General features: G+C 39.7%; 10 protein-coding genes and 1 long non-coding RNA gene across 18 annotated transcripts; 4 read left to right on the top strand and 7 right to left on the bottom strand.

Annotated features, from left to right (window-relative positions):
- The first annotated feature begins 696 nt into the window (after nt 1–696).
- Nucleotides 697–2722, top strand: LOC117620798 (F-box protein AFR). Its single transcript, XM_034351029.1, has one exon. It carries the CDS (start codon nt 1466–1468, stop codon nt 2606–2608), a length of 1143 nt encoding a protein of 380 aa, XP_034206920.1. The 5' UTR covers nt 697–1465; the 3' UTR covers nt 2609–2722.
- A 718-nt stretch (nt 2723–3440) lies between these two features.
- LOC117616381 lies at nt 3441–4055 on the top strand. The gene has a single exon (XM_034345688.1). It carries the CDS (start codon nt 3672–3674, stop codon nt 3870–3872), a length of 201 nt encoding a protein of 66 aa, XP_034201579.1. The 5' UTR covers nt 3441–3671; the 3' UTR covers nt 3873–4055.
- Nucleotides 4056–4225: 170 nt separating this feature from the next.
- On the bottom strand, nt 4226–5580 carry LOC117616380 (putative peptidyl-tRNA hydrolase PTRHD1). Its single transcript, XM_034345687.1, has 2 exons — nt 5182–5580; nt 4226–4693 (listed from the first exon to the last, which is right to left on the bottom strand). The coding sequence occupies exons 1-2, from the start codon at nt 5551–5553 to the stop codon at nt 4511–4513; spliced, it is 555 nt and encodes a 184-aa protein (XP_034201578.1). The 5' UTR covers nt 5554–5580; the 3' UTR covers nt 4226–4510.
- A 1525-nt stretch (nt 5581–7105) lies between these two features.
- Nucleotides 7106–8496, bottom strand: LOC117615729 (probable WRKY transcription factor protein 1). The gene is made up of 2 exons (XM_034344870.1): nt 7912–8496; nt 7106–7685 (listed from the first exon to the last, which is right to left on the bottom strand). The coding sequence occupies exons 1-2, from the start codon at nt 8187–8189 to the stop codon at nt 7277–7279; spliced, it is 687 nt and encodes a 228-aa protein (XP_034200761.1). The 5' UTR covers nt 8190–8496; the 3' UTR covers nt 7106–7276.
- A 6604-nt stretch (nt 8497–15100) lies between these two features.
- LOC117614598 (exocyst complex component EXO70A1) lies at nt 15101–18549 on the bottom strand. Its single transcript, XM_034343467.1, has 2 exons — nt 18090–18549; nt 15101–17732 (listed from the first exon to the last, which is right to left on the bottom strand). The coding sequence occupies exon 2, from the start codon at nt 17723–17725 to the stop codon at nt 15689–15691; it is 2037 nt and encodes a 678-aa protein (XP_034199358.1). The 5' UTR covers nt 17726–17732; nt 18090–18549; the 3' UTR covers nt 15101–15688.
- Nucleotides 18550–19769: 1220 nt separating this feature from the next.
- On the bottom strand, nt 19770–21060 carry LOC117619001 (probable LRR receptor-like serine/threonine-protein kinase At3g47570). The gene is made up of 2 exons (XM_034348821.1): nt 20457–21060; nt 19770–20329 (listed from the first exon to the last, which is right to left on the bottom strand). The coding sequence occupies exons 1-2, from the start codon at nt 21058–21060 to the stop codon at nt 19974–19976; spliced, it is 960 nt and encodes a 319-aa protein (XP_034204712.1). The 3' UTR covers nt 19770–19973.
- A 3201-nt stretch (nt 21061–24261) lies between these two features.
- On the bottom strand, nt 24262–26239 carry LOC117615166 (probable WRKY transcription factor 17). The gene is made up of 3 exons (XM_034344191.1): nt 25286–26239; nt 24743–24868; nt 24262–24622 (listed from the first exon to the last, which is right to left on the bottom strand). The coding sequence occupies exons 1-3, from the start codon at nt 26035–26037 to the stop codon at nt 24472–24474; spliced, it is 1029 nt and encodes a 342-aa protein (XP_034200082.1). The 5' UTR covers nt 26038–26239; the 3' UTR covers nt 24262–24471.
- Nucleotides 26240–31581: 5342 nt separating this feature from the next.
- LOC117615165 (sporulation-specific protein 15) lies at nt 31582–42979 on the top strand. 7 transcript variants are annotated; one of them, XM_034344187.1, is made up of 10 exons: nt 31582–31772; nt 32115–32245; nt 32521–33150; nt 33315–39362; nt 40010–40898; nt 41021–41706; nt 41811–41952; nt 42073–42154; nt 42262–42393; nt 42516–42979. In XM_034344187.1, exons 2-9 carry the CDS (start codon nt 32195–32197, stop codon nt 42362–42364), a joined length of 8631 nt encoding a protein of 2876 aa, XP_034200078.1. In that variant the 5' UTR covers nt 31582–31772; nt 32115–32194; the 3' UTR covers nt 42365–42393; nt 42516–42979. The 7 variants fall into 7 exon arrangements, with proteins under 7 accessions (XP_034200078.1, XP_034200077.1, XP_034200075.1 ...); XM_034344186.1 differs by having other exon boundaries at nt 32521–33159; XM_034344184.1 differs by having other exon boundaries at nt 32521–33163; nt 33304–39362.
- Nucleotides 42980–43287: 308 nt separating this feature from the next.
- LOC117614644 (probable sarcosine oxidase) lies at nt 43288–44648 on the bottom strand. The gene has a single exon (XM_034343523.1). It carries the CDS (start codon nt 44512–44514, stop codon nt 43288–43290), a length of 1227 nt encoding a protein of 408 aa, XP_034199414.1. The 5' UTR covers nt 44515–44648.
- A 13256-nt stretch (nt 44649–57904) lies between these two features.
- Nucleotides 57905–59265, top strand: LOC117614699 (probable sarcosine oxidase). The gene has a single exon (XM_034343594.1). It carries the CDS (start codon nt 58039–58041, stop codon nt 59263–59265), a length of 1227 nt encoding a protein of 408 aa, XP_034199485.1. The 5' UTR covers nt 57905–58038.
- A 323-nt stretch (nt 59266–59588) lies between these two features.
- LOC117615198 lies at nt 59589–60260 on the bottom strand. 2 transcript variants are annotated; one of them, XR_004583973.1, is made up of 2 exons: nt 60133–60260; nt 59589–60010 (listed from the first exon to the last, which is right to left on the bottom strand). It is a non-coding gene; the product is annotated as an uncharacterized LOC117615198 (long non-coding RNA). The 2 variants fall into 2 exon arrangements; XR_004583974.1 differs by having other exon boundaries at nt 60130–60259.
- Nucleotides 60261–68207: the final 7947 nt, after the last annotated feature.

Here is a 68207-nt window from a genome sequence, read left to right as displayed (position 1 = left end):
GTAGGTAACCTTAAGCTCTGATACCATGAAAAGATTGATAATTCGTATATATTCAGAATAAAATAGAATGAGGTACAGAACCTTTTATACAAATACAATAGCCAATTAGGGTGCTGGTAACTAGCCTAAAAGGATCATTCCTTAATATACACGTCTACATAAAAGGAAGGAAATAAACTAAATATCTGTACAGATCAATGATTAATACTCAGAATCAATCACGTTGATTTAGTTGGGATTTTACGCTCCTCAACAGTCTCTCACAGAGAATGAGAGCATGCATGTGAACCACACTCATGGGTCATTTCTTTGTAAGGGAGTTATCGCATAGGGAAAAACTTCTCTTCTCTTGCTCCTAATTTCGTCTATGTTGCTCAAAACGAAGAATAAATTGAGAAACATAAAAGAGGATATCGGGAACTATTCTCTTATCAAATATGTGATACATATTAGATTATCAAATTTGTAATTCGATACCATTTCTGAAAATAAAATTGCGTTCAAATTAATAACTTTGTTAGACATTCTTTATCGTAATAAATTAAAACTGTGTGACGAAATAACATTTATGATAAGATATTTATCCGCTAAGTGAAAGATCACAAAATTAAGAAGTCTTAATCAAACCATAAAGAAATGGGCCTACAACTATTATTATAGTCATTCTCATTAAAGCAAATGGGATCATAAGTCTCTCCCAGTAGTTCATCTTCACACCTATATGCATACCCCACAACTCTCATCTGTTTATTCCAATCAATCATCGTGCACCACTATGAATCCCCATTGGATCAAACCCAGCTCACCCCCCCCAAAAACAAGTCCTTTACACATCCTCTTCTTATTCTTCATTTTTTTATTCTTTAAAACCCACAAATTCAAGTATTCAGAAAACCAACCACCAATTTCTGTCTCTCTGTAAAAAGAAACTCTGAACCTGGTTCTACTGAAACTTTCGTTTTGTTGCTGTTTGTTTAATCCACACAAGTCTTTTTCTTTCGGATCTGCCGGTGTGTGTTCTCAAGTTTTGTGCCGTCACTCTTTGCCTTACTTTCCGGTTTCTAGATGCGCGCGCACACAAAAAAACAAGCACCACCCGATCACCCAAATGCCTTAAACAAATCCAATTTTTAAGATCAAATTAAACAATTGATCATCCATTTTCAAGACCTTTGACGACCCAATAATTCTTCCCAACTTTCTCCACAAAGTGAATCTTTGCTTTGTCATCACACTCCTTAATTTGATCTACTTGATATCTTTTTGTCACTATAAATAGTCGGATATAATATGCTACAAGATCATCAGCTAGTCCAAGTGTCGAACACCTTAGCTACTCACTCTTAGATCCATAAATTCTCCTAGAAATTCAATTTTTATGACAATTTCTTCATCTGGGTAGTTTTATTTATACTTCTAGATTAGAAATTCGCAGCTTGTTTGTGTTTGTGTTTGATTTCCATCAATGGCGGCTGTGAAATCGTCATCTTCATCGGTATCAAACCCAGTTTCTGATCAATGTTCTGACCAAGAAAGCAGCAACAAATCTGAGCCATTAATTCCTGGGTTACCGGACGAGATTGCCGAGCTCTGCCTTCTTTACCTTCCCTACCCCTACCAAGCTCTGGTGCGTTCGGTCTCTGCTTCGTGGAACAGAGCCATCACAGACTCTAGCTTCGTTCGCTGCAAGAAATCTCTGTCTCTTCCGCTGCCTTATCTTTTCGTCTTTGCCTTCAACAAAGTGACGTCCAGGATTCAGTGGCAGGCGCTGGACACTCGATCGGGCCGTTGGTTTGTTTTACCTCCCATGCCGTGCCCCAAGGCCGCGTGCCCACCGGGCTTCGCATGCACATCGCTGCCACGTCAGGGGAAGCTCGTCGTCTTGGGCGGCGTGCGGTCAGACTCAGAATGTTCTACGCGCACCACCATCGTGTACCGTACATCTACAAATCAATGGTCAATTGCCGCTCCAATGCGGACCCCACGATCATTTTTTGACGCGGGAAATATCAATGGTAAGATCTTGGCGGTTGGCGGTGGTGTGGCCCGCAATGGTGATTTGATTAGGGCCGTAGACTGTTACGACCTTGAAAATGACACGTGGGCGGCGGCTGCTCCGCTGCCCACGAGTCTAGCCAAGTACGACTCCAATGTGGTGGGAAACAAAATGTATGTCACGGAGGGGTGGATGTGGCCGTTTATGCTTTCGCCACGTGGCGTGGTCTATGACCCGAACGAGGACACTTGGCAGGAGATGAGGCAGGGGATGAGGGACGGGTGGACGGGGGTTAGCGTGGTGGTGGGTGAGAGGTTGTTGGTCATATCGGAGTACGGGGATTGTCCGATGAAGGTGTACGATCCGGATGAGGACACATGGCGGTATGTGAGTGGGGACAAGTTCCCATGTGATGCACTGAGACGGCCTTTTGCTGCGAGCGGGGTGGAAGGGAACATATATGTGGTCGCATGTGGGTTGAATGTGGGAATAGGAAGGCTGTCTGATTGTGGAGGAGGAAAGGGTGAGCTAAAAGTTGAGTGGCAGGTTGTGCCAGCTCCAAGTGCTTTTAGGGGCTTCTCTCCTTCTAGTTGTCAAGTGCTTTATGCCTAAAATAATTGAGTTTGATCAATTATCGTTTATATCTGTTTTTGGCCTCGTTAGGCAATTTTACAACCCAACATGTTTTATATTGTTTCCATAATAATATTCTACAGCTAGGCTCAATATTTTCTTTGCTCTTCTACATAGACAGAGACATATAGTGGCCCTTTTTTTCAGGTTTGTTTGACCACTTCGTTGAGCCAAACTTATTCCGGTTACAATGAAGTTTTTCTTCTCTTGGTGGCCTATGAGATCCGTCATATCTTATCCAAATCTTGTAGAATATTTTGCATTGGCTCCAAATTAAAGTTGCCAATAGTAAAAAGAGAAAAAAGGATCATGACCATTCTTCACGGTTTGAAGAACCGGAAGATCTTTTTCATGCCTTTAATTATTGGATAGAAAATTCAAAGTAATCCAGTTAAGGCCAATTTTTTTTGAATAAGATTGTGAAACACGCACGGGCCTCACAGCTTTTACTTTATGCTTTCGATTGGATTTGAGCGAATTGAGTTGATTATATTTGACATGCGTCATGATGTTTTCACAAAAGCTTTGAGTTGAGTTTGAGGCAAGTTTCCATCAACAGAGCAAATTCAGGAATAACCAATAAAAAAAAGGACACAGCTTTTTTGTTTTTGTTTTGTTTTTTGTTTTCCATCACTTACGTCAGAAAGGGATGCTGAAGAAGCATCAACGCGGTTAAATATGACATAAAATTCTTATCTTATGTAAAATTGAAATTGTCACGTTTGAGGTCTAGAATCTTCTACATACGCGCTTATTACACAACAATTGGACCTTTCTCCCAAACTTCCAGACTAAGCTAGAACTTTGAAAAAATCCCAAAAGAAACCTCCCCATATAAACATGAAGCCTTTAAAAACTTTGTGATCATATCTGCCTGCATCTATTATCTTACCAGCAAAAAAACAGCTTCAGCTTAGCTTCTTCAGCCTTGAAATATACCAAAAACACAGCAACCCGAGACAGAAAAGAAGGAAAGAGAGAGAAAGGAGCAAGCAACCCAGAAATCCGGAAAGGCTCAAGGGGGTTAAAGGAAGAAGGAACCATGTGTTTCGTGTTTGTGTGTGGTGAAGATGAGACGGTGCTTTCAAGGCAACCAGCACCAGGGGCATGCCCCTACTGTGGAGGAATGGTCCAAGCCATGGATGTTGAGAGTCGGTGGACGTTCTGCTTCCTGCCTCTCTACTGGAAGACCAAGCGCAAGTTGTACTGCGCCGTGTGCACTAGGCGCTTGGTAGTACAGTGATATAAACCCACATCATGATGAATACAGAGATTGCAATTTGTGCTCGTGTAAATATGTAATATGACTTTTTTGTTGTTACTGATAAACAAAATGACAGGCTCTATTTACATGCTTGTGGCATTTTCGTGGAGCTCTTTCTAGATTTTGTTTAATTGCTCTTCTTAAAACTAAATTGAAACGCAATCTAGTTTCTATTTCTTATAACCCATCGAGATTGCCATGTCTGCCAGTTGATCTACAACCAGCAAACAGTTTCATGGTTTCTCTTTTGGGCATTTCTTGCAATTGAAAACATCAGAGAGAAGTATGTTTTAAAAGTTTTCAATTGCTGAATCCCAAGGGCCAAAGAGTGATGAATATCAAAGCTCATAAGAGACAATTCTGTTTTCCCTAACCCCAGAAAACATTGAAAAGCCCGTTTCCTCTCAAGTTTCCAATTTCATAAGGGCAAACACAAAACAGAGTCCCATAGCAAAGCCCCACAATTAGACCGTTAATCAACTGTATGTATTCTAACTTTTCCAACATAAAGGGCAAGCAAAACTGCAAAGCTTTAAGAATCAGTTCATAAATGAGAGGATTTTCCTTGGAGCTCATATACTAATCGTAGCTATGGATTGATGGGATCAATAATCACATCACTTACAGAGTTTCAACTTTTTAAAATATGCCGACACAACGGATTTGGGGTAAGGTTTTGTGGCGAGACAAGTTGGGTAGTTTTCGGGTTGTTCAATCCACAGTTTGTGTGCTATGCCACCAGCTGTGAGCTTCTCGGACAAGTTCAATATCTGGGGTTCTCCTTTCACCTCAAGAGTAACCTGCACAATTTGATAAGACCATTGTAATCAGTACTTTTAAAGCAATTGCAGCCAACAAATTCAGCATACAATGACCAAATTTACAAACCCCACTGATTGGTTAACAAGAAAATTCCCACCCAACTTGAACCCAAATTTTCTGGCATTGATCTCAATGACCCAATTGAATGAGCAATGATTTTAACCTATGCAACCTCATATTACCTACTGTTTCATACAATTTCTGCACACAAGTAGAAGAAAAACAATCATAGTGTATGCAAAAACCCTTCTGAGCACAATGAAGAAATGCAACATGAACATCACCATTACTAAGAATCACACTTTCCCTTCAACATTTGGAACCAAAAACATCATGCCACTTCAACCCAGAAATCAGAAAATGTTGCTGCACTAAACAAAAAAATCCAACCTTTCCAGCATCACATTCAAATCAAACCCAAGTTTTATAATCAAAGCACCATAAAGGAGCAAGCTTTACAAGTTACCTTGTGCATAGAGTCGATGTTTTCTGGGCTGCAGTACCGGAGGGTGTGTGGGTCGTCTTTGTGGGACCAAATGGCGGATACGGAGGCATGGCAGCCCTGTGTGACCACGCTCCCCGTCGGCCACGTGTCGATTAGGTCACGGCGGAGCACCACGTACTGAACCAGGACGTCCGGGGGGGTCTCGGATTTCGAGGTGTCCGAGTTGGCTTCGGCGGCGGGTTGACTCATCGAGTTTCTGACGAGTCGACTCGTGGGAACGGCCGCGTTGGAAGAGAGTTTTTGAGATTTTGAGATTGAGATTGAGATTGAGAAAGAGAGCGTGAGATGGGAGTGGGAGGAGGTGCAACGAAGTGGCGCCACAAGGCACGCCATGGTATAATTACACGTTGGAGCATCTGCATCCTGTCCAACTTCATGTTTAATTTGATGTTTTTTTCCTTGTAGGGCCTGACTTGAGGCCCAACCCAAGCTCGATAATAAAATTATTATGGGCCCGTTTGAGACTCTTTACGTAGGAAATAATTTTGCTCATAACCGTTTTTGAAAGAAACACCTTTTTTTTTTCTTTTTTTTTTTTGGTTGCTATAAAAACATGGTAGTTGCTTCATCATAATAAGCGCTTTTATTAAAAGCATGTTGAACTGTTTATTAAGTTTCAGGTGCTTCGTAAAGAATCACTTGTTTGGTGCTTCACCCTAATCGCTTTTACACGTTGAAATGTTTGTGAAAATATTTTAATACTTCATGAAGAATCACGTGCTAGGCACTTCACCAAAATCACGTTTATTAGAGACATGATGAAATGTTGATTACAAATTTAGGTGCTTCGTCAAGAATCGCAAATTGATGACTTCCACCACATCAAGGTGACACTCTACCGTTGAGTTATATCCCTTCCCATGCCCCTGCACGCAACACCACCCCTCCCTTCCCCCAAAATCGAGAAATATAATTGACTAATCCTAAGGCCAAGGGTTGAGAAACTCAACACTAGTATTCTTGATTGGAGTCGAGCTTTCTTTTAGCACTATTACAAGCCTTGAGCCAATAAAGACTGAGAAGGTTGACTCAATAATAAATTTTATTAAGGGCTCCATTGTAGAATTCAGACCTAACTATTAATCGAAAAGTGGTGGGAACGACAGAACCTGGTATAAAACGCTTTTGATATCAGCCTACACAAGCTTCAATTAAGCTATATTAGGTTCAGCTCGAGCTTGGTGACCTGCCATGAGTCGAAAGATACTTCGGCTCAGGGCCCGGCCCAACCTAGGTACCTTAATGGGAGGTGATTGGGCCAAACGGTCTCGCATGGAACCTAACCCAAGACAAATCGACCTAGTCAGGCCTATTTTACTAACTGGATATTGGTAAGATAGCTAAATGGAAATTGGAATCGAAATACTTTTTGGAAAACAAAAAACACACACCCACACAAGGGTAACCGAAGCAGTCGATATTTGACTCCTACACCTAAAAACAAGGTCGATGATGAGTTTTAGTTCCTCCTCCAGAAAAAAGATTCTGGTGACTTCCGAAGTCAGGTTTTGGTTTCTATCAGTTTCTGTTTCATATGTGGCTTTCCTCGTTTGCACCGACCAAACAAAAATCCTTGAAGCTGTAAGCCTGTAACCTAATCAATCAGAAATGACTTTGAACCATTTCAGTATCTTTTGTGATATGATCGAGTTGAAGTCAATAAGTCTCTGGAGAGAAAAAGTACTTTCTTTTTTCCTTTTTTCCTTTTTTTAAGGAACAGGATAAAAAATCTGTAATATTTTAAACCCTATGCTACATACCAAAACCTGACCAAGATAATTGATTGAGGGGCAAACAGGTCTTTATACTTGAGATATCCGATTCAGCAGATCATGTATATCCATTTCCTATTAACACCAAATAATAAATAATAAATAAAAACAATAATCCAAAAGATAATGGAGATAATATTTACTAAAACATATATTTTATATAATTTTTTTCTGGGTGGACATAGAAACAGACAGACCCTCCAGCCAACAACCCTAAAAAAAAGAAAGAAAAGAAAAAAGAAAAAAGAAAAAGAAAACCAAATAAGCCACGCAAGTTGATGTTCTTAATGGTCTTGCAGATCTGAGAGGCAATAGCAACTTCTTGACTTGAAACTCTTGTGCCTTCTGTCGAGCAAATTCTTTGGGGCTCTTCTGTCTTGCTGTTCCTTGTCATCTGATGAAGATTGGTCTGATGATGGGTCTTGCTGTTCTTGTTGTTCCTGCTGCTGTTCATCATCTTCTTCATCTTCTTCATGTTCAGCTAGGGCTAGCAAAGGCATGGACTTTGGGTTGGGCCAGTTGTAGAAAGATGAAGACTTTCTTGACCATTTGGAGGCAATCAAAACCCTCCTCCTCTTGTTGAATGGGTTGTCTCTCTTCTCCACCTCCTTCACTGAGCTCACGGAGGAGCTCACTTCTGACAGACTTGCAAATGACTTTGATTTTCCTGAGAAGTAATTGGATAATCCCCTCCTGCATAAACAAATTTTATATATTTATAAAAAAATAAAAAAAACCCAAATGAAAATCAACCCAAGCTAATTAAGCAAGTCATTAACATATAAAACCACTAATTAAATTAAATTAAATTAATTATTTAATTATTACCAGGATCAAAACTGAAATTCAACAAAGATGATCACTTTAAGCTAAAAATGAAAATGAAAACTTCATGTTGCAGATCTAAACAGTGACTTACTTGATTGGAAGAGACTCTTCTAACGAACCAAACGAACCCAGAGAACCCAACCGTCCTCCGCCTCCGCCGCCGTTAAACTTGCTCTGCACCTCCTCGCCCTCGCCGTCGCCATCATCTCCTTTGGAATCGTCTTCTTCGCTGTCGTCGGGAGCCCCGATCGAGGACGAGCTGTCCGAGGAAGCCTCTTCGGACCTCGGCAGCGCCTCCACGTTCTGCTTCACGAAGAGACGGCCGCGGCCGTCCCCGATGGAGAAGGCGGGGCCCACCAAGACATCCATTCAACAGAGGTTGCTGTTCGTTTGTTCGGTCTGGAAACACAGCAGCAGTAATAACAAAAGAGGATATATAGTGTGTTGCTGTTGCTGCTGCTGAGGCGGCGGTGATGGAAAATTTCGGATTTACCCCTCACCGCTGCGACGTCGTCTTCGTTTGAGCTTCCAGATTACGGGGCTTGTAGTCATCAATTGGAAAAAAGGAGGAGAAGAAGAAGACGGTGAAGCAGAGTCATAAGACACAGAGAGAGAGAGAGAGAGAGAGAGAGAGAGGAAGCCTTGTGTTGTCTAATTAAAGAGAGACTAAGGGGGAGAAGGGGGGGTGCGCAGGTTAAGGAAGAGGCAGGGGGGTGGAGGATAAGCCAAAACCCCAACAAAAAAAAATTTTGAAAAAAAAAAAAAGAAAAAAAAAAGGAGGAAAAATGGTACAATTAGACAGCTATATACATAGACAACAGTAGTCACAGGGCTCACAACAAAAACGCAACACATGGACATGGAATGTTGGGGTGAAATGAGTAAATTGGTGGGTGTGTTTAGAGGAGGAGAGGCTAACGTCCGCCGTCGGCGAAATAGGGAACCACGCGCTTTGACACGTTCGTAATTACGTGGCAAAGACAGTGACCAGAAATATCCACTCTAACTTATCCTGTTGTTCACTGCCTTATACACCCTTCCACTTCGTTTCCTTTTTAAAACAAAAAAACAAAAAAACAAAAAAAAAAAGATATATAAATACAAAATACAAAAAACCCTTTTCTTTCATTTTAATTTATTTTTGGTTTTGTTACGCTTGGTTTTCTTGAGCAAGGTTTTAATGAGGCCTTGTTTGTTCGCTTGAGTTTGTAACCTTTCACAATTTTAATGAAAATTTACTACTTTCTGTAAAAAAAAATATTTTTGATATTTCAATTTACCCCAACAATTATTAAGTAATGTGATGTCTTTGTGGAGAAAATAAAACTATCTATTGCAAATCTTCTATTTGGTGATAACGTATCTTTAATTAGGTCAAATATGTACACTCTAAAGAAATTGTACCAATATCAACATTAGTTTATCTTATCTTCTCCTCCATATTTGGTATAAAGTGCTTAATTATTGGCTATTATATCTATTTGTATGGTTTTCTTAAGGGAAAATCAATCTGCATTGTTTAGCCTTATTACTTTATTTTGTCATCAATCAATCCTTTTGGTCACATGCTCAATCAAAGACTTAATACAAAAATCTGTCCCTAATTATCCACCTTCTAGTCTAAGAAGATAATATGTGAAATTAACTCATAAAATGATTCATTGTTACACAATAAGTTTTTATTTTATTTTTATTTTTTATATGTACCTTGTGCATGTCATAAGGCGGCTTGTCTAGTTTGAGTAGGGAAAATGTAACGAAACGTCTACATGAGGTCGGGTAACCTTTTGATTGGTTACTTTCGACCATTGAGAGAACGCTCTATGTAATATTGGCTAACTTTCTGATTGGTTACTTTCGACCACTAAAAGAGCGTTTTGACCATTTAGAGTACACTTTATATATAATATCGGCTGACCTTCTGATTGGTTATTTTTGAGCACTCATAGATTGTTCTTTCGTGAGCATCTTAAAATAAGAATCAATCACAGATAAAACTCTCGCCCGATGTAACCAAACGTATTTGTGGAGTCGGTTTGGTTACTTTCTACCATTGAGAAAAATGTGAATGTTTTCTTTAACAAATGAATCTTTTTCATTATTGTTTCAAAAATAGACCAGTTATAGATGGATTAAGCAAGAGCTTGACATATTTTTTCTTCACAATATTAACAAATGATCTATTAAATTTATGATCGTAAGAATATACCAAAAATATTTGAAATTTAAAATAAACTGAAAATCCTATCTGATATTGTGAACACATCAGCAAGCAACTGAGGACGGTAGTGAGAAAAAATGCATCCCTATCCATTTTGCCAAAAGGTATGAAAATCTTCAAAGTTCCTATATATATATATATATATAGCTTATTGGGGAGCTGGATCTTTCTAGAGATAATTATTTTGATTGATATTCTTTATTTGTTGCAAAATCAAAATCAATGCATACTAAATCAGATGATATTAATATTTAGTCACATTTACTTACTTGTTTTTCTTGCCCTCTACGTCGGTATACATATCACTGATTTATGAATGTTGCCAGAGAAATACAATCAAATTAATTATGTCCAACATATTGTTTGTTATATGTCTTGTCTTGCAAAAATCGTGAAGGGGTTTTAAGAGTTTTTAAAATGAATAATGCTACTCTTATCACATTTGTATACTACATTCCTATACCACTTTATGTGGCAGATGAGGTGGACAACCACATCAATTAAAATTAATTTAACATTTTATTTTCTTTTATGATTTATTGACATTTTTTAATTGATGTGGATATATACCTCATCTGCCACCGAAGATGGTATACAAATATGGTAAGACCAACATTAAATATAGGAATTAACAAAATAAAAGAAAAGGGCCAATTACCTTCTTTCTTTTTTCCCTTTAATAATTCCCTTCATGAAAATGCATTTTGTAAACACCACTAAACACCATTAATTATAATTTAATTATTTCCAACTTGACAATACTATAAAACAATTTTGACATCATCGTTGTAGTGAAGTTCAAATTTCTTAATATTTTGGATCCATGAACACTCAACCTTGCACATCAAATTACCTTTTGTAAAACATACAATTTGGACCACCCTATCTATTTAGGCCTTATAACATATCTAGGCCCCCTAATGATAAGCATGTTTTAACTTATGAATAAGCAAAGTTAATTTGCACAAAATTATGATAAATTAAGCAATAGTTACCTAGAAAATCACCTAAACCACTTAAAATTAGGACTTGCCAATAGGAGCCATGAGGTGAAACTCGTTAGACAACCATTATGGTCCCCATAAGCTTAAGTTGTGAGGGATCTTCCCAGTATCATCCAAGATGCTTTCTTTAAATCTTCTGTAATGTTTTTATTTGGTTCAATGCATCGTTTTCTTTCCAAAAGAAACAAAAATAACAAAAATAAAAAACAAAAAAAAGCTAACACTCCCCATCATGTGTAGCCCACCGTGCACCCACAAAGATAGACATATGCGCAGCGTAAAAGGTTTGAAGTTTCAAATCCGTGACCTCCTAGCCATTATCATGTTAGATAATCGTCCTAAAAACTTAGATTGTTAGATAATCAACCAACAATGCATATCTAGCCAACCAAACTAAGAAAAGATTTAAATATGCTAATCACCTCGATTGACATCTTGCCATGGATAGACCTCATAAGTCATATATGTTGAAGAATAAGTCCAACATCGAAAACTTGATCATATAAATTACGCCATATAATTAATGATTCCACTACTAATAACATCGAGGCTTTTTATATAAAACTTCACACTTATTGGGCTTTGTCGATAATTAAGTTAAAAATATTCTCAATGTTGCTAATAACGAACTGTTAGTTTGTCTCTCTAAAATTTAACATTATCAATATGTCAAAATAAATTTCCAATAATTAATGAACTCTACCGAGTTGCCACTCAACACTAGTACGTTGAGAGAAGACAACACACATTGGTTAGGTTTTGGATTAGCTTTTAATAATGCCAAAAGGGAATATCTAAAGCGAAGTTATGCAAAGTTGAAAACCCAACGGGATTGGATTTACAACTTATCCTAATTCACTTCAATAATGAACACGACTTATATATCTTAGTTGTGGATGGTCATGATTCATTATAATGTAGCTAGCAGTATCTTCAACATCATCATTTCATTCAAATCTTATCAAATTTTTTTATGAACCAATCAAGCACACACAAACCCATTTCGTGCTAAGCAACTATTGGCCATGTAAAATTGATTAAGGGGAAAAAAAATTGAATCAAAAGGTGGAGGGGCCATACCCATAAACCAGTAGGGTCCGAATATTTGAGGCCTAAATCGAACTAAATCATACTTTTACTATTCGTCACACGATGATTAAATTGAAATTAAATTCATACAAATTCTACAACGCATTCAAATCATGACTCGTTGGTTACACCTAAAATGACACAATCCTTGCAATACAATCAAAGGATTGTGACAAAAAAATAAATGACAGATTAAAAGAGCAGCATCACAAATTATTTTAGACCAGCCATGCAAAGCTAAAATAAAATAAAATATAGCATGTTGCTATACAGATCCAGTTGCAAAATTTGGAAAGTAATTATTTTATTGCTGAGTTAACAGTTACATATTATATTTACAAGGAGAGAGAGAGAGAGAGAGAGATCCAGATTTTTTTCCTAAAGCATATAAGATTTCTTTTATTTGTTTAAGCTCTGAGGACTTGGACAGAGAGACCATTAACACAACTTTGACAAGAAATACAAATAAAGAAGTTGGTTGATTAAGGTGGACTTTGCCTTATTGGCAGACAGATATTCTACCTAGGCTTTATAAACAAGTCTACAAATTGCAAAAATAAAATAATAAAATTCAAAATTATTTGATTGCAGGGTACAAGGGTCAAGGTGAGGAGAGCAACCAATGGTTGTGCTTAAGCTCTTAGCCATCTGCAAATCTACCTTATCTATTTAGATAAACTAGTTTAATTATTAAAATAATTATTAATTATATAGTTAATTAGTTTGCTTTCTAATTAGTCACATATGCCACATAAAATATAATAGTCATTAGAGGAGGGTCAAGGCAATTTAAAATTCAAGAGAGGGGGCATATCCATTGCATTGTATAAATCCCTTGCAAGATCCCAAATCTTTTATTAATTGTAAAAAATACTAAGCTTTTTCATGTGAATGAGTCAGCATATATTTAAGCATGACTTTTGGTGTTAGAGAAAAACCCATCATCCAATTGTTGTAGGTATTTTTAGATTATAAATAAATAAAAATCATGAGTTCTAATTCAAACGTTATTTATAAAAATTGTAGCTTAAAGGTTACAGCTAGAGAATAAGCATACCAGTAAAACTATGGTTCACATCTCAGGTACCATTCAAAATTCAAAGTGAGTCAAAGCACTATTTATAATGGTACTTGATTTTTATTTTTTTTATTTTTAAAGTACAAACGTTAGTCTAAACTACAGGAGAGGAGGATTTCATTCACATACACAACTATAATGTTGTGCAGATTCGAATATGAGATCTATGATCTGTAAGTCAAAGTTTTTTTTACTTAACTTGAAAAAGAAAAAATCCATATTAATACCTTTTTATATTAATTAATTTATAATTTGAAATATTAAAAAAGACCTCTGTCCAATTTAGAAACGATTTATCAAAGAGCAAGTTTATAAATACAAAAATGATAAAAGATTTATCTTTAAAAAAAGAAGAAGCAAAATGAATGAATATTGTTGAAATGAAGCATGAGGCAATGGAGTGAAACACAGCACAAAGATGTCTTGTCTGAATTCTCACCCCTCTCCTCCAAAGTAAGGAACAAAAAGGGGTTCAAGAATGCATGCATCAATAATAATTCAACTGAATGTTTCATTCAATTTCATGGCAACTCTTATCGTTTATGTCGTGGTCTTCAATCCTCATCATCATAATCATGAATTTTCTTTCATCTTCAACCGCTGATGATGCAACCTAACTTGGACAAAGGAAAAGAGAAATGATGATAGTTTTCAAGTTGTCATCTGCTGTGGATGTGTGGGGTATAATGAAACATCATGCATCGTGCATCAACGACTCAGACTCGTCAATCAGTCAATAATTTCACCCGCGTAAGGAATCTTCCTTATCGATTAACACACGCCTACCTATAAAGTCAAATGCAGATGTTGGTGGTAAATTAAGCAGCATTTTCATGCGACCCAATGCTTTTTTTCAAGATTTTATGGATTAAGGGGGCATGTATACATGACATATTTTCTCAAAAATATCCAAAATGCATGCCTCTCATGGTTGACATTGACTGGTCATGATTTGAATGCAAACTGGTCCCTGGTAGCAATCTTGGTGTCACGTTAGGAAAAAGTGGAAGAAAACAAAAACTATATAAATTTGTCGTGTTCACCACAAAATATATGGAGATAAATTTAGAAGATTTTGGTGGGAGGACAAGACTTAGAAGGACCTGGGAAGTTGGGAGCTTTGTATATATTGTGATAATAATAGTTTATACTTTAAAGAGAAATTGCTTAAGCATCCACGCTGCAACTTTCTGGATTTGATTATATCTGATTTTAGGGGAGACTTTGATTGATTCTAAAGAAAGAAACATCACTAATATCGGATTAGCGTATAGTTAATAGTTTACCTGTTTACCTTCCTTTTCTCGTCGAGCGAAGTTTCGGTGATTAGTCATGTTGACAAGAGATTAGAGAAAAATAGAAATACCATCAACTAAGACGACAACCACCCCTTGGTCATTAATAGAAGTGACTCAAAAGTCTCCATTGCGAGAATTATAATTTAGCACCTTTGAAAGCCCTTTGGCTGGCTTCCTAATCCATTAACACTTCCCATGTATAATTTTGGTTTGGCTCCGTTTGGTAGATAAGAAACTGTTGTGCAGAAAAAGAAAAAAAATTGTTTGGGTTTTTAGATGGGAAATATTTTATATAAAGTTTGTTCTATGAACATTTCAGTATTCCTATGTTTAATTCTTGACCCAAACAACAAATAGGTTTCTTTTTCTTTTTCCTTTTGGAACAGAATTGAACCCAAACTGTCACAACATAGCCGGCCCAGAAGGTTTTGAACAATTGGAATCATTTCTTATCAAAAAGGAAAAACAGGCTTTTTGAGAAAGGAATAACATACCAATTCATGTCTTACCAAACAAGTCTAACAAGGATAAACACATACACCGAGGACAAGCAGAAAAGAGAAACAAAAGGAGAATCACCAGCAACAAAATACTAAAAGCTAAAGTAAACAATTCCATTAAAACGAGTAGATACTTTATTGTCAACAGAATTCCAATAGCACATGGCTGTAGTACATTTTGAAGTTCTCAACAATGCCATTTCATAGCACAAAACAAGCATCTCATGAAGGTCCTTAAATTTTAAGCTTCCCCATGTTCTGATAAGTTACAAAATCAATCACAACTAGACCACTTTGATGCACATTATATCAAAGAATTGTACATTGAACCTAGCAAAGGTGTATTAAGGTTTGTCCTGCTGCCTAACCTAATTACTGATTTAATGAGTCTGAGATGAAAGAAAAACGGATAGCTATACCTGAATATATTATCTACGCGGGGATCCAACGGGGTTGTATATTTGTTCATCATCATGGCCTAGAACCCACTGGGCAGTGGAGACAGTGTTCAACTCTTCATCACATTCAGATGAGTTACAAAAATTCCATATCTTAGAATCTCAGGCAATGGGATAGCAGTATTTAGCTCCAGGACCCTGAGAACGTCAGTATATACAAGGTGGAAGGCTAACCATGATAGTCCTGTCCTGTGATTCCACAACGCACATAGTTTGACAATCACACAACCGCAGAGGTAGTACGGCGAAGATCTGTTACTCCATTGTTAAATTTCCCACTAGTTTGCCTACCTTTGAAACTGCCGTATCTAACAGGCTTTGGCTGAAAGAGAGACAAGAGCATTTTCTCCAAAGTCTGTACTGAATACTTTGCATACTTGCTTGAACTTGCATCTTGCTCAACCAAGGGCCCATAGTTCTGCATGTAGCTTCTGTAAACAGGCACAACCGCCTGCACTATGAGGTGGCATGTCTTCTCTCTTAGATCTTTATCTGACACAATCCAATTTGATTGCCTCTTATACATGTCATCAAAGGCTTCATTGAAGGTTTTTAGCCTCTTTTTGACAAGATCACGGGCGGTGGCACGACCACCTGAGAACAGAATCAGACCCTCCCTACTCAAATGACCAGGAAGCTTCCCCCAGCTATCTCTCAAAAACACTGTGGCATAATAGTCCTTGTACTGTTCATGTTCTTTTAACCAGGCATCCCCCAGCAGAACCCCCAACTTAGTTCCCTTCAGGTGCCTGTACAAATGCCAATGATTGTTCATTGCAAAAAGGTTGGACAAAGAGGCATCCTCATAAGCCTTTATCCATGTCTCCAAATTTATCTCAATGGCTTTAATAATTTCCAAAACCTCATTAATAAGGAGCTTTTCTTGAAACTTCTCATGCTTCCAACTTCGGTCAATGATCAGAACCTGAGTTAATAGTGGCTTATAATCATCCCCAAGCAGTTTATTACAATAATCAGTAATGAAGCTAACCAATTTTGGAACACTCCCATCTGGAGGGGGAGGGTTCTGCCTTTGTAACTGCACCTGAAGAAGAAGCTCCCAGAAAATTTCAGCGGCTCCATCAATTACACTCTTAATGAGATCCCTTGTCAGATTTTGGATTTCAATACATGCTGCTCCTCCAAAAAGCCGGTTGAAGTCCAGTCTCAATTTGTTCAAAGATGCGAAAATATCCAACAACTTCAAAAGCTTTATCGGATCTTTTTTGCTCTCTGTAACAGTTTTCCCAAATTGTAGAAATGCAAGAATACCAGCCTGAGCAGCTATCTTTGCAAAGCAACCCATCCACACATCCAATCCAATCCTCTCAAAAACATCATTGCACAGCTTGTACTCCGCCTCAAACAAGTGTTTCACTGCAAACTCCAAATGCTTTCCCCACTGTGCTATATAGCCCTCTATGCTTTGGACATCATTAAACTCTGCAATTGATATCTCTAGGTAATCCAAATTGAGAGCTTGTAAACTTGCCCTCACATTTGAACTTCGAACTTCAATGTAAATGGATATAAACTTCTCAAGTCTATTATTAGCAATCGATCTTCCAATAATAGCTTGCAACTTCTGGATTACCAGAACAGGTAAGGGTGATGGAGCAATGCAAGCTTGTTCTCCAAGTGAAGATGATGACGACATTGGAAGCGGCACACTGTGTTCCATTAGGAGTCTCCGGAACTCATTTTCTAATTTTTCCAACGCAGCCTCCAAAAGCCCACCATCGAGGTTGGCCTTTCCCTCACCATCTTGCAATTCTCGGAGACCTTTCAATGATTTCTTCAGATTTGAAAGGTACCTATCATCCGCAACCGCATTATCCTCCAAGTACTCAACTATATCCTCCAACCACTGAATTGCCAATCCACAATTGTCACCCAGAAACCTCAGAGCCTCTTCCAGGCGTTTCAACAACGATAGGTACCCCGGAAGATCACTACGCGGATCTGACAATAGCGATTTCTCGAGTCCATGAACAGCATCAAAAACTTTAAGCACAGATGCAGCAGGGCCAACAGCACGGTTGATATGGCCACCAACAGCGGCGAGGGCTTCCTTGTCTGCACGAATGGGTCGAACCGCAGCTTCAAGAGAGGGTAATCTCTGGTTAATCTCTTCAAATCTGTTTCCTGCTTTCTCTAGAGCCGACCCCAGGCCCTGTGATTTCTGTAAACTTAGCCTCAATGACTTGCTTGCAGATATCAAACTCTCAATGCTCTTATCATTCACGGAATTCGCCATTCAAATCCTAATTAAAAACAAACAAAACCGCAAAATCAAAATCTTTGAAACTCCCAAGTCTCGCTCAAATTGGGAGCAAAAAGAAAAGGAGCAACTTCAAGCAGCTAAATACAAAAAATTCAAAATTGGGCTTTTCTTATATTCCTTTTCTGAAGTGAAATTTTCTTCATCTCTCTAGAAATCATCGAAAATCAATCAGGACACAAGTACAAGCACAAAACCTCATCTGGGTCCTCACAAAACAAAACCGACACGCTAAGAAACAGCATAAATCTCACTCAACCCACAACAAGCAAACCAAAGGAAAGCAACCCAGATTTTCTTGAGAGTTAAGAAATACAAGGAATGAATAAGAAGGACTCACTTGAAGCAAAAGAGAGATCCAGTTCACCCGGCCGAGCTGAATCAGATTCTGAACCCGGTATTCAGAGATTCACACACAGAGAGAAAAAGAAGAAGGAGAGAGAGAAACCCTAATCGTGAAAGTAATGTGAAAGTGATGGGAAGATAGAGCGCACTTTTGCAGAGTTCTATTTTTCGCAATGTCCGACGAGAGTGGTGCCAAAGTGCATGACAGTAAGGCAAAACCGCAAACCCTTCTCCCTTGCTTTGTTCTTAAACTCGTTTTAGCCCCTCTCTCTCTCTCTCTGACTCTCTGTCTCTTATTTTCTCTTGCTGCCAGCCAAAACTCTATTTTTGTTTTTGTTTTGTTTTGTTTGCTTTGCTTTTTATGACTTTTCTTTACCTTTCCTTCTCGGCCTCCTCCTCTTCTTCTCCACTCTGTTAAGTTTGAAAACCCACTTTGCACACAAGTAGAATCTGACTGCATCAACTCATTCAAAAAGCTAAATTCTACATGATTTAAGAAATCATTAATTTTTTACTTCATTATGAGGGTTGGGTATATGGGTAGGGTAGGGAAAGGATGATATGAAATTATGAAAGAGGCTGTCATGTCACTGAAAAAAAATTTAAAAAATATAAAGTCTTAAATTGATGTAATGAAAAAAATAAGTTTGTTTTCCATGGGTGGGTTTGGGCAAGAGAAGTTGGAAATTGGGAAATTTGTCCTGACTTCACAAAACTATGGCTAGAACAAGTCTTTTCTTTTTTCATGTGATCACATTCTTTGAAACTTTCAAATGATCCTCTTCAGCAACTTTCAATCAAGGGTTGCTTTTTAACTCTACCAGTGCAAAGTACAGTAGATGGTATAAATAATAAATTCATAATTGAGAGAGAATATTCCACTTTTTTGATAAACTTTTTTTTTGGGGTATGTGTGCCAGAAATACAGAAAAATAAACTATTCAATATTCTTGTCAAGAATATATACTCAATTTTATAAAAAATATGATCAGTAAAAGTGATACATGTAACTCGGGCTTCTCAGCTATAAATGTTGTCTTCTCAACTAAAATAATGTGTGTACAGTCTCCATTCATGGGACCACACATGGAAATAAACTACCGTGCAGGTCAAATAACGGAGAGGATGGTTTGGAAATTGCCAACTTGGTTATGAATTTCCAGATCTGTTAGCTGGCCTACTAATTATGATTGCACTGTCTCATTTTGTGCCTCTTCTTGCTTGTGCAAGATTCTCAAACCATCTAAATAATTTATAGCAGAAGATGGCTATATATAAAAGTATATTAAAAATAAACAATTTATGTGACAAATAATTATAGAAAATTCTCAACAAAGAGAGAGAGAGAGAGAGAGAGAGAGAGAGTAGTACAGAAGAGATTAATGTAAAAGCAGCTTGACCCCATGAATAGCAGGCAACAAAACTCTCCACCAGTGACCAGAGTCAAGAATCACTTTCATTTTGAAAAACACCTCACAAGCTTTGATTCTGGCCCTACCTCACAACCTACTTTCTCTGGACACCCTTATTCGAATCTACCAAGTGAAATCTTCTATGGACACCCACCCAACTACATTTGCAAAAACACCAAAAGTAATTAGGACCAACATGAGAAACTCCAATGGTTTCTTTGGCAGCCATTCATCATAAATCAAAATGTTCCTTTCTTGAATTGAAATTTTGGTTTCGTCAACTTGGTTATTGGTGGCAGCTATGAAAAATGGCTTCAACATGAGACCCCAAAATGGCTCCCACTCCATTGCACTAACATCTCATTGCTGATTATTTACTTGCAAATTTCCTCATGCACTATAGCATCATCAAGTACACGCATGTAGCACATAAAAACTGGAAAATAAAAATAGAGTAGCAAAAGCTTCTACACAAGAAGCTTGTCCCTAATGAAGTGCAACTCAGATGCAACATCACCGATATCCTTTCGGTCTGCTAGGGATTCAGCAGAACACGCAATCCCAATTCCGAATATAGAACTCAAGCATTCTTCGATTTTTCGAGGTATCACTATGCTATCACTGGTACCATCTTGAAGAAGCAGTGAATCAGCAACCTCTGTAACTCGCCTATCTAGGAAAGCCATCTTCGCAAAATTATGAAGGTTGAAGCCGCCACTAAACATGTCCTCGGCAGGTCTCTTCCCTGTGAACATCTCTAACAAGAGAATCCCAAAGCTATAGGCATCCCCATAAGTTGACACCTCACTTCCCATGCCATACTCTACAATTCAAACATCAAAACTTGTATCAACACAATTGTAGATAAAAACATAGCTGTCTTTGAATTGTTTGAGAGTGAAAAATAGGATGGGGAAATTGTGAAGCACAAGGGATGAGAGAGTATTTACCTGGAGCTGCGTAGCCAACTGATCCTCTTACCCCAATGGAACTTGTTTGATGATTTTCGGACACATTGCTGGTTAGTTTCGAGAGAAATTTTGCTAGTCCAAAGTCAGAAACACGGCCAGTCAATTCCTTGTCCAAAAGAACATTGCTTGGCTTGAGGTCACAATGAACTATTTGTGTCTCACAATGATTATGAAGATAATCCAGAGCACAAGCAACATCCATGACAATGTCCAGCCTCTGAACAAGACTCAAATTCTTGGGTGAAGTTGGATGCAGCCACTCCTCTAAGCTTCCGTTTTCCATGAACTCGTAAACAAAAGCCTTGAAATCATTACCGCGAAAATCAACACTTGAACACGCGGTTATAATCTTGACAAGATTTCGATGCCTGATATTTCTTAGCGCCTCACATTCAGCTAGGAAGCTCTTAGAAGCTCCTTGGTGTGACAGGTTAAAAACTCTAATGGCAACAAATTGAGGTGACCTATCAGGATCATCAAGAACTCCTTTGTACACAGATCCAAAGCTACCAGAACCAATCAAATCATCTGAAGAGAACCCATCAGTAGCTTTTAGAAGAGTAGTATATGAGACTCGCAGCATAGAGTTTGCCAGGTTGGCGCTTGATGATGCAGTTTTTTTTACTTTCTTTCTTAGCAAGCAGAGATATAAAGGGACAAAAACCAGAGCTATTCATGGAAATTATTAATTTCAATCTAGGAGACAGTCTTCTTCTTTGGTTTCTGGACAAGTCTAGAGAAATGGACAAGGAGGGGAGGACAAAAACTTGGCGAGGTATTGCACCGTCGAGGTTATTTTGGGAAAGATTCAATCTCAGCAGCCTGAGGCATTGCCCTAGGCTTGAAGGGATGTTGCCTTGAAGGTTGTTTGCTTGCAATTGGAGGGTGGTTAGCACGGTTAAATTTCCTAGAGAGGATGGGATGCTCCCTGATAATTCATTGTGTCGAAGACTCAACAGCCCTAGACTTGACAACTTTCCGATGTCCCTGGGGATGCTACCTGTGAAGTGATTATTTCCCAAACTCAATAATTCCAAGTTGATCAGGTTCACAATCCCAACTGGGATGTTTCCATGTAGTTGGTTTGCTGGGACCGTCAGCATTGTAAGCTCTGTTGTGAGATTGGATATTGATGGGGGCAGAGTGCCACCAAAATTGTTAAGGCCTGAAAACAACCGCCCTAACTTTGTGGCATTGCTCAAGTCTGAGATGAAGCTCAAGTCACCATAAGTGCCTAGGCCTGCCTTAATTCACGATGAAATTGATTAATTAGGCTTGATTGCATGGGAGAGGATCTGTTGTCCTTTCATCTTCCTTCTCAGTCTCATCTCCACTCTCATTCTCACTTCTAATCCTCTTCTTTTTCCTCTATACTCAATTACAAAAAAATTAAAATTAAAAATTAAAATTGAAACGATGATCAAACGGCCCTATAAAAAATTAAAAAAATAACAAACCAGCAATGACCTAAGTCTCCACCGCCACCCACTCCAACCACCCCACCCCACCTGCGGCAACCTCCGATCCATACGGCGAGCTTGACGTCATTCCCCGCCTACTTCTCTGAATGAAGAGTATACCACTGTGGAGACGGGACTGTCTGCAAATCAAACGACATCATCCCCAGACAACTCTCTGTTTTGGTAGGAGGTTCATTTTCCTTCTTCTCTTCTGCTTCTGGCCCACACGGAAACTTCCAGAGACGTCGAGTTGAAGCCTTCCTTGTCAAACGCAAAGACCTAGTCCTAATTTTTGGGTCTTGGTCTTATGATGATTTTGTGGTTTCATTTCCTGGAGTATTTGCTCATGCTAACATGTATTTGACTAAATCAAGGCTCAAACACTTGTCAAACGCAAAGACCTGGTCCAGCACCATGAGCGTGACCCAGCTTCATTAACAAGTTTCATGCTATTCTTACGCCTAATTATTTCCAATTCAACCCCACACGTACGCATACATTAAAAAGACACTAACAGTAAGCTTGGATGAGGAAATTTAAAAGGAATTTATAAATAACGAAAATTGATATTTTAGAATTTGTAAAGTTTCTTGTTTGGGTAACGTATTTAAAATACAGAATTTAACCTTTATTTGTAAAGTTATCTTTTTTTTTTTAATTTTAAAAAACTCAATCTTTTTTAGAATTTTAGAAATATCGACTTTTAGATATAATTTAAAGTTGGGATTTATGACCTCCAAATTCCATGTTTTTTCCTACACTGAATTTTTAATTTTCTATTTTTTTAAATCGAAACACGGGTATTGATTTTTTTAGATTTTTTGACTTTTGTCAAAATCCAAAATTGATCTTTCTCATCCAAATGCACTGTAACTCTCTTGGAAGCTTCTATAATGAGGGGTAAAAGTGAGGGGTTACAATAAGGGTTCAATCCAATAGCCCAATAATAATTATGCACTAGATTAAGGAACCCCTCATTATAAGCCTCATTTTTAAACCTCATTATAGCCTCCTAGAACTCTCATTATTTTGTGAGTATTTGATAATTGAAAAAATAGATAAGCCTAGTATTTTATTCAAATTCTAGAGCCCACTCCTCCCTTGACACTACCCATCACATAGAGTTCAAGAAGCTATGCCAAATGAAATTAAACTTGATCTCAAAAAAGCTAGGTACCCATCTCATAGAGTTCAATTCAAGAAGCTATGCCAAATGAAATCAGGCTTGTGAACTTGACCTCAAAAAGCAAGGTCACTACAATACCTCTACGTTAGAGCACTTCTACCCATTTGTCATGGTAAATGGCAAGAGTAAGGGCAAGGCAAGGGCTGTTACTATTCACGTGCATAGTGGCAGCCCTTGTAAAAAGCTTGTGGTGTTTCCACCCATTATCATGGCAACTACTATTCACATAAGATATCAGGAGAGAAATTTGTATAGAGTTTTGGTGTGGGAAGTGAACAATATGACTAAGTATTTATTTTTAAAAAATTATGAAATTTTTAGTATTTTTTTAGATTTTTAAAATTTTTTGCTGTTACTGACTTCAGCAAACCCAGGCAATAACCTATGCTGTTTTTGCATTTGGGCTGCCTTGATTTGCTGGGACCCAGCTGCTGCCATGGCAGCTGAGGCTCGTTGGAACTCCAAAACCTCACGTGTGCCGCGTCATGCCCTGGCAGAGGGCTGTTGCTAGAATTGCTCTTAGGGGAGGGCGAAAAACGGAATAAATTGCGAAAATTGTCTAATTCACACCTAATTGGTTTAGTTGAGTTACATAGAAGAAAAAAAAAAGTACATTGTTTAACAAACCGAACCAAATTGCCCTTAGTGACATTCGAAATTCGATTGGTCTGTCATGTTTTCTGATTTTTTAATTGAATTTGTCTTTTCTCCCAAGTACATCAAAAAGAGATGGAGGATCATACGGAGGAGGCACGATGCTAGGGTTTCTAACTACAAGATCATTCGCCATGGATGGATATAGATACCTACCATCATAAATTTCTCCTCTAATTCTTGTGATGGGTTAAGTCGTTGCCTCCAAAGTCCAATGTCTTAGCGCCCTTCCACTACCACGTTTTAAAAATTCATTGGAAGGTAGGGAAGCTGTTGACTTTTAATACAAATACCAACTTAAGGCAATTGAATTTGACTCCCTCCTCATATTTATCTCTAAGTCATCATTATTCCCTCCACAATTTCGAATCAATTTTTTGACTTTTTTTTGTCATGGGATGGGATGCTCTCTTTAACCTATAAACAATCATGAACTCAAGTGTGTGGCAGTCTGCCAGACGAAGATAAATCTTCCCAAAACCAATTTAAATAAATATTCCCCCCCAACCAAATGCAATAAAAATTAATTAATTTTTAAATAAGTACAATTTAATTAATTCAACTAAATACCGCTTGACAGATTTCAGATTCTGCCTCTCTATTCCCCCCCATTATCCTACTAATTAATTCAACTAAAAAAATAAAAATTAACATCAAACCCACACCCACAATCGCTTTCTCCACCCACTTTCCCTCACGTTGACTCGAACACCAACCCCACGTTCTCAGGCGCGTGACGGTGTTCCCCTTCGTACGTTACGATCAGCATCGCCGGATCATCCGGGGCACGCTCCACGTGTTTCCTTGCTGGGCACCCCCTAACCGTGCTGCACTTGTAATATCCCCTGATAACGAAAAACAATTGTCCAAAATATTATACTCAATCCAGACCGTAAGATCATGCTAAATTCTGATTATTCTGCTCCTCTGTATATGAATGAAGGGCACGGATTTAAATTCAATACCTTGGGTAGGGTGAGCCCTTGATCGGCTTTTGACCGTACTTCCTCCACGAGTACTCGTCCGGTGGAATATCGGCGATTTTTGAACTGATCGCTGGGACCCGAATGGTTTTCTTCACCCGATTTTTCCTGAATTATAGAAAGAAAATAATAATTAATTTATTTTCTAAAAAAGAAAAAGGTCGTCGGTCAAACTTAAATAACCAAGTATTTTTCCCCTCGCGCGCGAAAAAAGACAAAAAAAATTTCGCTAAGATGCGCCATTTAGAAAAAGGCGCATCTTATCATGTCATCGTACTCCAACGAGTGCTGCGCCCATTAATGGCCCCGCAACCAAACTAGTTGATCCGAAACTCGGATGGATCCACCAGATTATAGCCGAGTTGAAATCGTCCGAGTCAACTCACTTCCCCGGATAATCAACTAAAATTTCATTTGAAAATCTTTGGAAAAACCAACTCTATCGTCTCAGTAACAGTGCATGCGTATTTTAGCTTAACAATCAACAGCAGAGACTAAAATGCGCAGACGGTGAAGCACGCATACCTTCTCTTGGAGCAATGGCACTTGCCGGAGCCAGAAGCAGAACCCGAGCCGGAATACTTGCACGACGCGTCGTCGGAGTGGTGGTCGTGCTCGTGGCACCTCTTCTTAAACGGCGCCGTAGAGAGCGGAGGCTTTGCGCCCGAGACGGCCGGCGCTGGTGTCAGGAAGATCGACGATCCTTGTTTGCCGTTCGAAACGCTGCCGTCTCCAGTGATCGCCGACGACATGAACGACGAGCTCGACGAGACGCTGAAGCTGTCCTTCGCGAACTCGATCTCCGTGCTCTTAGGATTTGATGCGAAGACATTAGGCCTCGTGAAATCTAGCGTCATGCTGTGCGGCTGAGATTGGACATAGCTCGACTCGACCGGAGCCGGCGGGACGATCGCTGGTGTAGTGACCGGAGCTGGCGCCGGAGAGGGCCTCGGATTCAGAGCCGGAGCCAAGCTCAATGTTTGTGAATACGAGGGATGAGAAGAAGAAGAGGGGAACTGAACCGATGGATCCGGTTGAACAGGTCCGCGTCTGAACCGGGCGTGGCCGGTCCGGTTCAGGAGCGAAATGACCTTTTTGAACTTGGAGACGGTGTGGTCGGTGATGTCCGTACAGTCCAAGCGAGACGACTGGTTAGTTTGCTGCTGGTGCGATAGAAAGCGGATAAGGTGCTCCATGCTCTTCAAGCCTTGCGATGCAGCTTCCTGTATAGCTTTCTGATCTTCCATCTTCGGAAAGTTCATCAGCTCCACCGCCATTTTTGAACTGTAAGAAACGCAGACGAGGTTAAGATCTGAAGCGGAGCTCAAATGGCCATGGAAGATTTGAGAAGATGAGGAGTTTTTTGGGTGTGTTGAGGAAGAAGAGGTTTTGGGGGTTTGTGTGGTGGTGGGGGTGTGGGAAGATATAAAGGGATGGGGAGTCAAAGTGGGATATTTGATCGGACGGGTGAGATGGGTTTGAAGATTTCTATTGGGAGGATGACTGATGATATAAATAAGTTTTTTCTATACTTGAGGGTGGTGGGTCCCATGGTTGGAGGAAATGTCAGTCTGGGACAACTATAAACTGGTAGTATTATATTTTCTCGTGATGAGGAGAAGAAAACAAATGAGAAGGTTGACTGGACCAGAAGGAGGAGGAAGAGAAGAGGAACGGGTAAAAAAGTAGGAGGGGGTTTGGTTTTGGACTGTACTGTTTGGTTGTGAGACTTTATTATGACTTGTGAGTTTTGTTTGGTTATAAAAGTTTATTTCTTTGGGACGGTTTTATTTCATGAACAAATTAAGATTAAATATTGAATGCAACAATTTTTATTATTTGAAAATAAATTTAATAATTCACTGTGAAATTTTTTATTAAAAAATTCACTTAAATATTGTATAAATTTTCAAATTTAGGAAAAAACCAAGGGCTTTCAACGTTATTATTCACAACCTGCATCTCATCGTTATCACTAGGAATTCCAAACAAATGAAGCTAAACTTTAAATATCATATTTTAAATTTTATTATACTCAATAGGTAACCCGAACAAATTCTTTAAAATACTCTTAAACTCCCTCGCCCTAACGCACCCTCACATCCATTGGCGGACCCATAAAATTTTTAGCGGAGGTGTAATATTGACTAAATATAAAAAATGATTTTTTGAAATAATCATTTTCTCAAGATAATTTTTGGCGGCTTTTATTCCTTACACATCAAATAAGAAAACTTGATTTTGTGAGATTTTAGTATGAAGTATATATTAACTTAATGAGCAATCATTTTTAGCCTAAATCGTATTTGACACTAAAACTTGATTTTCATATTTTAATTTGGTGGGAATTTGATTTTCTAGTATTTTTATTTGAATCCAAATGGGGGTACTTACTTATTTACATTGTAAGCTTAAGTAAATAGAGTAATATAAAAATAAATAAAAGTAAAAAGACAAAGACATTTATTTAAATGTTGAAAATAAAAATAAGGTAATCTGTACACTAGTTGAGCAAATGGGTAATTTGAAGCACCTACAATAGTTTTTCCGGCGAAAGAAGGTGCAGCTGCACCTCCTTACGCCTTACTAGATCCGCCAGTGGAGTCACATCGAAACCGAACTTATACTTAAAGGGTTTATATATTTATTCAAATAGTTAGGGATTCCAAAGATGAATTCGGTGCTCCAAAAGGTTTGGGTGCTCTAAAGTCTCTAAGAAAAAAAGTCATACATAAATTTTATGGGACTCTTTGAAAAAATATATATATTAAGAGAGTCTTTAAATGGGGTCAAAAGATACATACTTTCTTTTAGACGTAACTATAGTTACTGATTTGCCGTGGCAAAAATGCTAATAGACTTTGACAAAGACCGAAATGCATGCATGGTACGGGTTTTTTGGTAATTCTGTAAAATTTTCAATTGGTCTAATAAATGGGGAAAAAATAACAGTTAGGGTTGAATTGTCTTCTGACATGGATTGATGGTTTTTGTCAACTGTGAACACGAGATATGCAAGCATAAATTAATTTACAAATAATGTATTAAATAAAATAAAAAAAAAACCTAAACGTGTTGTAAAGTTTGGACATTTTAATATCACATGTGTCACGTCGTAACATAGTTTGATTTTTTGGATTTATTCTTAATTACCAACTAGAAACTTAGACCGCATGAATGTGCAGGTCAAAAGAAGGAAGCTTGCTTGTTTGTCCTCCTGACCCTTGGAAAATGACCAACGTGTCTTTCGTGACTTGAAATGGTAAAACCTCACCCCACAATACTCATTTTACTCAAAATAATTGATTTGACCCATATTTCAACGCTCGTGAAAGTGTCTTCTAGCATAGTTAAGTATTTGCTATAAATTGTGTTATTGAATTGATGATGAGGAAAGAAACAATACAAAAATTGGATTATGTCATAAAGAATTAGGAGAGTATCTTTATAATAAATGGGGCGTATAATCATTGGACTACTAAAATATTTTACTTTTTCAATAGCACGCATGAAAAGGAATCTTGCCTCCATTAGAGCACCCTCATCCTCTTAATAACATACTCGTAAAAACTGAAAATTACAATTCTCAAAAAGGAACATCGGTAATACAATTAGGTGGTTCCTCAAATAAGCTGCACATTGTTATGACCAGCATTTACGATCTCTTATGTCGTGTTTACTACTTTTCACATGAATATTAGAATAATTCTAATTTATGATTTCCCCAACATGCGAAATAAAAAATTATATGGATTTCATATTAAAATTCGTAATTAAATGCACTTGAAATAAAAGATGAGATAAACTAGAAAAGAGTAGTTGATCCAATTCTCAATGCCTCTATGTGAATGAGAAATGTCAATTTTATTTTACCTTTTTTTTTTTGCTGAATGGGATTAATTAATCACTGTTCTACGAAAAAAAATTATTGGGCGGGGAAGAGAAAATAAAGCTGACCAAAAGTGGGGATCAGGTGGAAGTCTCCTTTTCCTTTTTAAATCCGAAACCATTGACTAGCTTCTTCCCTTTCATAAAAGCTGGGTCTTGCCGGTATCTCTTGTATTAACCGTCCGATTTGTCCTATAAATATCCGACGGTTAAAATGAAGACGTAGAGTTGACTATGACTACCTTTAAAGATTGTGCACATAATTGCAGAGGCAAAAAACTACAAACTATGCATCAATTTTATTTTTTTGGTTAAGAAAATATTAAGAATATTATTTATATTTTTCCTTACTACTCCAGTATATATATAAAAAATATTTTTAGACGAAGTGTAATACTATATGAAGGGTTCAGGCAACAAAAAAAAAAATCGTTTAATAATCATTATTCTTGAATTATGATGCAATATAATGGATAACGGTGGAAAACAATTAAAAATAAACATAAATTTACATTTTTGTAATATTTATGATCATCATATCATAGTTTTTAGGTCATTATTTGTGTGTGAATGAATCTAGTATCAAATTAGAGGATAATGCTTGGGGAATAAATGCCTTAATCTTCCTTTTTTATTCGTTTATAAATTTCGGCGCCAAGCTTGAGATCTCATATAAGATTAACTAATATAAGATCAACAGTTAGTTGATTACCTAATACATATCGAAATAGTTTTTTGGTATTTACTTCTATAAGTTATGCAATTTTTATCTACTCTCATAATTGTGCTCGCTCCATTTGTATTCATTTTAGAACTCAAGGAATGTATTGGAAGAACTGAATAATTTTTGTCACAAGTTAACTTACTTTATTCACATTCTTGAGTTAATTCAACTTTTAACTAAAAAATTCGTTGAATCTCAATACAATTAAATGTTTGACTTTACACTGGACCAACTCCAAAAAAGAATTATTACATTGTGCCCATGTTTGATATGCATAGGATTTGATTCTCCGCTAGAAACATTTGTATGGATAAAGAAATAAATTCGTATCTTCAAAAATTTGATGCTCCTCCTCACGGTCGAAGAGATAGAGCACCCAATATCTAATAGTGCCATAATTTTATTCTCCTCATAATTTAAAAATGTTTTAAAAGTCAAATAAAGTAGTTTGCAAATAATAATAATATCACAACAAAGTTGGAGTGCTTAAAAGGATCCAACTAGCAATGCATATAATTTTATTATTGGTCAAGACATCCCTAGTTGTTTCTTCTCTCTTATTTTTAAATATTTGTTATTTATTATTATTATTATTATTTGTAAGCTTCTAGTTGACACCACATTGGACATTTATTTATTAATTAAAGTTTGATTGTCGTGCAACTTTTGAAATATTATTATTCTTTTCTTAGCAATCTCGGTAGGCGTTGAATTTTCTTGATCGGCATAATAAAATTTTGCATCAAATCTGACCCCACTTGTGAAAGTCGGTCTTCAATATCAAAAGCACGCCATATGCTTTATTATAGGCATAATAAACAAAACGGCCCCGTCCTCTGCCGTTTTAGCCATGACGTGTGACCGGAGCTGGGCCTTATGGGCCTAAACAATCCTGAAACAGGCTGCCTCTAGTCTCTGAAAGTTAAATTCCATAAGAATTCTATAGTGATGACATTATATATAGCCCTTATGTGAAACTCTATTTCTTAACTATTGAATCAAATTCATTCGCTGTCAGATCAAATTGATTAGCCTAATTCAATGATTAAGAGATAGAACTTCAACTAAGAGCCATATAAAAGGCTCTCCCTACTAAATGACTCTAAACTTCAAGGAGCAATAGAGTTGGGCCTTGTTAGCCCAACCTCGGGACTAAAATTGGCCCGTTGGTATGTATAAATTCCCTTATAGGTCATATTCAAAGTAAAATAGTAAGAAGAAAGAAACTACATTAAGTTGTGATATACAAACATTGTAAACACCATTCCATAACTTAACACCAAGTACTAAACAATTCACATTTTAAATGTTTATTTTAAAGTACATTCATGCAAAAAAGTTAGATCGGAAAGGATTAGCTATTTGATTATCATCATGGTTATTTTAGTATTATCAAAACACACTATATTCGTCTCCTTAGTTTATTGTATATCCTTGCCTAGTGACGGATAAAAAAAAAATTTCTTTATGAGGAGGAGATAAAGAAGCTATAGAACAAATTTTTTGGCCCACCCTGTGCAACACCACTCTAAAACAAGGAGCCTACCCCCTCTTTAACTCCTTAATAGATCCACCTATGCATCAATTTAAATACCTAACTTACCATGGAAATACTATTCGATAATGCTTGACTTCTCCAAAGTAGTCTATAAACATTAATGGAAAAGCCAAATTATTTATCTCGACTTATGTAAGATATAATAGCCAACGGGGTTTGGTGCAGTAAAAAAGGACCTTGATTTATAGATCAATTGTTTTAGGTTCGACTTCTTTGGCACCTTAAGAGTATGTGTGAGAAAAGCCTCCTTCCATTTTCTAACATTGACAAAAAAACATCATGTCATAGCAAACACGAGTTTAGCCAAATTAGTCAGAGCGAATGTGCTCCTCACTATGCATCAGAGTTCGAATTTCCCTCCTTATAATTTATATTAGATTAGAGTAGAATATATTTGTTTTGAAAAAAAAATAAAAATGGTCATATCAGAACATTATGAATTTTTTAAAAGAAAAACATAATTGGGTTTTTAAATATATTTATTGGTTAGATGGATAATCCATTTTACCGAAGGCCCAAGGCGTATTATTGGGTTCAATAGCAAAGGGAAAACAGTTGCTCCAAGTCCAACCAACCCAATCACCAAAACAGCGACGTTTCAATACCCTTCCTTTCCAAATCGACATTTTACGCTACCTACAGGCAAATGAGGTTAACACAGCAAAAACGAAGGTTGCGTTAGATCCAAGGGGACAAGGAAGGGACCAACGCATACACACAGTGACGCCGAGAGAGAGACCCAGAGGGCGCCATAGAAGCTTTCATTAGAGCCCAAGCAATTGGCACCAAAACCATCCTATTAACCACGGCGGCCCAATACATGGAGCTGGTGCGAAATCCAGGTACGCTTTCTTCGTTTGAATTTTCGAACGAATCGATTTCGTTTTCGTGTTCTGTGATTCGTGCCCCTTTTCGTCGTTTTGTTTTCGTCTGATTAGGTTTGTTTTTGGGGATTGTTAGTGAGTGAATTAGGTTCTGGATCTTCCGAATCAGATTTCGTTTTGATATCCTGTTTGGTTGCCCGGAAAGGAAATTGAATGAAAATGTACCAAGTGTATTGGGCTCAGTGCCGGCATGTTTCTCTTTTTCTGAAATCAGCATAAAATTCGAGTTTCAGTTTTGATTTTTCTGTACCGAACGTGTATTTATTCTATGTAATGGTGATTGTGTTTAATGGTTTATAGGCAGGATTCAATGGTGATTGAGACGTGGCCGTGGTGATCTGGGCGGATACACAGTGGGGGGCAAGAACGGAGTGGATCGGATGGACAAGAACAAGAGCCGTACCGATCTGCTCGCTGCCGGACGAAAAAAGGTACACATAGCTCTTGGTAATGAGAGAGCATTAGGGTTTTTGACGCATCCCATGTATTCCATGCCCTAATTTGCCACCCCTATTAAATTCTAACTTGTCTGTGTTGTATCCTTTTTCTTTGTTACTTTAGATATGTTAAAAGAAATTTTTTTGTATAGTGCCTATAGGTATTTTCTATCTTTTTCTTTTTTGTTTCTTTGGCGTCACATGAACAAACCAGAGAGTGGAAATGAGCCATCGGATTTTAATATACAGTCTTGTATAATTGTCATCAGCTTCAACAATATCGTCAGAAGAAAGATAGTAAAGGCAGTGGAAGCCATGGAAAATCCTCAAAGAAGTCTGGTCAATCGGATCAGAATGAAGCTGATGCTGATGCAGTCTCTAGTGCCACTAAATATACAGCATTGCCTCAGGCCCCTGAAGGAGAAACTGAGTCTCCTGTAGACGCTAATCTGAATATCAACTCATCAGGGTCACATTCTGGGGAGAAATCTGCTGCTTCTGAGACTGCTGCTGGTCCCTCAGTGATGCCCATTACACACGAGACAAGTGTAGTTGAAACTCCGATCGACCAAAATGCTGAGTCACCATCACAGGAGGTGGGGGTCACTAAGCATGATGTTGAATTTTCTGTCAGGAGTGAGGGGGAGAATACTGGGACCGCTGATGCTGAGGTGGCAAGGGTTATTTCTTCGGACACATTACATGTTGTGGATTCTGGAGGGCAAGCCAAAGATGCCAATATGTCTATACCAGTTGATGTGTCAGCGGAACCTGCTTCAGTTGATGTTGCTGCGGGGATGTGTGTTACTGTTGACACAGGGAGTCTGAGTAGAGAAGAGGAGTCATTGCCTTCACAGGATAATATTAATACAGTGTTAATGCTGCAGAGGGAAGATCAGGTAACCGATGTAGGTTGTGCTTTTCTCCTTTTTTTATTTGACTTTCTTTGTATATTCTCTATGTCTTTTGGGATTCTCCTGGAAATTAACTGGGCAGATTAGGAAAACTGATGGGTTTGATGTATAATTAGAATCTCATTTGTTGCTGGGTAGGGGCAATGCAGGAAGCTGATGGTTTGGATGCAAAGAAATATAATCATAGACATGAAGCAGAAGTGGAGCTTAAAGGAGATAACATGCTTTCTTCATCTGAGCTTGATAGAAGCGTTGAAAGTTTCTCAGGTGAAGCACCCTCTGTAGATGAGCAAATTGGTAAGGTGGATGAAGCATATGATGGAATTTTAGTATTTGCTTCAGATACAAAGCAATCTGATCCTAGTTGTGAAGCAGAAGTGAAGCTTGAAGGAGATAACATGTTTTCTTCATCTGACTTTGATAGAAGCGTTGAAAGTTTCTCTGGTGAAGCACCCTCTGTAGATGAGCAAACTGGTAAGGTGGATGAAGCATCTGATGGAATGTTAGTATTTGCTTCAGATACAAAGCAATCTGATCCTAGTCGTGAGGCAGAAGTGAAGCTTGAAGGTGATAAAATTCTTTCTCTGTCTGAGATTGATAGAACTGCTGAAGCTCTCACCAACCTAGCTTCCTCTGTAGATGGGCAAACTGGTAAGGCAGATGAAGCATCTGTGCCAGCTGAAGCAACCATGTCTGATGGACTCACAGTATCTGCTTCAGCTTTACCCGAGGCCGATGGATCTTTACTTGTTATTGCTGTTGTGCCAACCGAGCAGAAAAGAGAAGATGTTCCAGGTTCTTATTTTGAAGAAAAGTCAGAGGTGCAATTTGGATCTGGTTCTGAGCAAGGTGGGGAAGAACGTAGGGACGTTGCTGAGGATTTTCATCAGAAACATCTGTTGGATGGCTGTGATAGGCCTCCGCAAATCAATGTGGTGAGTCCAGATAAAGGATGGACTGCGTCTCCTGTTGCAGATGTCAGCTCAATCAGTCTCTCACAGCTCACAGAAGTAATTAGGAGGCTTAATGAAGAAGAGTTCCGGATTCTTCTGAAGTCAATCGAATCAGTTTCTAACTCATTTCCAGGGACTACCAATTTGATTGGGCCAGAATATGGATTTCCGGAATCATTTGAGCGACTTAAAGAAGAATTGATTCTCACAAATTTCACAAAAGATATCTTTCACTTGCAGCTTGCACAGCAGTCTGAGATGCAAGTGGAGTTTGACTGCCAGCGTAATCAGTTGCTTGATGAAACATCTCTTCTTCGTGCTTCACTCAATGAAGTTCGTGAGAAGAACAAATACCTTGCTGAAGAGCTTGCAGAGTGCAGATGTGAACTCCAGCATGTTGCTAGTGGAAAGGAGGAGCTCCAAAACCAATTTCAAACTGTGAAGGCAGAGGCTGAAGAATTTTCTGCTAGAGCAATTGAGTTGCATAGCAGCCTGGAAAGGTCACAGCAGGATTTGTCGAGACTGTCAGAAGAGTTGGCTGACTGCAAGTCTTTGGTGGCAGCCTTACAGGTGGAAAATGAGAAATTACATGGGACTTTTGCTTCAATGGATGAAGATAGAAAGAAACTAGTTGAGCAAAATGATCTTCATCTACATGAGAAGGAGAAGCTTTCAGCAGACTTAGTTGATTGCAAAAGTTTTATGGCAGATCTACAGGGTCAAATATCCAACTTGAGTGGTAGTCTGGGTTCAGTAACAGAGGAGAGAAAGAAACTCGAGGAGGAGAAGGAACATCTTTCCTCTGAGAATGAGAAACTTGCAATAGAATTGGCTGACAGTAAGAATTTAGTATTGGCTTTGCAGGTAGAAAATGGAAATTTGAATGCGAGTCTTGGTTTAGTTACAGTGGAGAGAAAGAAGCTCGAGGAAGAGAAGGAGTTTTCTGCTCATGAGATTGAGAGACTTTCTTCCGAACTTCTTGTTCTTCAAGAGCGGTTATCTGCAGAACATGGAGAACATATGAGGGTTGTGATTGACTTAAAAGAAACGACAACACGCCTTGAACAACTCACCGAAGAAAATATTTTTCTTACTAGCAGTCTGGACATGCTTAAAGCGAAGATGAGAGAGATTGATGAGGATGGAATCAAAATACCAGCTCAAGCTGGGGAAGCTGAGAATCAAGTTGAACTCTCAGAAGTGCAGAGCAGGGGTCATGAAATTGCAACTGAAAGTGAAAATTTTCATCAAGTTCCAGGAAAGGAAGATAGTGAAGTTTCCTTTATTATGGTGGAAAAACCTTTTTCTGATGGCTGTGTAGGAGGCTCACCATTTCTGAATCTTGGGTGTGAAATCTTTGATGATTCCTTCGGATTTGTAGCACTAAAGGGACGCTTGGAGGAGGCAAATAAAATGTTGAATAAACTTGTACCGGAAATTGAAGGCATCTGCTCTCATTCAGAATCCTTGAACAGGTCAGATGGTAAAGTTTCCGCACCTCCAGTGTCAAAACTGATTCAAGCCTTCGAGTCAAAGGCGCATCTTGAAGAACTTGATGTTGAGGAACGAGGTCTAACTAACAATCAATCACCTGCAGATTCAATTGCATCAGTAAGAGAGCAAACTGGAAACTTGAGAGCATTATTTGAGCAGTTGCATCTGGATGCTGCAAATGCCAGTGTGCTGCTCAAGGAGGAACGAGAGGGTAGGAAAACTGCTAATGCCGCATTTGGGGAGCTGAAGGATCAGTATGAAGCCTTGGAGGAACATAGCAAAAAGCTGGAAGCAACCAACATCGAGCTTGGTGTCCTATATGACGCTTTAGAACAACATAGAGGCAGCATTGAAACAAGGAATAGCGAACTTGTGGTTCTCTGTGAGTCCTTACAACTACAAGTTACTAATCTTGAAGCAGAAAACGTGGAAGTTGGTAGAAAGCTACATGGGTATGAATCAAGAATTAGTCAATTGCAGAGTCGATTGCATGATTTACATACAAGTTCAAATGACATGGTATCTCAGATCTCTGATCAGTTAGAAAATTTTCACAAGGAAGCAGCAGAGAGGGTTTTGATACTTGAGCAGCATTGGAATTCCACTATTGCTCCAGTTGTTGAAGCAATTGGAAAACTTGATGAATCTCTTGAGAGTTCCACAACTACACCAGTCTCTCATGATTGTCTGGATACAATTAGTCATTTTGTTTCTTCTGTATATGATGCTGTCAGTGTTATTGAAGATCTAAAGGGGAAACTTCAAAGTTCTCAAATGGACCGTGAGGCTATTTGTACTTTATACAAAGAAGTGAATGAGAAATGTGATGATCTGCATGGAAAGAATGAATTGGCTAGTGATACTCTGTGCAAGTTGTATGACAGCCTTCAAAAACTAATTAGAGTTTTGCATGGGTCTATAGATGAAAGTGAGATGAACCTGGAAAATGAGAAGCTTCCTGATCCTCTGGATTACAGTAATTTTGTAACCATCATAGAGCAGCTGGAGAATTTTCTGAGTGAGAGGCTGCAACTCCAATCTATTAACAAGAAGATTAGCTCAGAGTTGTTGGATAGAACAGAAGAAATTGAGGAGCTAAAACAAAGATGCCTCGATGCAAGTTCTATTCAGAAGTTAATAAAAGATGTTGAAGGTGTGCTAAAAGTGGAACATGCTGAGGTTCACGTAGATAAAATGCCTGCTTCACGCTTAGAATCATTGGTGTCGTGTCTTGTTCGGAAGTACGAGGAGGCTGATGTGCAGGTAGGCTTATCTCAAGAAGGTTTTCAATCTAAGGCGATGGAATTGACTTCAATGCAGGAAGAAATACAGCATTTAAATGCTTTGTGTTTCCAGCGTGAAAGTGAAACCATTGTTGTCAAGGAAAGTTTACGTCATGCAGAGGATGCCCTTCTTGTTGCTCGTTCTGAGTTACAGGAGAAACTAAATGAACTTGAACAATCGGAGCAACGGGTGTCGTCCCTAAGAGAGAAGCTTAGCATTGCTGTCTCTAAGGGGAAAGGCTTGATTGTGCAGCGAGATGGTCTCAAACAGTCTCTTACAGAGAAATCTAGTGAGCTGGAAAGATTCTTGCAGGAGCTGCAATTGAAAGACTCCAGGCTTGTTGAGGTTGAAACAAAACTCAAGGCATATTCAGAGGCAGGTGAGCGTGTGGAAGCTCTGGAATCTGAGCTTTCATACATTCGCAATTCGGCTACTGCATTAAGGGAATCATTCCTTCTCAAAGACTCTGTCCTTCAGAGAATAGAAGAGATTTTGGAAGACCTTGATCTGCCAGAGAATTTTCATTCAAGGGATATTATTGAAAAGATTGATTGGCTGGCTAGGTCAGCTACTGGTAACACTTTTCCTCTGACAGATTCAGATCAGAAGAGTTCTGCTGGTGGAGGTTCATACTCTGATGCTGGTTTTGTTGTTATGGATTCCTGGAAAGATGATGTACAGCCAAACTCAGATTCTAGTGATGATATCAAAAGAAAATATGATGAACTTCAAAGTAAGTTCTATGGGTTGGCTGAACAGAATGAAATGTTGGAACAATCTTTAATGGAGAGGAACAACTTAGTCCAGAGGTGGGAGGAACTTCTGGACAGGTTTGATATGCCATCGCATTTGCGGTCCATGGAGCCTGAGGATAGGATTGAGTGGTTAAGAAAAGCACTTTCGGAGGCAGAGGGTGATAATATATCCCTCCAGCAGAAGGTTGTTAACCTTGAAAACTATTGTGTATCACTAACTGCTGATTTGGAAGACTCAAAAAGGAGAACATCTGACCTTGAGGAAGAACTTCAAACATTTATCGATGAGAGAAATAATCTTTCTCAAAGATTGGAGGTTCTGATCAATGATCATGATAAAATTTCAGCAAAGGCAGGTGAGCTTGAGCTTGAGAATGAAAAACTGCAGGTGGAAGTTACGGATTTGCGGGAGAACATAGCCAAGATGCGTGGGAATGAGGAGCAAATTTTCAGCATAGAAGGTGACATAAGAAGATTGCAGGGTCTTGTTACTGATGCATTGCAGGTTCCTGGATTAAAGTTAGAGTATTCTGGTGAAAGCAGTATTGAGTGCTTTGAAGGGTTACTGAATAAGCTTTTAGAGAATTATGCAACTCTTTCCTTCGAAAAACCAGTGTTTGGGAGTGCAGCTGATGGTACCCACACTGAAATTGCTGAAGCAACGTTTGATCAAGCAAGAAGTGTAAGTACACCTGATACTGCTGAATCAGATATTGCTGTTTTGAAGAAAGAGTTGGAGGAGGTTCAGCGTGAAATTTTGGCTGTGAAGGAGGAGAGAGATGGATATCTGGAGAATCAAGGGTCTTTGGCTTGTGAGGTAGAAGCACTAGATAAAAAAGTGAGTGAATTGCAAGCACTGCTTAATCAGGAGGAGCAGAAGTCAGCTTCCGTTAGAGATAAGTTAAACATTGCAGTTAGAAAAGGAAAGCAATTGGTGCAACAGCGTGACAGTCTGAAACAAAATCTTGATGAGATCAATTCTGAGGTGGAACGCTTGAGATCTGAGATCAAGATAGGGGAAGGTAAACTTGCAGAGTATGAAGAGAAGTTCAAGGATTTCTCTGCTTATCCAGGGAGGGTAGAAGCCCTAGAGTCTGAGATTTTGTTCTTGCGGAATTGTTTGAAAGAAAGTGAGCACAATTTGCAAGAGAAGGGAAATACTTTGAGCTTGATCTTAAATGTTTTAGGCAACATTGATGTTGGAGATGATGCTAATTCTGGTGATCCTGTTTTGAAGTTGGAACATATTTGGAAAGTGTGCTGTGATTTGCGTGTAGATATGGCTTCTTCAGAACAGGAGGCTAGGAAATCAAAAAGAGCAGCAGAGCTACTCCTTGCAGAACTGAATGAGGTTCAAGAGAGAAATGATGGTCTCCAGGAAGAGCTAGCAAAATCTGCGAGTGAAATTGCTACACTCTCCAAGGAAAGGGATCTCACAGAGGCCGCCAAGCTTGATGCTCTTTCTCGACTTGAAAAGTTATCTACAGCTCATTCTGAATTTGCGGGATTAAAGTCTGGAGTAGATCAACTCAGGAAGGGGTTCCATGATGTTAGTAATTTACTGGCTGGTGTTTTTCACCAGGACATGGCATTTTTGCACAACCTAGAATCTGGTATTGACTCCTGCCTCAAATCAAGCAGTGCTGCTGATGTGGTTGATGGACCCCTTTTTACTACAATGGGTGGATTTATTACGAGCAAATCAGATAAGGTACTTTACTATGTGTGCGCTCAAACATTGGTTCCACTGTATTTTACAACGTTCTTTTTATTATTCTTGTTTCTCTATGTGGCTTGTTAAAGGCAATTTCCTACTTGTTCTAAGTTCTTTTTCTGTTGCATCTTCCCCCTGTCCAAAAATACTAATAAAATTCATCTAAAAGTTAGACAAGTGCGATGGTTTTGTTCACTGCAGTAAGCTTGTTAGAAATGAAGCCTCTTTAGTGTCAAATGATTATAAAAGAATTTATTTTATGTATATGTACTTTCACTCTCTTGGATATCAAGTGATGTGACAGATGATGTAGCATTATCTTTTGTTGAAAGTAACTAGGACTCATATTACAGTAAGTGGGACCAAGAATGAAGAAATGAATGCATTCACATCATTTGGTATCCAAAATTTGGTATAGTAATACTCTTATCATTTGCATACTGTTATTATCATTATCACTAATGACTATTATGCATATCATGATTGTTGTTTACTCTTTTTCTGTTATATTTTGTATGGCAATTATAGTCTCTAAATTTCATCTGAAGCTTTTTTCTCTCTTATCAGCTTCAGTTAGACTATTAATTTTTTTAAATATATAAATAGCATTTTCTTTATCTTCTAATTTCAGTTTCCCTGTTCAGGAGAACTTTACTTTGATGAATTCTTGGTCAGACTCCAACATGCATGGCCGTTCGGATGACAATTTTATTGTTGAAATCTTTACTTACGTAAGGCATTATCTGCAAGAACTCATGGTGGAGGTTGGTGCGCTTAAAGAAAAATTAGATGAACACTCAGTTTCATTACATGAAAAAACCAATAACGTATCAAAATTAATTGCAATTGTTCGTGGAGAATTAACTTCCAAAAATGAGTCAGTTGATTCCTTGAAGAGAGACTTGTTGCATATGGAAAGAGTTGAAAAGGAAAAAGACAAGGAGCTTCTTCTCTTGCGTAGAAATATTGGCTTACTTTTTGAAGCATGCACTAGTTCAGTTATGGAAATGGGAAGAAGAAAAACTGAATTGGCTGGAAATGGTTGGGCTGCTGGAGATCAAGGGATGAGATTGAAATCAGCAGAATTTCCCGTCGATGGACTTTCTTTTGGTGGAGAGGAGCAGTTTCACTCTGAGGAATGTGTCAGGACTATGACAGACGGGCTATTGTCGACTGTGAATGATTTTGGTTCTCTGACAGCTGAAATTGTGGAAGGTAACCAAAAGGAATTAAAGATAACCATTTCCAAGTTGCAGAAAGAACTTCAGGAGAAGGACATTCAAAAAGAAAGGATCTGCATGGAGCTTGTAAGTCAAATCAAGGGGGCTGAAGCGGCTGCAACAAGTTATTCAATGGATCTTCAATCCTCAAAAACGTTGGTGCATGATTTGGAAAAACAGGTGGAAGTGATTAAGGGTGAACGTAATCTATTGGAGCAGAGAGTGAAAAAGCTAGAAGATGGTCGTGCCACTTGTACCGATTTACAAGAGAGGGTCAGATCACTGACTGATGTGATTGCTGCCAAAGACCAAGGTCAGTTCTCATTGACATTCGATCCACACCATCAAATATATAATTTGAATGTTTATCTTTTGAAGGAAGTTTAAAATGGTTATTTAAATAATCAATAATTATAAAATTGCTTGTGATTGCAGAGATTGAGGACCTAATGCAAGCACTTGATGATGAGGAGGTGCAAATGCAAGGTCTCACTTTCAAGATTAAGGAATTGGAAAAGGTTGTGGAACAAAAGAACCTAGATCTTGAGAACCTTGAAGCTTCTCGCGGGAAGGTTATGAAAAAGCTTTCCGTCACTGTGAGTAAGTTTGATGAGCTACATCATCTATCTGCAAACCTCCTTGCTGAGGTGGAAAAGCTCCAATCACAATTGCAAGATCGGGATGCTGAGATATCTTTCTTAAGGCAAGAGGTTACTAGGTGCACCAATGATGTTCTTGTTGCATCTCAAACCAGCAACAAAAGAAATTCAGATGAGATCCATGAGTTATTAACATGGTTTGATATGAATATTGCTGGGGTTGTTGTGCACAATGCATATCTTAGGGAAAAGAACAATGATAATGACTCTGAACATAAGGAAATATTTAAGAAAAAGATTGATTGTATTATATCAGAATTGGAGGATCTACAGGCTGTAGCTCAAAGCAAAGATACGCTATTGCAAGTTGAGAGGAGTAAGGTGGAAGAATTAACACGGAAGGGAGAAAGTCTTGAGAAGTCTTTACATGAGAAAGAATCACAACTAAATTTGCTTGAAGGTGTTGGAGATTCTGGCAGAGGAACTAGTATGACCTCTGAAATTATCGAGGTTGAACCTGCGGTGAGATGTTATATGTTTATTTGTTTATTAACTTGCATTTCTAGGCCTTTGTCAGAGTATTGTAATGTCATTAATGACTTTAAATTTGTGGATTTTTTTAATAGAAAAACAACTGGGCGGTATCTGGGTCCTCCATTGCACCTCAAGTCCGCAGTTTGCGCAAAGGCAATAGTGACCAAGTTGCAATTGCGATAGATATGGATTCTGAGAAGACTAGTAGGTTAGACGATGAAGAGGATGATAAAGGTAAAACCTATACTGATATAGCTCTGTCATCTGTTACTGTTCTTTTCCTCTAATTCCAAGTCAGACAAGTCACGGCATTTCTTACTCGTGTTCGACTTTTCTTTGTTTCTTTTGCTGTAGTTCATGGTTTCAAGTCACTCACCACATCAAGAATTGTTCCAAGATTTACAAGACCTGTGACTGACATGGTCGATGGCCTTTGGTACGCATATCAAATTCCATATTATTGTTATTTTTTTTGTAATATTTCAATTTGAAACTTTCCTAGATTTTGTGAATAAACTAAATCATCTTGTACACAATCTCCAGGGTTTCTTGTGAGCGGACTCTAATGCGGCAACCTGCTTTACGGCTTGGCATTATACTCTATTGGTTTATACTGCATGCGCTTGTTGCTACTTTTGCAATTTGAAAAGCCAAATGGTCAGAGATCCTTGTCAGGTGGTGTGTGGTCGCAAATCTCTTTTATTGATTTTATTGAACATCTGATCTTGCTTTACTGATATGTCTGGAAATTCTGCTTGGAAGTCATATCTTATGCTCTGCGTTTGCTTGTGTTGCAGGTTCACATTTGGTTGGGATGCAAGATGGGCCCCTAGTCCCAACTATGATTATGCATTTATTGGGGTATTAAGTTGGAAGCTTAATCTGCAATTTTTTCTCCTTCCTAGATGTGGTTAGATTGATTTATTATTTTGCTCAACCAAGCAATTCAGATTCCCATTTTTTACTGTAACGAATCTCGAAAGCTTGGTTGCATCTAATAAGAAAAAAGAAATTCCATCATAGAGATCATAGGTCAAAATTTGTTTACCTCAATACCCAACCAAAGGTTGTACACATGATAGCTGTTATTATTATAGGTTCTCTTATTAAAATTAGAGGGAATTTAGCTGTAACAAAAGCTCCAAAGTAGTGCTTTTATGGTATTATGTAATGTAAATTCCAGGGATATATGTGAAGGGTTTGACTCGGTTTTTTGCAAGCAGATTTTGTATATGTCTACTTGGTTCTTTTTGGTCATCAATTAATATCTACTTTTTTTCATAGAATTATGTCCATCTCAAATTTCTAGATGTTGGTTTCAGTTTTTTAAAACGAAATTTGGAAAAAAAAAAAAAAACAAATTTTTTTCCCTACAATGTAAAATTGATGCAACATTTCGAGGATCATTGAACACCCAATGAAGCAGTGTGTTTATTGTGTCAATTTGTCCAACACACACATACATAGTCACTCACACATAATCGCATACAGTTTGCTATATTAAAGTGCTTCAAATTATTGGCCACAGATTGAAGCTACCAAATTCTGCTTCAAATTAGCACCGATGATCTATAGGAAGTCTTTAACATTGCCTTTAGGATTCTCTTGAAACCTTGCTATCCCAAAGTGCTTTAGCTCCACTCCTTGAGCCTCCCCACTAAGTGCAAGGTCAGCCAATATCCTCCCCACCACCGGAGACAGCTTGAACCCGTGATCCGAAAACCCGCCACCCACCACCACATCCTTCCCAAACTCCCCACCCAAGAAATCGATCACAAAGTCCTCATCCGGGGTCGTGGAGTACATACACAGCTGAGTCTGAGTGGCCACCGGCCCACCGGAGTCAACCATACCGGAGAACCTCCCCTCAATCCACTCCTTCAACGGAGTCAGAGTGTTCGGAGCCAGGGGGTTCCCGGGTGCCCACGGCCTCTTATCCGGGTCACATGGGCACCCGCCATGCACGGCAACCTTGATCAAACCGGGGTACTCCAAAGAGGGTGTCCCATAAATGTAGTTGTCCCCATAGCTAGCAAAGGTTGGAAAGTCACCACCAATGGCAAAACCACCCTCATGCCCCTCCTTAATCCTCCAATAACAAACAGCGGCCTCCAATGGCTGCATAGGCAGCTCAATCCCACCAACCGTTTTAACTAACTTTGTAGTCCAAGCCCCAACGGTCACCACACACTTCTTCCCCCAAAACCTCTCTCCATTTTCTGTGCACACCCAAACCCCTCCTCTCACCCCATCTCTCTCCACACCCTTCACCTCCATATTGTCCCTCAAAACGGCACCATTCTGCAGAGCAAGTGTTTGAAACATCGACACAGCCTTGGTGGGTTTAATAACCCCACCATGCTCCGTCGCCACGGCCACCCAATCCTCTGGAATCCGAACCCGACCCGAGAACTCCCGATCCAGCTGGTCCCGGTTCATGACCCGAAAGGGGACCGAATTTTTACCACAGCTCTCAACAATGGCATGCAGAACTTTGTTGTTTGCCGGGGCCATGTCCAAATGGTGAGCTTTGAAGTAGACATTGTAGCCGATCTCGGACTCGGCTTCCTGCCAGAGCTTGTAGGACTCGAGAACCAATGGCGTGTAGTAGTCTTCCGGGTAGGTGGCGCGGATCGTCCGGGACTCGCCATGGGAGGAGCCGCGGTGGTGGAGGAAGTCGAATTGCTCGAGGAGGAGGGTCTTCTGGTCACGCTTGGCCGTCTGGTAGGCGGTGGAGCTACCCATGATGCCGGCTCCGACCACGATGACGTCGAATTCATCGGCCGAATATTCCATCTCTGCGAAAATTTTCAGGCGATTGTTGGAGGAAGAAGAAGAAGACAGAGGAAGACGGTTGACAGGTGATTTTTGCTGGCTACGTGCCACAGGTGGTGGAGGAAGTCGAATTGCTCGAGAGTCAGTGAGAGTGTGTTTTTAAAGTGGGATTTTTTGGAACCCGCCAAATTCTTCCTCTGAATTACGATATGGCCACTGGTTCGTTTGTATGCTTTCTCCTTTGTGCAGTAATTTTGTGCGAATCGCGCCACTTTACTTTGTTTTTTTTTCTTTTCTTTCTTTCAATTTATAAATAAAAAATCACGCTTTAGGACTTTTGGAAATTTAAAAAGGTAAAAAGAAGAAGGGTATATTCCTTCTTGTCTCAATTCCTTAATTAATATGAATCGAATATTTATTATCGGTTAAGCATGTCTTCCACAGAGAAAGTGAAACACCGCAAAGTTACAAATTTACTAGTATAAATTGATTGCTTTAGTATGATAAACCTAATCAGAATTAGTTATGCACAAAAACTTTGTGTCCTAGTCCACTTAGTGAGAAAAACGCTAATGATCACTATGAGATTTGATAGTAGAGAAGTATATATTCTCCATTACAGAGTTGCATTATGCGGATTAATTGCGAATTTCTATTTTTGCCGATCATTTCAGGCTTCATTCCAACGCTTCATTTCCTCTACCCGAATCACTCACTCTCTCTCTCTCTCTCTCTCTCTCTCTCTCTCTCTCTCTCTCTCTCTCTCTCTCTCTCTCTCTTATTCTTCCTTTTTGTTTTCCTTTCCTTCTCTCTCTTTTGTTCTTCCTTTTTGTTTTCTTTTCCTTCTCTCTTCTCTCTCTCTTTCCTTTTATTTTCCTATGTAATTGTCCGCTTAATGAAAAAATCGATGAACACTCAATTTCATTACATGAAAATGCCAATAATGTATCAAAACTAATTGCAATTGTTCGTGGAGACTTCCAAAAATGAGTCAGTTGAATCCTTGAAGAGAGGCTTGTTGCATATGGAAAGAGTTGAAAAGGAAAAAGACAAGGAGCTTATTCTCTTGCGTAGAAATATTGGCTTACTTTTTGGAGCATGCACTAGTTTAGTTATGGAAATGGGTGGAAGAAAACCTGAATTGGTTGGAAATGGTTGGGCGGCTGGAGATCAAGGGACACTACTACAAAAATCGCAATAGACGACGGGAATCCATCATCGTGTAGATAGTTTTTAATTCGTCGTGAAATTGACCACCATCTTTTGATGCATAAAATCACGATGGTAAATTACCGACATTGTTATAACATACTACGTCATCTCCAACTAAAAACCGACGTCTAATTAATATAAAACTGCAAAAAAGGCCAACTTCGATAATCTTAAACGAAGCTTTTAGAAATTTCGCGTCCTCTGAAGGAGCTAACATGGCACAATTTATCTACGTCCCGCCGTAACATAGAGTAACCATGACAAAAAATATTAACTTACCGTAATGCAGAATCCTTGTCACGACGGTACTTTAAAATAAACCGTCGTGGTTAATATAGATTCCACGACGCTTATGGTCCTTACCGACGTGCAAATGAAGTAGTAACAGCTGTAAATATGGAAAGAACGTAGTTATTAATATATACTACGATACTACTGTTTTAAAAAGTCGTCGTCGTTACCTAACTTACCATGTCACCAATAATATAAATATAGCTAGACCTGGCATTCGTGTCATGGTTGCAGTGTTCGTGTCAACCCGTTTTTCTTAACAGGTTGACACAACACAACCCGTTAAGAAAACGGGTGGATAATATCAAGCACGAACACGACCCGTTATAATTTGTGAATTACACGACACGACCTGTTTCACCCTTTGAGAAAGAAAAAAAACTTAATAAAAAAAAGAAACCAAAACCACTGCACAGCCGCACTCTCCTCAATCAACCAACATTAATGGATTATCAGTTAGATTATGTTGGAAAATTGGTTCATCTAAAGGATGCTAACTTCGGAGGAAGTTATCGGTTGCCAGGTAGGCACGACCGGTGGTTTCGAAGCAGATTGGAAGACTCAGAAATCGCCAGAAAGCGACTGGTCATCGGTACTTGTGACTGGTCATTTTGCAAGGCCAGAAACGCGTTTTGAATCTGTCTCAAAGCGACCGGTAGCATCATCCTTAAGACCGGTCGCCACTGCAGTGCTGTGTTGATTTTCCACGCGTTTTCAGCAATGTTTTCCATGTGCTATGCTTTCTACCTAATTACAAGGACTTCGTAAGTCAAATATGAGTTCTAGGAAGGTTGGCAAACACGTGGAAAACGCTTTATGGTTGTTTCTTGAATTGTTTCAAAGGCTTTCTGAATAAGATGGCTGATGGTGCAACCATTGGTGACTTGCTTTTGGTTCACCTAACTCAAAGTCTATGTTGAGTGGCTGAAGGGTGAATGTGTAGGAAGAAGAAGCTTCATCCTAATTCCAAAGGCTTGTCTATAAAAGGGAAGTAGATGCAAGGCAACATGTGTGACTTAAACCATCAAGGGAGGAAGAGAGAGCAATCAGCTCAAGCTAGGAGCTAAGAGTTGGAGTCTTATAATACAAACCAATGAGGGAAAATTAAGTGAGAGAGTCCACAAGAGCATCAAGGGTTTGAGCAAGGGGTGAGAGAGGAAAAGAGAGCTTGGGAGAGATTAGTGTTCAGAGGGGTTTCCATTTGTAAACCAAGGTTGTAACCTATCTTTCATTAGTGAATTTTATAAATGGGATCACTAAGAGGATGTAGGAACGTTGCTGAACCTTTATAAATCTTTGTGTTCTTTGTGTGCTTGCTTATTTTTCTTGTGAGTGTGTGAGTGTTTCTTTCATCCTTGTGGGTTGTGAGAGTTTGTTACATAGTCCATCAAGAACAAGATCTTGAAGGGAGTTAAGTTTTTCACAACAGATCCAAGGTTCAGAACAACATTAATAGATTATGCATACATAAAAATCAAACATTGGAAATGAGAAAATGGGTTATGATGAAAAAGTGAAATAGATTCCAAGGCTTGTGCTCGATTTCATTCATTGCTTGGGAGCCCTAGCCCTCCATCTTCTTCCACAAAAAGCTTGCCATTGATTTATGTTTTGCACTCTTAAGGCAGCCGCCACAACCACCTCCCTTGCTCTTTCAATCACAACCAAAGTGTATGGGCTTTTTCATTCTGGCAGCCAAAGATGGGCCTAGGCTGCCGTAAAGTTCGAATGGCTAGAGCTGCCCCTGTGTCTGAGTTCAATAATCAGGCCCCAAGAGTGCTTCAAAAGGTTCATGGAGCCTTAGGAAACATCTTGGCTTCCTTCACCAACAAAACCAACAGTTGCTTACAGATAAATATTTAGGCTTGGCTTGATAAGCTTGTGGCATGGGAGTTGAGCATTCATGAGTTTAGCATGAGAGAGAGAGGGCTTAGGTTTCCTATGAGAAACAGAGGCTCGAAGTAAGGGGAAGAATGAGTTTTTGGGAGGATTTGTTGAGGGAAGAGAGGTAAAGATGAAGATGGAAGAATGAGTGGTTTTAGCAAATTTTTGGCAGCTTGACGAAAGCTTCGTCAGGCTCTTGAGTGTTTTGCAAGAAGAGAAAAGGGGAAGAAATGAAAGAACATGGCTCGAAAGTGAAGGGTTCCAATGGTGAGAGGTGCTGCTTGCTCCCTCTAGATGTGGTTATAGGGGAGAGAGAGAGAGAGAGAGAAAGAGAGAGAGAGAGAGAGAGAGAGAGAGAGAGAGAGAAGATGGAAGAATAGGCGGTGAAGCTACCCATGATGCCAGCTCCGACCACGATGACGTCAAATTAATCGGCTTAATATTCCATCTTTGCGAAATTTTTCAGGCGATTGTTGGAGGAAGAAGAAGAAGACAGAGGAAGACGGTTGACAGGTGATTTTTGCTGGCTACGTGCCACAGGTGGTGGAGGAAGTCGAATTGCTCGAGAGTCAGTGAGAGTGTGTTTTTAAAGTGGGATTTTTGGAATCCGCCAAATTCTTCCTCTGAATTACGATATGGCCACTGGTTCATTTGTATGCTTTGTCCTTTGTGCAGTAATTTTGTGCGAATTGCGCCACTTTACTTTGTTTTTTTTTTTTTCCTTTCTTTCAATTTATAAATAAAAAATCGTGCTTTAGGACTTTTGGAAATTTAAAAAGGTAAAAAGAAGAAGGGTATATTCCTTCTTGTCTCAATTCCTTAATTAATACGAATTGAATATTTATCATCGGTTAAGCATGTCTTCCACAGAGAAAGTGAAACACCGCAAAGTTACAAATTTACTAGTATAAATTGATTACTTCAGTATGATAAACCTAATCAGAATTAGTTATGCACAAAAATTTTGTGTCCTAGTCCACTTAGTGAGAAAAAGGCTAACGATCACTATGAGATTTGATATTAGAGAAGTATATATTCTCTATTACAGAGTTGCATTATGCGGATTAATTGCGAATTTCTATTTTTGCCGTGAGATCATTTCAGGCTTCATTTGCCAAGTTCATTCTTCTCTCTCTCTCTCTCTCTCTCTCTCTCTCTCTCTCTCTACTTTATTCTTCCTTTTTGTTTTCCTTTTCTTCTCTCTTCTTTCTCTTTCCTTTGCTTTTCCTATGTAATTGTGCACTTAATGAAAAATTAGATGAACACTCAATTTCATTACATGAAAAAACCAATAATGTATCAAAATTAATTGCAATTGTTCGTGGAGAATTAACTTCCAAAAATGAGTCAGTTAAATCCTTGAAGAGAGGCTTGTTGCATATGGAAAGAGTTGAAAAGGAAAAAGACAAGGAGCTTCTTCTCTTGCGTAGAAATATTGGCTTACTTTTTGAAGCATGCACTAGTTCAGTATGGAAATGGGTAGAAGAAAAACTGAATTGGTTGGAAATGGTTGGGCTGCTGGAGATCAAGGGACACTACTACAAAAATCGCAATAGACGTCGGGAATTGTTCGCTCTAAAACTAAACAGATAGAAATAAGGCTAACTTACAAGTGGAGTGGAGAGTTTGGTCCTGAGGAGCCTTCGGCTCGTAGTGTCTTTCCTTAAGGCGTAATGCTGGATCCGGCCTGGAGAAAGAAACTGCAGGTGAAGTATGAGACACCGGTATGGCACAAGCCGAAGACCCTCCGATGCCAAAATTAGTGACTAAGAGCAATTCTATTGACAATGTGAAAGCACAAGTCAAGTAAAAAGTCTTACCTCTTGGCTGGGCCAAGGGGTTCTATTTATAGAGAGTATTTGTGATGCTCTTAGTACTTAGTTTCGATGTGGAACTTGTGGGAGCGTCTTCGACGGTCGACATGTGCCCTGACAGGTTCTAGCGGGAGTCCCGAGATTATCTATCAAAATCGGCCGAATATGCTAACTGGTCACTCGGCACCGTGTGTCGAAGGTTGGTGCCAGGGAGTCGGTCGATTGCACTTACCGACTTGACGACCACGTATGGATCGGTGGAGTATGCCGAATGATCTTCGGCATTGCTTGCTGAGATGGTCTCAGCCTCCTTTACTTTTCACGTGTCATGACGTGAGTGGCGGGTCATATATGGTACAAACAGGATCCATTGTCGTGTAGATGGTTTTTCAATCGTCGTGAAATTGACCACCATCTTTTGATGCATAAAATCGTCGTGAAATTGACCACCGTCTTTGGCTGCAATCACAATAGTTAGAGATCTGACCCTCTCTTGCAAATCGGTATAAGCGGCACAACCATCTTCTAGCTCTTTCACTCTCTGCTCCAATTGGTTACGTTCACCCTTCATCACTTCCACTTGTTTTTCCAAATCATGCACCAATGTTTTTTTTAGGATTGAAGATCCATTGAATAACTTGTTGCAGCCGCTTCACCCCCTTTGATTTGACTTACAAGCTCCATGCAGATCCTTTCCTTTTGAATGTCCTTCTTCTGAAGTTCTTTTTGCAACTTGGAAATGGTAATCTTCAATTCCTTTTGGTTACCTTCCACAATAGCCTGTCTATAATCATTCACAGAGTCAAAATCATTCAGAGTCAATCTACAATAGCCCGTCTGTCATAGTCCTAACACATTCCTCAGAGTGAAACTGCTCATCTCCACACAAAAAAAAGTCTATCGACAAGAAATTCTGCTGATTTCAATCTCATCCCTTGATCTCTAGCAGCCCAAGATTCAAATATAAAAAATCTTGTATCTTTACAAGATTCCAAACTTCTTGGCCTTGAATCACATGATTGTCATACCTTGATACAACAATTGCTCTCTGTGGCAATTCGTTCTGTTTTGGAGAAGCCTGTAAGGTATGCAATAACTCGATTGTGCTTCTTCTTCAATGCTATATGTACAAAGATGGTGGATGTTTCCAAGCTAGATAAGTTGGAAGAAGATATAGTAGTTACTTTGTGTTTGCTTGAGAAATATTTTCCCCTTTCATTCTTCGATATCATGGTTCATCTATTAATACATCTTGTCAGAGAAGTTCGTCTATGTGGGCCAGTTTGTTTTAAATGTATGTATCCGTTCGAAAGATATATGACAATGCTAAATGGTTATGTTCAGAGCCGTACTCATCCCGAAGGTTGCATTGCTGAGCGGTATATAGCTGAAGAAGCTGTGGAGTTTTGCACTGAGCATTTATATGATGTTAGTACAATTGGAGTGCCATCAAGCCAGAAGATGGGACTTTCAAAGGACTATCAGGTTGCTCAATGAGCTTAGTTGATCGGGACCTGTTGAACCAGGCATATCTATATGTGTTGGAGAATACAGAGGAAGTCCTACCTTATATCTGGTATGAGTTTGATTCATAATGTTTTAAATTATTCCTTATGTTTTTATTATATACAAAGGACCGTAATGCTTGAATTCTCTCTGCAATGTAGGGAACATATGATCCACATCAAAACCACTTATCCAAAATTTAAAAAGAGAACACAATAGCTGCAAGATAAGCATAACAACACTTTCATTCAATGGTTACGTTTTAAGTTATATGTTATTGAATAACATATTGGACTTTTATTTTTCTTCTTTCTATGTTAGATTGAATTAAGATATGATTAATTTGCAAGTTCAAAATGAACTCAATGGGAAATACAATAATGATGTATCAGAAAATTTGAGGGGGCTAGCAGCTGGTCCAAACATGGCAGTGCCATCACATAAGAGTTATCTTATTAAATGTGTTAAATTTAACACCAAGGCACAAGATGATGTCCGGACTGTTCAAAATAGTGGAGTTTATTTACTTGCAAATACTATACAAGTTGCAAGTGCCAAGGACAAAAACTCGATTGTCTCAAATATGGGTTTTTATGGTGTCATTCAAGATATTTGGTTGACTACCAAAAGTTTAGAATCCCAGTCTTCATGTGTGATTGGATAGATAACGCTTATGTCCTTGTAGTCGACGGACTTGGATATACCTTTGTAGATCTTAGTAAAATTGGGCATAGGACTGACCAATTTGTTATGGCTTCTCAAGTCAAAAAAGTGTTTTTTTGTCGCCGACCCAATGCATCATAGTTGGTCGGTAGTGTTATCAATGCCTAATAGAGAATATGATGATGTTATTGGTGATGATGTGCTAAGTAATGTGAGATTTAAGTGTGAGCCATTTACTAGAAGGATGCCAAATGTTGATGTGAGCCATGCACAATATCATACCACGACCGTAATGTAGGTACCGACGTCTAAAGAACACACATGACTGTCATTTAGTTGAAAGCATCGTACATAATAATCAAACAACGACGGTCACGTGCGGCCATTACTACTGTATATTCACGACAGAGTTGTTCATAGAAGCGACATTTCAAATATAATAACACAACGATAAATGGTACAAAACGACGTATTTAATGACTTCACTACGACCTTCCATATATATTTACAGTCATCTATCAGAACCACAAAAGCCATTTTAGTTTAAAAATTTATCGTTAAATATTCATGTCCGAGTTATCGGGTCGTGTTGATATTGTGTTGACCTATTAGCCACCCGTTAAACTAATGGGTTGTTTTGGTGTTCATTTGCGAATACATGAATCCACTAGTTAATGGGGTAATTTTGTAATTTACTATTCTAAAATCCCTACCTACCCAGCGCTTCGTCTCTTCATTTCGCGTCTCCAGCTCTTCACATTCTCTCTCTCTCTCTCAACCTTATCATCTTTTCTTCTTGCGATCTCTGTGTCAAATGTTATGTTCCCTTCTCAAAACCTCTCACAATGTACGATTGCCCTCACTCTTCTTCTTGTTATCAAGTTGATGTCTTTCTTGATTTTCAGTTTAAATTAATATATTTTGGATTTTTGTTGTCCTATGTATTCGTTGCCTTTGCTTGGTTTGTCTTTTAATACAGATGGTGGGTTGTCTTTGTGTTGAGGCCCAAAAAATCCAAGGTTTGGCCCAAATATATTTCTAACCCAGTACGACACCTAACTTAGGAAGAAACTCGAATTTGGTACACAAGAATTCGTTATATGCGCTTGCACGCATGCCACGCCAAGCAAATATGCAACATGCCAGTGCAGAAAGGTCGTAACAAGCCCGTAAAATGTACTGGTTCTATGAACCCATGCTTATTATCCTGTCAAGCGCCATTTTGTTCAGGCCATAGCCCTTATAAAACTGCAAAGCTCGAGCACAAGCACGCCAAAAAACAAGCCATGCTAAGCGAAAGATCCTTATTTTTGCACCAAGCCACGCTACAAGCTTAAGTGGGCCCAAGCCACGCGAATGCTAGGGCTTGCTAAGTAGGTTGTTGTATGGATGGTTACGAGCATTCACGAGGCTCATTGATGAGCCAAGAAGTGGAAGTTTTGGGCCGCTTGGGAGTATGAAATAGAGAAAAAGGTAGCCCGTTACCTTAGAAAATTGGCCTATCACCTTAGTAAAAAATAGTCCATCACTTTAGAAAGTTAGTCCATCCCCTTAGTAAACTAGCCCATCATCTTAGGGAATGGCCCAAGTAACTTGAAAAATATCTTAAAGTCTCCAACACATGGCTGGAGACAAAACCACGATGGACCACCTAAAGAACCAAAAGGTATTTGCGTGTGCAGGCTGCTGGAAGTCTCCAGCACATGGCCAAAGACAAACCTAACACAAGCCATCCGAAAAACCAAAGGATACTTAAGCAAAACACTCATCAGACCAACACCATTACCCGCTAATTTCTTCCACCAGCTCTTGCCATAAAATGAAGGGAAAAAGAAGGGGAAATGGTAGCCCAAAATAGGAGATGGTCATTGGGATACCTACGGGAAGGCTCTAAAGCCTTCAAAATTCTTGTCTCTGTGTGTTTGGACTAAGGAGGATTTCACCAAATGAGGATGAATCGAAGGAAGAGAAATGGATGGGGAGACTTGGTAGATTAGGGAGAAACAAGCTCTGGTTTCTTGGGAAGAAGGAGCTTCCAGGGCCTATAAAAAGAGGCATCCCTTACCTATCATCATAACCACATCCAGAGAGAGTAAACATGACCTCTCATCCCTGGAACCCTTCGATTTCAAACCTTAATCCTCCATCTTTTCCTATTTTCTCTTCTAGCAAGCCATTCCAGAGCCTGACGAAGCTTTCGTCAAGCTACCAAAAAATTGCTCATATGGCCCATTCTTCCATCTTATTCCTCTCTCTCCCATAACCACATATAGAGAGAGCAAGCATCACCTCTTATCCCTGGAACCCTTCGATTTCAAGCCCTATTCCTCCATCTCTTCCCATTTTCTCTTCTGGCAAGCCATTCTAGAGGCAAGACATTCTAGAGGCAAGCCATTCTAGAGCCTGACGAAGCTTTCGTCAAGCTGCTGGAAAATTGCTCAAACCACCAATTCTTCCATCTTCTTCCTATCTCTCTCTCTCTCTCTCTCTCTCTCTCTCTCTCCTATAACCACATCTAGATGGAGCAAGCAGCACCTTTCACCACTGGAACCCTTCAATTTGGAGCCATGTTCTTTCATTTCTTCCCCTTTTCTCTTCTGGCGAAACACTCAAGAGCCTGACGAACCTTTCGTCAAGCTATCGAAAATTTGCTAAAACTACTCATTCTTGCATCTTCATCTTTACCTCTCTTCCCTCAACAAATCCTCCCAAAAACTCATTCTTCCCCTTACTTCGAGCCTCTGTTTCTCATAGGAAACCTAAGCCCTCTCTCTCTCATGCTAAACTCATGAATGCTCAACTCCCATGCCACAAGCTTATCAAGCCAAGCCTAAATATTTATCTGTAAGCAACTGTTGGTTTTGTTGGTGAAGGAAGCCAAGATGTTTCCTAAGGCTCCATGAACCTTTTGAAGCACTCTTGGGGCCTGATTATTGAACTCAGACACAGGGGCAGCTCTAGCCATTCGAACTTTACGGCAGCCTAGGCCCATCTTTGGCTGCCAGAATGAAAAAGCCCATACACTTTGGTTGTGATTGAAAGAGCAAGGGAGGTGGTTGTGGCGGCTGCCTTAAGAGTGCAAAACATAAATCAATGGCAAGCTTTTTGTGGAAGAAGATGGAGGGCTAGGGCTCCCAAGCAATGAATGAAATAGAGCACAAGCCTTGGAATCTATTTCACTTTTTCATCATAACCCATTTTCACATTTTCAATGTTTGATTTTTATGTATGCATAATCTATTAATGTTGTTTTGAACCTTGGATCTGTTGTGAAAAACTTAACTCCCTTCAAGATCTTGTTCTTGATGGACTATGTAACAAACTCTCACAACCCACAAGGATGAAAGAAACACTCACACACTCACAAGAAAAATAAGCAAGCACACAAAGAACACAAAGATTTATAAAGGTTCAGCAACTTTCCTACATCCTCTTAGTGATCCCATTTAGAAAATTCACTAATGAAAGATAGGTTAGAACCTTGGTTTACAAATGGAAACCCCTCTTAACACTAATCTCTCCCAAGCTCTCTTTTCCTCTCTCACCCCTTGCTCAAACCCTTGATGCTCTTGTGGACTCTCTCACTTAATTTTCCCTCATTGGTTTGTATTATAAGACTCCAACTCTTAGCTCCTAGCTTGAGCTGATTGCTCTCTCTTCCTCCCTTGATGGTTTAAGTCACACATGTTGCCTTGCATCTACTTCCCTTTTATAGACAAGCCTTTGGAATTAGGATGAAGCTTCTTCTTCCTACACATTCACCCTTCAGCCACTCAACATAGACTTTGAGTTAGGTGAACCAAAAGCAAGTCACCAATGGTTGCACCATCAGCCATCTTATTCAGAAAGCCTTTGAAACAATTCAAGAAACAACCATAAAGCGTTTTCCACGTGTTTGCCAACCTTCCTAGAACTCATATTTGACTTACGAAGTCCTTGTAATTAGGTAGAAAGCATAGCACATGGAAAACATTGCTGAAAACACGTGGAAAATCAACACAGCACTGCAGTGGCGACTGGTCTTAAGGATGATGCTACCGGTCGCTTTGAGACAGATTCAAAACGCGTTTCTGGCCTTGCAAAATGACCAGTCACAAGTACCGATGACCAGTCGCTTTTTGGCGATTTCTGAGTCTTCCACTCTGCTTCGAAACCACCGGTCGTGCCTACCTGGCAACCGATAACTTCCTCCGAAGTTAGCATCCTTTAGATGAACCAATTTCCAACATAATCTAACTGATAATCCATTAATGTTGGTTGATTGAGGAGAGTGCGGCTGTGCAGTGGTTTTGGTTTCTTTTTTTTATTAAGTTTTTTTTCTTTATCAAAGGGTGAAACAGGTCGTTTCGTGTAATTCACAAATTATAACGGGTCGTGTTCGTGCTTGATATTATCCACCCGTTTTCTTAACGGGTTGTGTTGTGTCAACCTGTTAAGAAAAACGGGTTGACACGAACACTGCAACCATGACACGAATGCCAGGTCTAGCTATATTTATATTATTGGTGACATGGCAAGTTAGGTAACGACGACGACTTTTTAAAACAGTAGTATCGTAGTATATATTAATAACTACGTTCTTTCCATATTTACAGCTGTTACTACTTCATTTGCACGTCGGTAAGGACCATAAGCGTCGTGGAATCTATATTAACCACGATGGTTTATTTTAAAGTACCGTCGTGACAAGGATTCTGCATTACGGTAAGTTAATATTTTTTGTCATGGTTACTCTATGTTACGGCGGGACGTAGATAAATTGTGCCATGTTAGCTCCTTCAGAGGACGTGAAATGTCTAAAAGCTTCGTTTAAGATTATCGAAGTTGGCCTTTTTTGCAGTTTTATATTAATTAGACGTCGATTTTTAGTTGGAGATGACGTAGTATGTTATAACAATGTCGGTAATTTACCATCGTGATTTTATGCATCAAAAGATGGTGGTCAATTTCACAACGAATTAAAAACTATCTACACGATGATGGATTCCCGTCGTCTATTGCGATTTTTGTAGTAGTGTCCCTTGATCTCCAGCCGCCCAACCATTTCCAACCAATTCAGGTTTTCTTCCACCCATTTCCATAACTAAACTAGTGCATGCTCCAAAAAGTAAGCCAATATTTCTACGCAAGAGAATAAGCTCCTTGTCTTTTTCCTTTTCAACTCTTTCCATATGCAACAAGCCTCTCTTCAAGGATTCAACTGACTCATTTTTGGAAGTCTCCACGAACAATTGCAATTAGTTTTGATACATTATTGGCATTTTCATGTAATGAAATTGAGTGTTCATCGATTTTTTCATTAAGCGGACAATTACATAGGAAAATAAAAGGAAAGAGAGAGAGAAGAGAGAAGGAAAAGAAAACAAAAAGGAAGAACAAAAGAGAGAGAAGGAAAGGAAAACAAAAAGGAAGAATAAGAGAGAGAGAGAGAGAGAGAGAGAGAGAGAGAGAGAGAGAGAGAGAGAGAGAGAGAGAGAGAGTGAGTGAATTCGGGTAGAGGAAATGAAGCGTTGGAATGAAGCCTGAAATGATCGGCAAAAATAGAAATTCGCAATTAATCCGCATAATGCAACTCTGTAATGGAGAATATATACTTCTCTACTATCAAATCTCATAGTGATCATTAGCGTTTTTCTCACTAAGTGGACTAGGACACAAAGTTTTTGTGCATAACTAATTCTGATTAGGTTTATCATACTAAAGCAATCAATTTATACTAGTAAATTTGTAACTTTGCGGTGTTTCACTTTCTCTGTGGAAGACATGCTTAACCGATAATAAATATTCGATTCATATTAATTAAGGAATTGAGACAAGAAGGAATATACCCTTCTTCTTTTTACCTTTTTAAATTTCCAAAAGTCCTAAAGCGTGATTTTTTATTTATAAATTGAAAGAAAGAAAAGAAAAAAAAACAAAGTAAAGTGGCGCGATTCGCACAAAATTACTGCACAAAGGAGAAAGCATACAAACGAACCAGTGGCCATATCGTAATTCAGAGGAAGAATTTGGCGGGTTCCAAAAAATCCCACTTTAAAAACACACTCTCACTGACTCTCGAGCAATTCGACTTCCTCCACCACCTGTGGCACGTAGCCAGCAAAAATCACCTGTCAACCGTCTTCCTCTGTCTTCTTCTTCTTCCTCCAACAATCGCCTGAAAATTTTCGCAGAGATGGAATATTCGGCCGATGAATTCGACGTCATCGTGGTCGGAGCCGGCATCATGGGTAGCTCCACCGCCTACCAGACGGCCAAGCGTGACCAGAAGACCCTCCTCCTCGAGCAATTCGACTTCCTCCACCACCGCGGCTCCTCCCATGGCGAGTCCCGGACGATCCGCGCCACCTACCCGGAAGACTACTACACGCCATTGGTTCTCGAGTCCTACAAGCTCTGGCAGGAAGCCGAGTCCGAGATCGGCTACAATGTCTACTTCAAAGCTCACCATTTGGACATGGCCCCGGCAAACAACAAAGTTCTGCATGCCATTGTTGAGAGCTGTGGTAAAAATTCGGTCCCCTTTCGGGTCATGAACCGGGACCAGCTGGATCGGGAGTTCTCGGGTCGGGTTCGGATTCCAGAGGATTGGGTGGCCGTGGCGACGGAGCATGGTGGGGTTATTAAACCCACCAAGGCTGTGTCGATGTTTCAAACACTTGCTCTGCAGAATGGTGCCGTTTTGAGGGACAATATGGAGGTGAAGGGTGTGGAGAGAGATGGGGTGAGAGGAGGGGTTTGGGTGTGCACAGAAAATGGAGAGAGGTTTTGGGGGAAGAAGTGTGTGGTGACCGTTGGGGCTTGGACTACAAAGTTAGTTAAAACGGTTGGTGGGATTGAGCTGCCTATGCAGCCATTGGAGGCCGCTGTTTGTTATTGGAGGATTAAGGAGGGGCATGAGGGTGGTTTTGCCATTGGTGGTGACTTTCCAACCTTTGCTAGCTATGGGGACAACTACATTTATGGGACACCCTCTTTGGAGTACCCCGGTTTGATCAAGGTTGCCGTGCATGGCGGGTGCCCATGTGACCCGGATAAGAGGCCGTGGGCACCCGGGAACCCCCTGGCTCCGAACACTCTGACTCCGTTGAAGGAGTGGATTGAGGGGAGGTTCTCCGGTATGGTTGACTCCGGTGGGCCGGTGGCCACTCAGACTCAGCTGTGTATGTACTCCACGACCCCGGATGAGGACTTTGTGATCGATTTCTTGGGTGGGGAGTTTGGGAAGGATGTGGTGGTGGGTGGCGGGTTTTCGGATCACGGGTTCAAGCTGTCTCCGGTGGTGGGGAGGATATTGGCTGACCTTGCACTTAGTGGGGAGGCTCAAGGAGTGGAGCTAAAGCACTTTGGGATAGCAAGGTTTCAAGAGAATCCTAAAGGCAATGTTAAAGACTTCCTATAGATCATCGGTGCTAATTTGAAGCAGAATTTGGTAGCTTCAATCTGTGGCCAATAATTTGAAGCACTTTAATATAGCAAACTGTATGCGATTATGTGTGAGTGACTATGTATGTGTGTGTTGGACAAATTGACACAATAAACACACTGCTTCATTGGGTGTTCAATGATCCTCGAAATGTTGCATCAATTTTACATTGTAGGGAAAAAAATTTGTTTTTTTTTTCTTTTCCAAATTTCGTTTTAAAAAACTGAAACCAACATCTAGAAATTTGAGATGGACATAATTCTATGAAAAAAAGTAGATATTAATTGATGACCAAAAGCTTGCAAAAAACCGAGTCAAACCCTTCACATATATCCCTGGAATTTACATTACATAATACCATAAAAGCACTACTTTGGAGCTTTTGTTACAGCTAAATTCCCTCTAATTTTAATAAGAGAACCTATAATAATAACAGCTATCATGTGTACAACCTTTGGTTGGGTATTGAGGTAAACAAATTTTGACCTATGATCTCTATGATGGAATTTCTTTTTTCTTATTAGATGCAACCAAGCTTTCGAGATTCGTTACAGTAAAAAATGGGAATCTGAATTGCTTGGTTGAGCAAAATAATAAATCAATCTAACCACATCTAGGAAGGAGAAAAAATTGCAGATTAAGCTTCCAACTTAATACCCCAATAAATGCATAATCATAGTTGGGACTAGGGGCCCATCTTGCATCCCAACCAAATGTGAACCTGCAACACAAGCAAACGCAGAGCATAAGATATGACTTCCAAGCAGAATTTCCAGACATATCAGTAAAGCAAGATCAGATGTTCAATAAAATCAATAAAAGAGATTTGCGACCACACACCACCTGACAAGGATCTCTGACCATTTGGCTTTTCAAATTGCAAAAGTAGCAACAAGCGCATGCAGTATAAACCAATAGAGTATAATGCCAAGCCGTAAAGCAGGTTGCCGCAGGTTGCCCAATGGAATGTATTGGAGCGTTAGCACCAGTAGGTAATTGTTTGGAGATGTTGAAAATCACAACCGGGTATGCAACTGGGCAGCCAGGTATGGCCGGGCAGTTCGAGTGGAGCTTAAAATCTCGACCGGGTTTTGTTGGAGGAAGCTGGGCCTGCGAGATGTGGCCGGGAAGTTTATATATGACTGGAGATTGAGGTCGGCCGGATCTTTTCTTGCAAGGCTACGGCCATATGAAATTGTCGGCCGGGTTTTGGAGAGCTTGGCTGGAGGGTTATAGCCGGGCTATGCAAGGTTTATGCGGTCGGGGTTCGATGGATGGAGCCCAAGGAAATCTCGGCCGAGCTTTGAAGAATATTGCGGCCGGGTCTTTTGGAATATTGCATACGGGAGCTATTAGGATATTGCGGCTGGAGGTCTTTGGGTTGTTGTGGTGTGCGGCTGAAGGTCTTTGGATTATTGTAGTGTGCGGCCGAAGCCTGGGAGCCCTTTGCAAATTGGGCTGAAAAGTCTTTGTTTTATTATATGTCTATGCATATATATAAAATAAGTAGATGAATGGACAAAATGCGGCTGGGTGAACGTGTTTGAAGTCTTTGGTTGATCTCCAAAGCTGGGCTGAAGGTTATGTATATATATATATATGTATGCCCGGCAGTTCAAGCTGCCTTGTCCTATTTTTGTGCTTATATATACATATATATATAATAATATATATGTATATATGAGATAATAGTCCTGTATATATGAGATAATAGTGCTTATATATAATAATATATAATAATATGAAGTTTAATATATATTATATGGGTGGTAATACAAGGCTCAAGTTTAAGCCACCTATCCACGCCTAGATTTTCGGAGGATTATGTGCACATGACGGAAGCCTCACAAAGAAAGAAATCAAGAGATTTTTTTTATAGTAACTCCGAGTGTTCCAAAGCAAGGAGGAATCAAGCATGTCAGAATATTTCAATCAATGCAATCCTACGAATTTAGGGAGGCATTGGAAGGAAAGAAGTTTTAAAAGAGTTAACCTTTGGCTATTCAATGGCCAGCCCATGGGCTGACGAGTGCCCTATATAAACTTTGCTCGACGAAGACATTAGACACACAACATCAGACAGACAAACCTATTTTTCGTCTCGCACTTTTCTTTTCCTAGACTTAGGATTTTACTTTTCATGCACCTAGTGTAGCGAGTTCTTCCTTTTCTTAGTGTAAGCTTAAATTCTCATTCAATTTATATTTTCTTGTCATTTAAATTCAAGTTTATTTCAATTGCTTTACTTTTCATTGTTATCGCACTTCAATTAAGTTTAATTTCAAGTTCATTTTACTTTATCGTTTTTATCGCTTTCATTTCGTTCTTGCTTTATTTATCACTTTGATTCATTTTATTGGACTTTAATTCTTGTATTTACGTTATTTATCTTTCGCACTTTACTTTACGTATTTGTCTTTAAATTATATTTAAGTTTAAGCACCTTTACTTTACGCACTTGTTCTTCGTTTCATTATGTTTCACCTTTAATCTTCATCTCCACCCACTCCACATCATTTGGTCGCTCACATAAAGCCTTGACCCTGAGATAGTGAAAGAACCTAGGTCGTTAGAAGGTTCCTTGCTCGGCCGAACAATCGTTTGATTAAAGTCAAATCTCGGACGCAACATATCCATCTACTCACATTTCATTCAAGCTCAAATTCTGGGCTTGGTGATGGCACGCCTCGCACTCAAAAGAAGAAGGACCAAAAGTTCCTTCTGTCGGCCGCCCCGGCCGAAAAGAGGGAAATAGTAATTTAACATATGAAGGAGTTGATGAAGACGATAATTGAGAAAAAATTGAAGGTCGGGATGTGATGTGATCCGTTGCACCACTATCAAGAATCCAAACCTGTGAAAAATTATTGGAAGAAACTAAATTTTGAAAATCAGAAAAATAAGAACTTGCCATACCTGTACTGTTTGTTTCCACGTGATTGGCAAAGGTGGAACAAAACTGATCCATGATAAAGAGTAGAATTTGAGATACTGAGAGCTCTCAAATAAAATATAAAAAAATGACCCAGAGCTTATCACTCTGATACCATGTGAAAAGTGATAATCTAATGTATATTGCTTGTGTATTCAGTCATAACAATTACAAAGATATATAGCAAATTATACAGAAACATATATGGAAAGAAGTAATAACTACAGCCTAAACTACAGAGATTGCTGGACTAGAAAAGGAAACAGAATCAGTCAAAGGTCTACAGCAGTCTACTCCTATAATTGAGATTTGATATCGTAACAAATTATAAAATTGCTTGTGATTGCAGAGATTGAGGACCTAATGCAAGGACTTGATGAGGAGATGGTGCAAATGCAAGGTCTCACTTTCAAGATTAAGGAATTGGAAAAGGTTGTGGAACAAAAGAACCTAGATCTTGAGAACCTTGAAGCTTCTCGCGGGAAGGTTATGAAAAAGCTTTCCGTCACTGTGAGTTAGTTTGATGAGCTACATCATCTATCTGCAAACCTCCTTGCCGAGGTGGAAAAGCTCCAATCACAATTGCAAGATCGGGAAGCTGAGATATCTTTCTTAAGGCAAGAGGTCACTAGGTGCACCAATGATGTTCTTGTTGCATCTCAAACCAGCAACAAGAGAAATTCAGATGAGATCCATGAGTTATTAACATGGTTTGATATGAATATTGCTCGGGTGGTTGTGCACAATGCATATCTTATCGAGGTGTTGGAGATTCTGGCAGAGGAACTAGAATGACCTCTGAAATTATGGAGGTTGAACCTGCGGTGAGAGGTTATATGTTTATTTGTTTATTAACTTGCATTTCTAGGCCTTTGTCAGAGTATTGTAATGTCATTAATGACTTTAAATTTGAGGATTTTTGTTTAATAGAAAAACAACTGGGCGGTATCTAGGACCTCCATTGCACCTCAAGTACGCAGTTTGAGCAAAGGCAATAGTGACCAAGTTGCAATTGCGATAGATATGGATTCTGAGAAGACTAGTAGGTTGGGATGCCATAGATGGGCTCCTAGTCCCAACTATGATTATGCTTTTATTGGGCTATTAAGTTGGAAGCTTAATCTGCTATTTTTTCTCCTTCCTAGATGTGGTTAGATTGATTGATTATTTTTTGGTCTCAATTAATATCTATTTTTTTCAAATTGGTTCAAATTGGGCTTTTTCTTATTATATATTTCTTATTCCAAGCGATATGGGTGTTGGGGCCTTTTTGTTCCAGCAGCCTGACGAATGGGCTTGGGCTGCCGTAAGAAGAGAAGTGTGCAAAATTCCCCAAGTGCCTGGGTTCGAAACCAAGCGCCTGGAAGAGTGTTTTTCACAGAGTCTGATGAAACTGTTACGAAAACACTCTCAGGCTTCCTTCACTAATAGCCCAAACAAACTTAACCAATTTTACAGAAGAGCTTGGCTTGGAGAGCATGTGGCATGGGAGCTAGGCTTTCACAGGTTTAGCAATTTTGAGAGAGAGAGATGAATTTTCCTATGGAGGATGGAGGTTTAGAGCAAGCAAAGGAAGATTTGGCTGGTTTCCTTCCTAATGGAGGAAGAAAACGAATGGAGGAGGAGATGGGGTGGCTTGAGTAGATTTTCCAGCTGCTTGACAATGCTTGGTCGAGCTCTGGAAATGGGTTGGTGCTTCTGGGTAGCAGAAGTCCTCCTTTTATAGCCACTAAGGGTTCTAATTCCGTCATACTTCCCTTCCTCTTTCCATTGTTTTCCCCTACTTCGTCTTCTTTGATGAATCCCGTCCGCCCAAGACATATGGGTAAGGAACCCATTTGTGGTTCCAAGGTCTCGGTTTTGCTGGCCCTTCTTCATAGAGGTGAAGAGCCGCTTGCTTTTCTCTCAGCTTTTCCTATGCAAGCTGCCAGGACAATGGGAGGGAAAGGAGCTACGTTTTACCCAACGAGTAAACCTCTTGCTCGTGTGGATTTCCTCTGGTTTTTGAGATGGTTGCTGTTGACTCTTGGATAGGGACAAGACATGCTTGGCCAGATATTTTACAGAGAGTTTGGGCTGGGCTTTTCTTTCCTAGGCTTTGAATTGGTGATATGTCATTCTGGTCAATCTACTGGGCTTTTCGTCAAGCTGCCGGAAGCAGCTTGCCTATTGCACTTTAACAGCACGTTTAGGCTTTCTAATTGTCTTAAGCCTTTTCTAACAGGCTTTGCACTTTTTTTCTAAGGTATTGGGTCATGCTCTCTCTTCTCTCATGCTAACCCATGTGCTTCGGGCCGAGGAAATAGGCTTGAGTTTCGGGTCCCCCAAGTGATCCGAAACTACCATTCCCTTGGCTCGTCAATGGGTCCTGTGAAAGCCCGTTGCCATCCATACCACAACCCGTTCAAGCAAGCCCCGGGTAATTTTGGTGGCTTGGGCCCACCTAAGCTTGTAACACATCTTGGTGTTGGCATGGCGGTTCCGACTCCTATGCTTGTGCTTGGATTTTTATCCTATCATCATAGGCCATAGCCGAGTTCAATAGGAGTGAGCATGTTTTTGTAAAGTTAGCATGTTTTGGGTCTCCCCGCATGTGCTTGTTTGACGTAGCATGTGGCCCGTAGCTCGTATTAATTTGTTCCCTAAATTTTCTTGTGTTCATTTGGTCCCTATTGGGCCAATAATCACCTTGGGCTTAGCCCCTTGGATTTTTGGGCCTCAACATTAGCCCCCTTGATTATTGGGGCCATGAGCAAACGGTGAGATGGGCCAAATAATCAAACCTAGCCCAAAAGGATCAAACCTCTGCCACTGTCGTGCCCTTCTCGTTTCCCGCGTACGTGCTGCCATGATTATTTTCCAGCAGTCTCGCCTATTCCCCAGGTACGCTTCCATCACATCTGTTTTATTATTATTTTTTCATATATTTTTTTTTTCTTCTCTTTTCCCTTCGACTTCCTTCTTTTTGCAGGTGTGACACCTGCATCCCCCGTCTTCTTCTCTTCATTATCGCTGGCCTTCATTCACGCACGGGTCTAGAGGGTTTCGAAAGAAAATTGCAGAGGGGTGCCATCCATAACCGCCGATCGGTTACGCCTGGAGAAACCGCTCATACCCATCGGGAGAAGCCACCGATTCGCTTTAAAATCCCCCATTCTTCTCTGATTTCCTCTTCAATTTGACAGAAAAGAAAAAACAGGTTTGGCGGAATCACTTTGCAGGACGCGGAACTACTCCGAGAGCAAGAATCGCCAGACAGCCCTTCTTCGTTTCGATTTCGGCTAGCCGCTGGAAAAATTGCCAAAGACAGTGGTAAGCATTACTCCTCTTTTCTTTTCGTGTTTCTCTGTTCTGTTGCTGCATACACTTTCGCATATCTCCCATACACAGACATCAGGGAGTGAAAATCCCTTCCTTTTGTTTTTTGTTTTCTCTCTTTTTCTTTTGGAGAACAGTACCCCCTTCACAGCCCCTCTTTTGCTGCGTGTTCGTCCCTTTTCTTACATTTCGAAACCAGGCTACCGATTGGGGATTTTAAACTTTTAATCGGTAACAACCATCCTTATGCACATTCAAAGTCTTTAAGTTGTATCTGACCAAAGTGGAGAAGCCATAAGCACTTATCTTGGCCCCGCAGTTTCCTTTCCAAGTAATTGTTCTCTTGTGGCTTGGTTTAATCTTGCATCGAATAGCCCCTCCGCATGATGATATTGTATTAGTTCTGCTGTTAGCGTATTCTTGGCATGAAATCCTGTAGATGTATGTATGCCCAACGGTCGTGAAGGTGCTGGAACCTACATGTTGTTACGACTATTTCCTTATTCCTCTTTTTTTTTTTTTTGCAGGTATCTGTAACCTTATTAGCTTTGACATGGCAGCCATCCTCCCACCAATTATGCTGGACCACCTCTACTCTGTGGACGATGGTCTCAAACCAGGAGGTCCCCTTCTGTTGCTCGAAGATGCCCGTGAAACTGCTGTTGTTGGTAATGAACCAGCACCTGACTCCGCCCCTGTGATCGAGCCTGCCTCCATTTCTAGGTGCTGCATCGAGAAGGGCCTGTTTCCAGCAGTTCCGCTATTTTTCCAATTTCCTTGTAGCATCAGCAAGGGATGGTCCGAATGGGTTGACCGCGAGCTGCGGGATCCCTCCACATGCGACATTTTGCGCAGAGCACAGGTCTTGGATGCTATCTTTCTCTCCAAGCTGTGGGACATTCATATCGAAGCAAAGATGCTTCGCCACGTGGTGCGGAGATGGAGTGCTGCAACCCATACCTTCATATGTCCATGGGGAGAATTTACTCCTACCTTAGAAGATGTAGCAAATATTTCCCGTCTTCCGATTTGCGGCGACCAAAACCCCTTCAACATTGCCCTTACTCCGGAAGAAGTAAACAAGCTCGCAGTTTTACAGAGAGGTGCCCCCACTTCTCCCAGCACCTCATTACGGTTCAGTAACTGGATACAACATTTTGGTGATGCAAACGGACAAGGCTCTCATCGATTGGCTGCATTCATAGCATTATGGCTTGGGCGGTTCGTACTTTGTGATTTTTCTCAAGATTGCCTGCATGAGCGTGTGTTTCCCTTGGCTTTGGCTATAGCTCGGGGTGATACAATCCCTTTAGCCCCCATGTTCTTGGGTCATCTATACCGACTGCTTGATCGGACTCAGCTCTTAGAGAAGAACGCGTCCGGAACCATGGGCGTGGAGACCCTTTTGAATTCTGGTTTTTTGCAGGTATTTCTATGGGAGCATCTCAAAGGACTGGACGTATATTCACTCCCGCACTCACATGCCCTGAAATTGGCTGACTGGGGCAATGGTTCCTTTATGCCTGACAATCTGCCCTTAGTTTGCAGATGGTTCAAAAGGATGCAGCGGAAAGGCCAAGACTTCTTATCACTGATGGACAATATCGAGAACTTCGTTTTTCGCCCTTACGGCACCTCAGCAGAGACCTTCACCTTCGTGCCTTTTTATGCTGATGTCGATGATGTCATTGAGGTTCCGGCAGCAGTATCGTATGGTGGCCAATTCAGAAAGTATGCCTTGTTGAACATTGCCCCCATCCCATTACCTACTCTTGGAGACAGCCGCTCAGAAATTTCGGTATCCTATTCGCCGCATCGAGTTAGGCGACAGTTTGGACTCGATCAAGGAGTACCGGGTAATCCTAATTATGATGATCCTTTCGCGCTGCACAGCATTTTCTGGAGCAATGGCCACATACCAAACAGTTGCAGGCCTCTTGTTCTAGCCAGCAAGGGGAGAATTGGTGGCTTCTCACGAGGTTACCAATCCTACTGGAACCGCTGCCTCGCTTCTTTCTTTGAGTTCCAATCCTTTCCTGGGGATAGACTGCCCCCCACAACCGCGCGCCTCGCAGGCTTAATCACGGAGGAGAAAGCCATCCCTCTGAGCCAAAAACGCAACCTCCCTTTTACTTCTAAGAGTGGTGACATCGTTGGGGGATTCTCCAAAGTGAAGCCAAAATCGGGAACACCAAGTCCTCGCAGTTCCGGGAAAGTCGCAGCACCAACATCCAGCGAAGGGAAACAGGTGGAAAAACAAAGTGCAGGGAAGAAGCAGGCTGCTGGCAAGCCTAGAAAGTTTATCCCGAAAGTTGCACCGAGTGGTCCTCCCCGAACCAGAGAGGCTACTCCTTCAGAACATTCGCGCCCTGCGAGGCTCACTGCCTCTGAGAGCCGGAGTCGTACTGACAGGGTGCTGGAAACGCCCCCTCTTCGCAGTGAGTGCCACTTCCTTCCCTTGTTTTGTTTTATTTATTTATTATTTTCCTTCAACTACATATATTTACGTATACATATATACACATATATATATATTTCAGGGAAGATGGGTACTACACCAAAGAGGAAGAGAAGTAGCACACCCCCCGCGTCTCCACAAGCAGCTTCGAAACGTCGCAGCATGCGTGTTTTGCAGGCAAGATTTTTCGGAGCTCGCGCAAGCAGCAGT

The sequence above is a fragment of the Prunus dulcis genome, chromosome 1 (assembly GCF_902201215.1).
Source record: "Prunus dulcis chromosome 1, ALMONDv2, whole genome shotgun sequence".
In the NCBI taxonomy this organism is placed as follows: Eukaryota; Viridiplantae; Streptophyta; class Magnoliopsida; order Rosales; family Rosaceae; genus Prunus; species Prunus dulcis.
This window is presented reverse-complemented; position numbering and strand designations above follow the sequence as displayed.

Coding starts and splice junctions, on each gene's coding strand:
- LOC117615729 (XM_034344870.1), bottom strand. CDS start 8,189: ATGGATGTCTTGGTGGGCCCCGCCTTCTCCATCGGGGACGGCCGCGGC. Junction 7,686..7,911: donor GAAGAGTCTCTTCCAATCAA/GTAAGTCACTGT, acceptor TTGTTTATGCAG/GAGGGGATTATCCAATTACT.
- LOC117620798 (XM_034351029.1), top strand. CDS start 1,466: ATGGCGGCTGTGAAATCGTCATCTTCATCGGTATCAAACCCAGTTTCT.
- LOC117615166 (XM_034344191.1), bottom strand. CDS start 26,037: ATGGCGGTGGAGCTGATGAACTTTCCGAAGATGGAAGATCAGAAAGCT. Junction 24,869..25,285: donor TGCCATTGCTCCAAGAGAAG/GTATGCGTGCTT, acceptor TCTATAATTCAG/GAAAAATCGGGTGAAGAAAA. Junction 24,623..24,742: donor AAGGGCTCACCCTACCCAAG/GTATTGAATTTA, acceptor TTTCGTTATCAG/GGGATATTACAAGTGCAGCA.
- LOC117616381 (XM_034345688.1), top strand. CDS start 3,672: ATGTGTTTCGTGTTTGTGTGTGGTGAAGATGAGACGGTGCTTTCAAGG.
- LOC117619001 (XM_034348821.1), bottom strand. CDS start 21,060: ATGCTGCGAGTCTCATATACTACTCTTCTAAAAGCTACTGATGGGTTC. Junction 20,330..20,456: donor AGTTGGCTACGCAGCTCCAG/GTAAATACTCTC, acceptor TTTGAATTGTAG/AGTATGGCATGGGAAGTGAG.
- LOC117616380 (XM_034345687.1), bottom strand. CDS start 5,553: ATGGCGTGCCTTGTGGCGCCACTTCGTTGCACCTCCTCCCACTCCCAT. Junction 4,694..5,181: donor ACATCGACTCTATGCACAAG/GTAACTTGTAAA, acceptor CAAATTGTGCAG/GTTACTCTTGAGGTGAAAGG.
- LOC117614699 (XM_034343594.1), top strand. CDS start 58,039: ATGGAATATTCGGCCGATGAATTCGACGTCATCGTGGTCGGAGCCGGC.
- LOC117614598 (XM_034343467.1), bottom strand. CDS start 17,725: ATGGCGAATTCCGTGAATGATAAGAGCATTGAGAGTTTGATATCTGCA.
- LOC117614644 (XM_034343523.1), bottom strand. CDS start 44,514: ATGGAATATTCGGCCGATGAATTCGACGTCATCGTGGTCGGAGCCGGC.
- LOC117615165 (XM_034344184.1), top strand. CDS start 32,195: ATGGACAAGAACAAGAGCCGTACCGATCTGCTCGCTGCCGGACGAAAA. Junction 40,899..41,020: donor GATTGCTGCCAAAGACCAAG/GTCAGTTCTCAT, acceptor TTGTGATTGCAG/AGATTGAGGACCTAATGCAA. Junction 41,953..42,072: donor CGATGAAGAGGATGATAAAG/GTAAAACCTATA, acceptor CTTTTGCTGTAG/TTCATGGTTTCAAGTCACTC.